Genomic DNA, 72,089 nt, shown 5'->3' with positions numbered 1-72,089 from the left:
CCCCTACCTATAAAAATACACACAAAGACTTTTGCTCAGATCCGTGGCAGGTGCTGGAAGTCATAAAACAATTTCCTACCTCCATGCTTCCAGAGTAGTAATTAGTTCACCTCAAAGACAATAGAGAAAGATTCCTAGTACAGACTTTGTGTCTCTGGCTGCATTGAAACCTGAGAGATAGCATCTTTGCAGCCTAGCCCATAAAGTCATTTCATTTCAGATATACTTTAAAGCAGGGGTGTCCAACCTTTTGGCTTGCCAGGGCTGCATTGAGTGAACAGAAATTCTCCTGGGGCCGCATATAAAATATATCATATAGTTAACTCTCTCACTGCCATGGGCGACCAAAGTCGACCTCCTGGCTGTACTGTAGGTGCATTCAAACAATGAATAATGTAATAAATGCCTAATATTTGCCTTAAAATTCTAATTCTCATTCTAATTCTCTAATCTAACAGTTAACTCTAATATCTTAGTTTATATATATTTTTTTTTTTTTACAAATAAACAGATATTCACTACAGCACTAGCATTTCTCACTGGGAAAACCACTCCAGCAATCCAACTACGTAAAATGTCAACATTAGCAGCCCTACAATACAATAATACACAAAAATGAGCCAACAAATTTGCAATAAGTAAAGAATTCATATTACTGACTTAATAAAGCAATTCTAAATAAGCTACAAGAGGGTCTCACCCAAACAAATGACTGGTGCCAGAAACCTGGCCTGAAGCTAAATGCCAAAAATGCATCATCCCCTTTGGGGAGAGTGATGTCCCCACAAATTATCACATTAATACCAATGTTGTAAGCACACAATCAGTTGTGAGGTGCTTGGACACCCAGGTTGATAGAAACCTAACTTTTGACCACCATTATGTCTCCGTTGTACAGAAAGCTTTTTACATGGCCCACCTCATTAGTAAGGGTATCTCATCCAGGGACAAGGTGGTCATAACATCCCTGAATTCTTCCTTTATAAGAGCCATTACTGAGTGCAAAGCCCCTTTTGGCATGTGCCTCAGCAAAACACCCTGCCAAAAGAAAGACTACAACCATTTCTGACAAAAAAGGTCAAAGGACTAAGTTCACTTAGTTATCCAAACAAACTAAAAAGCTTCTTGCTTTCCTCTGTCTCACTGCCCCCTATAAATTTCATCACTGGCTTGCTTTCCAGGCTAAGAAAGATTCTGCCTTAAGAGACTTCCTCCACCTCAGAAATACTGGTTATACTTAAAATGCTCACTACAAAGACCACAGCCTTCACTGCAACATAAACAAGCCACTCTGTATGTACAGGTTCTTGATACAAAAACTTCAACTTCTGTAAAAAGATCTTCTCATTATCGAACAATGTAGTTCAGCAACACGACAAATGGATGGATAGCCATAAATGTACTCCTTGAGTAAGTAGCATAGCCTTCATCAAACCAGATGGAAAATCCACATACTAAACTTTCCTAGCTGGTTGGCTAAGATCTAGTATTGGTTACTCAAGTCTACTTGCTCAAGAAGAGGGGCCTATTTAACTAAGAATTCCATTTGCAAAAATATATTCAGTATACATATTAAATCTCTCTCTCTCTCACACACATACGGAGCCCCTACTTCTAAAATAGGCAACCTCAGTAATCACATGACACACACTCACTGAATGAAATTGTCTGGAAGTAAAAATATCTGAAAAAAAATCATGCTAGAGATGGACTCATTCAACTAATTTCCTACCACCAAAAGGAGCATCAATAAATTAGCAAACAACTGCTCAACAAAAAGTAAATCAATAAGAAACCTATAAACTCTCTGAGATCATACTACATACTGGAGTAAACATACAACTTCCCTCCAATCTAAACACATTTGACATTCAGACATTTTAATTTGTGCAGAAGTTATTCATAAACTGACAGTTTACTGAGCTGTCACATTAGCACTCTCTGCTTACGTCCGAACCAATGATGCATACTTGTCAATTCCAAAAGAATTAAAGTAGTTTAATAAGAAGGTTATTTGCAAGGTTACATGGCAGTTTATACTGGAAATAAGCAAAGATATTAAAAAGGCTCTGTTTCTCATAATTATGCTGAAAAGTCTTCCAAGGTAAATACAACCTCCTGATTTAGTATGGAACCATACCTCTCAACCTGAGCAAGAAATCTGGAGAAAGAGAAAAATAAAAGTGGGACACAGGCCCAAAAATAGTTATGTATCACAGACACCATTGAAACAACTGTAGCTGCAAACATTATACATCACTTACATTCTTTTTATCCCATCATTGTCAGTTAAGCATTATATGGCTCATTCAATCCTGCCTTCTTTTTCAACAAAGAAAACCATGCCTTGAAATGACAAATACATTAAAAATAATAAATAAAACACATTGCATCCACATCCTGCAACTTCCTACCTGCAAACAACCACAGAGCTTTCACTGAAACTAGGGCTGCTTATTTCCCAGGAATGATAGCGCTCCCTAATTAAGTCTAATGGGATACAATCTACCAGGATCTGGACTACCTTAAATAAATTAAATTATGGCCTGCAAATTGCAAGTGCACTTTGTTTCATTAAACTGTATTTCTAAGCCCACTTACTGTGTTTTTTCAGTAACATCTCAATCTCCATTTCCAGGTCACTTTACAAGACATTGGCAGTGGTAGACTTGGCATCCTCCAGATCCCTACAGGGCCACACTCATACTGCTAGCATTGTCCATTAAATGTAAATATCCATCCACTGCAAATGGCAAGAAGCTATATCTTAACAAATCTACTTTTGGCATGCCTAGTACCCAAGTATCAGGTTTTGAAACAAATAACATATTCTCCACAGTCCGCAAGTCTCTGTCTTTAATAATCATCTACAGTTGCAGCCCTCCCAACACACAAGCACACACATACACACTAAAACCCCCAACATTTAAAAAAATTACATTGTGCCCACCTGATTTGCCAGTATTGATGATTCACCAAAGCTATACTTATTGTTGTCCAATCTGCCACTGCTTAGAACCCACCAATGACAAAACAGTACTGGGTGGTTTTTTGTTTGTCAAAAAAAAAAAAAATTCAACTTTATAGGGTTCCTATCAGCAGACCGAAGACGCATATTTTCGAATGCGTCTTGGTCGAACTGACAAAACCGAAACTGCAAAATATCAAAGCAGCATGTAAGCAAATTCTTTCCCTGGGAAATAATTCACTTGGCCGCTTCCATACTTTGCCATTTTCGGCACTGTAGTGTGGTCTTGGAGTTGGTATATATAAGCAGGGAGGGTGGTGGGCACAGCCCCCCACGTTGGTGGGTGTGGGAGGGTGAAGCCCCTCACTTAATCTCATGTTTTAATGTGCTTTCTTTTTTTTTTTGTTGTTGGAACAGCGATTGTTTTTTCCTTTGGAAAAAAATCGCTGTTCTGACAGTTCGGTTTTGTAAGCTTTCACTTACATGGGGTTGATTAATCACCGTTCACTTACCTAAGCATTTGGTCATCTAATATAGACCCACTTTATATGCTACAGTCCCACAAAGTCAATCCACTACTGACCCATTAACCTTAGGCTGCTGTCTCATTCTTACTCCCTGGAACTGCATTACCTTGGATGACTAATTTTATTCCTAAGAAAAAGACACAAATTGAAAGATGAAGTGAAAATCCATACAGTTGAGAGGTATGATTTCATATTCAATGCAACTCTCTCTCTGTCAGGAAAGCCACAATTTAATGAAAGTGTACTTTTAATGTATGATATATTTGTGAGCTAACTTATTTGTGTTCAGTAGGTAGATTGATCGTCATTAGCCTCTTTGTGCATGTGTGTCTGTCATGCACACATACACACACACTCTTCTTCTACTTTCACATGCATAAACATTCTGCTTTCATGCATGTACTCACTCATTCACTCCCTCCGTACTTACCTATTAACAGAGGTAAGTGCTGTCAGTTTCAAAGGCAGTGACGGCAAATCCATACACGAGTCCCTCTTCAGCGAGAACACACACTGATTATTTGGCACGAAATAACGGCGGGAACACACAGATCCTTCTTTGGTGCAAAAAAAAATCAAACCTAGAAGGGTGCTTTGGTGCATGCGCACACCGACAGAGTTATAGGTCATGGGTGTGGAAAGCACAAAACAAAAAAAGTGTTTTGGGGCATGCGTATATCAATGTTGCAGTTAGAGGTTGGGGGCCGCATGCTGGACTGAGGTTAACCTTCCAGTTTCCTCTGTTGAAACATATACATTTAAACAATTACAATAGTGCATGTACATTTCTGTTTTCTCCAGTAAGCAAACTGTGGATACATTTCAAACACACTTTACAAATACCTTTTCAGCACAAACATCTACACAAATCAGTTTGATATACACATGACATATAGTTATAATATTTGTAACACAAGCATCTTGTATAAATCAGTTTGATATTTATAAATGACGTATAATTATTTACAAAATTGCAGCTAGCTGTGCTGGCAGTACCTATCATCCCACTTCTCCCCCCTTTGAAGACTCAAGCTATTTTTTTCAAGTGCCCATTGAGAAATGTTGCTTGAGAGGAATGTGCATATCTGGGACTACATTAACCCATAACCTTTCTTGAGAGCCCATCTGCATTGGCATTGCTAACCCCACTGTAGTGCTGCACTGTCTTATTATATTCCTGCAACCCTAGGCTCCACCTTAGTAACTTGGCAGTTTGCTGGTTGGCTCAATGTAGCCGTGTTAAGGGATTGTGGTCTGTAACTACAGTGAATTTCCTTCCATACAGATAAGGCTGAAGTTTCTGCAGTGTCCATACTATGGCTAGGCATTTCTTTTCTACAGCTGTATAGCATTCCTCCCTGTATTGGAGCCTACAGCTGAGATATACCACTAGGCGATCTTCATCCTCTGAGGAAACTTGGATGAGTACAGCCCCAACCCTGTGGTTTGAAGCATCCACCTGCACAACATACTCTTTGCTGTAATCTGGACTGGCTAATACAGGGGGTCCTCCCAAAGCTCATTTAAGCTTCTGGAATGACAGCCCACATCCTGGGGTCCACACTACCTTATCTGGCCTGTTTTTCCTTGTCAGATCTGTGAGAGGAGCAGCTATGGCACTATAATTGGGAACACACTTTTTATAGCATCCTGCTGTTCCCTAAGAATGCCATCACCTTTTTGGTAACAGGGGCAGGCCATGCCTGAATGGCTTCCATTTTGGTAGGTTCTGGCCTGATCTTACCACTCCCCACTGTGTCCCAGGTAGGAGACCTCTGCCTTACCCACCTGACACTTACTGGGCTTAATGGTCAACCCTGCCCTCTGTAGTCTGTTCAGCACCTCCCTGACATTCTGAAGGTGCTCTTGCCAAGAATGACTGTAGATGGCAATATCATCCAGGTAAGCAAGGGCAGACTCTCCTCCTGCTAGAATATGATCCACCAGCTTCTGGAAAGTTGCTGTGGCATTTTTGTTTTTATCCCAGAGGGCATCTTTATGAAGTCATATAAGTCAAAAAGAGTCACAAAGGCTGACCTCTCTCTAACGGGAGTCAAGGGCACCTGCCAGTAGCCATTGGTAGGATCAGTAGTGGGCAGATACTTAGCCCCACCCAGCTGCTCTAGGACTTCATCTGTCTTAGGCACGAGGTAAGCATCTGACTATTTAGTTTCCTGTAGTCGACACAGGACCTGGTGCTGCCATCCTTCTTTGGTAGCAGTATGACTAGGGAGACCCAGGGATTGCTATGGACTCCGGGATTACTCTCAGTTGCAACATTTCCTGTATCTCCTCCCTCAGAGTCTGTTTGATTCTCTCAGGCACCCTATAAGAGACCTGCTTAATAGGCCTTTGGGGTCCTATATCCACATGATGCTGCACCAGGTGGGTACACCCTGGTTTCCCAGTGAGCATGCCCCCAAACTCCTGTAACATGGCTCTGATTTCTCAACCTGGGTAGGGGATAGCTGCTGGGAAATTGCTACCCCTTCCACTGATATGTCAGTCCAAGCCTCATTGAGGAGATCAGGCCCCAAATCCCCCTCAGTCTACTTCTGCTATCCACTGCAAATACTCAGCACAAGGGCCTCTCTATCATGGTAAGGTTTCATCATGTTAATATTGTACAGTTTGTGCCCCTGCCTCCTGCCTAACAGTTCTACCATGTAGTTAACATCACTGACCTTCCTTACCACTTTGAAGGGTCCCTCTCAAGCTGCCTGCAGCTTATTGTGTTTGACAGGAATGAGAACCAGCACCTGCTGCCCCACAGCATACTCTCTGGCTTGAGCATTCCTGTCATACCAGACCTTTTTCTGCAGTTGGGTTCCTGCCAGGTTCTCTGGGGCCAAGCCCTTGAGCTCCCTAAGCCTTGTCCTGAGGTTTAGGACATATGCCACAATGGACTCCTTGTGGGATTTCCATTCATTCTCCCACTCATCACAAATCAAATCTAGAGGCCCCCTCACCCTATGCCCATACAGCAACTCAAAGGGTGAAAAACCTGTGGATTCCTGGGGTACCTCTCTGTAAGTAAATAATAGATGGGGCAAATATTTGTCTCACTCCCTCTTAAACTGTTGTGCAAATGCCCATAACATGGTCTTTAATGTAGCGCTTAACTTGTCCACAAGACCATTAGTCTGGTGATGGTACGTGGTGGTCTTTAGGTACTTCACCCCACAGTACATCCGCAGACAAGCCAGCAGGTCTGACGTGAAATTGCTACCTGGAGCAAGGGACAGAAGTAAGTCAACCTGACTTTGGGGTTCAAACTAACACTGAACAACGTTTATCCATTGAACAAGGATGTAACTGCACTAAAATTAAGAAGGACAACTTTATTATTTTCAATTACACAGATACAGACATTAAACAGGACGCTTTTGACTTACTCACACGAGGTTTTCAGTTTGTACCCTTACGACCCCTTAACATTGCCAAAACCCTGATAGATTTAAAACTTTTTGTAAGGAGTTTAAATCTTGCACTTTATTTCAAAGGACAACCCTTTGTTAACAATGGATTGACTAGAACTAGTACCTTTAATCCCCCCACACACCCATCTATTAAGGTCTTTGAGGAACTTGTTGAAAGGGACCTTAGATTTTCACGGTCCCAAGTAGTTAAAACTTTTTCTACTAATTTAGACCAACAAGCATCCAGACTCATTAACCATCTTAAAAAAGAGAATGTTAATGAAACCTGACAAAGGGGGTGGGGGTAGTGTTGATGTACAATTCTGACTATGATAATTACGTCTACAGTATGTTACAGGACTCTAACCAATATGAGTTAGTATCTAGAAATGAGGCCAACATTGCTTATTCCAAAATCAGCTTCATGTTAACTGATCATTTACTGCAAGGGGTTATCAATGAAAAATTGTACAACTATTTACATGTCAACAAGCCAAAAATCCCGGTTATCTTTGGAATCCCTAAAATACACAAAGGGCTTGACCCTTTGAAGTTTCGACCCATTGTCTCTGGAGCGGGTGGTATTACTGAACCTCCAGGGAAATTTATTGACCAGGTAACAAAACAGTTTGGTACATCACTAAAACTTGTTTGTAAGGATTCCTGGGATTTTCTTAAAGGAATAGAACCGTCCTTTTACAAACCAGAACTTATTTTGATCACTATTGACATAGTTGATTTATTTCCAAGCATTCCACACTCTGTCGGTTTGGAGTGGTTTAATGAGGTATTAACCACTGAAACCAACTTGGGCAATACTGTAATTAACCTGTTGGTTGAATTCATGAAATAATTTTAGAGAATAACTTTATATTTTTCAATGGTGAAATATACAAGCAGAGAAAAGGAGTAGCTATGGGTACCCCCTGTGCATCCTTTTACGCCAATGTTGTTTTACACAGATGGGAGCAAAGGTTCATTTTTTCCACCACCTGGGCACAGTACTTGGTACACTACAAAAGGTACCTAGATGACATCTGTATTTTTTGGGCGGGTACCCAAAACCAATTTTTGGACTTTTTCAACCACTCACTTTTTGACCTTTACCTATACGATCAGTGATCATGAACTCCATTATCTTGATGTAACTTTATATAAAGATCGATTTAACCATTCATTTCAATCTAAACTATACAGGAAACCCACATTTTCTAATTCATATTTACATTTCCAGAGTGGGCACCCCTTTCACCAAAAAATGGGTATTGTTAAAGGGCAGTTCATTAGAGCTTCCAGAATGTCTAGTACTTTGCATGATTTTACAGAAGAGATCAATTTTTTAAAATCTTTGTTCCACAAAAGAGGGTATCCTTTTACATTCTTAACCACTCTAGCCCGACAGGTCATGGATAGTAGGGAAACCTGCTATCCCCCTCTTTTGGGTACAGATGCAGTTTTCCATCATATCACTAATAATAAGACACCTGATGATGTCCATGGTAGTTTTATCTACACTTACTGCCTCAACTCTCCGGAAATCGAAGAAGTGATACATAGGCACTGGCCAGTTCTTTCACTCCACGATGAATTGAAAAACATTATACCAGCACATCCCAAGTTCATCAGAAAGAGGGACACTAATCTTAAGGAGATTTTTGAGGGGAATTACACTTGCAGAACGGGCACACAGGTCCCCAGAATAGGCACCTTTAAATGTGGTGCCTGCAAACAATGCAATGCTATTTTTAACACCCCAAGTTTATATATTCCTTTAAGGAATTTTCTTTTCAACCCCAAGAATTACACAAACTGTGGGAGTAAAGGGGTGGTTTATCTAGGGTTTTGCATTACCTGCACCAGTTTCTACATAGGCAAAACTGAAAGGCCCCTTAGGAAAAGAATCTACGAGCACTTTTATGATATTTTTAAACAGAAAGAATCAAATGCTTTGTATAAGCATTCCCTCGTATGTAACAATTTTGAATTTAGATTTTTAATTCTGGAACAAGTATTTCCTGATGCCAGGGGTGGAGACTGGGAAACTAGTTTAGAATACAGAGAGCTCCTTTGGCAACTTAAGTTGGATGCAAGCAGACCCCCGGGTTTGAATGAGAGCATCAACATTAGTAGTGTTCTTAGAATTAGAAGAGCACGTCTATAGGTTTTTTCATGTACATATATTGTTTAAGGTACATTAATGACTGTTTATGATTTTTTGAATAGCAATACGATGCATTTTTACACCAACATATCTTAATTTATCATGAACTTTTTAAAGCTTTATTAGTTGTCACATTTATGACCTATGGAAACGTGCTTTATATTGTTTTAAATTTATTACATTTATGTTCATTTTTAGAAAAATCTAGTTATATGTTTTTAGTCTTGTTGAAATTGTTCTTTAAACTTGTGGTATTTTAAACTTGTGGTTAATTAGCTTTAAATTTATGGCTAATTAATTAACCATGTGACTGGGAAGGGATTATTTAATGTTGCTATTAGTAGTCTTACTTCAACTTGAGAAAGCTCGGTATTCAGCCGAGCGAAAGCACTTGTTTCTATCGACTTCATTAATGTATTTTTATAAGTCTCATTGGCATTTATTCCAGCTACTCTTTGGATTTCTTTTGGATTGTTTTCCCTGCCTGAAGCTTGTTTTTCTTAAATTGCTACCTTTGTCAATCAGTATTTCTCTTGGGGAAACTACCCTGCTGAAAATCTCTAACGCATTTGCCACCTTTTCTGCCTCAGTGGAGGAAAGGGTCACCACCTTAGGATATCTGGTAGCATAATCTACTACCATTAGGATGTACGCCTTCCCTGTGGAACTTGGAGTACTCGGATACCCCACAATATCCATAGCTACCCTCTGAAATTAGCTCCTCAATCACAGGCAAAGGCACCAAAAGAACGCTGACCTTGTTTCCTGCCTTGCCTACTTTTTGGCACTGCTCAAAGGTCCTGCAGTACCCTGTTATACATCCCTTGCAATCCTAGGCCAATAAACATTCTGCATAATACATCAGTCTCCCTGCTACAGGGTAGCACCCTCCCTGAAGTAGCCACCTCCCCAGTCTTGGCTTCAAGTGTGTGGTCTGTCTGGGTCCCCCCAGGCTACCAGACCCACGTTCCTGTCTCCAAGCCTGACTTCATGTCACTGCATTATCAAACTTATTCCCTATCAGGACATCTGCAGGGATAGCCTCAAACACACCTACTTGCTTCCTTTTCCACCCTCTTGATCAAGGAGAACCCTACCCAAAGGTATTTGGAATGGGGTTCCTCCTAAAGCTCTGATTGGAGTAGCCTGCCCAAACAAGTATTGCTCCTCTTTAACCATTGCAGGCTTCACAATGGTTCAGTCAGAAGCTGTGTCTCTTTCAGCAGTGGCCTGTTTCCCATATAAGATAGGATATGACCTCTTGTGGTAGTTTGGTACCCTTGTTGTCTCTGAACAATTTACCAAAGGCATTTTGTTATTCCCACTTGCTGGCTTCCCTACCTTTTATTCCCCACCTTGCCTCCATGGACATCTATATGATGCATGGCACCAGGTTACATTTAAAATATTTAACCCCTGATCCTGGCTGTGTACCTGAACTAGTGGCTCCCCCTGTTGCTGGTGGACTCTGTTGAGGTGGTTTAGGCTGCCCACCATGGGTTCCCTTAGCTCCATGTGCAGCACTGGGTATACCTTTCATGTGCAATGATGCCCTGCTTGCTAAGTACAGATCCAATTTTTCCCCAGCTCATCTGCAGTGTTGCATTCCATATCTGCCAACCAGATTCTCATATCCTCAGGCAAATTGCTAATGGCTTGTTCCCTCACCAAAAGGTCTGCCAGCCCTTCAAAAGTGGTGACCTGACACCCACTCACCCACCTATGAAAATAGTGCTTAACTCAGCAGTATAATCACACACACTTTAATCTGCCTTGCATCTATGTTCACAAAACATTTTTCTATAAGCTTCAGGTGTTAAAATGTAATGAACAGTGCTTTACTTTCTCATAATCTAAACAATCAGTATCAGATAATTTGGAAACAGTTACAGCTTTACCATGGAGCAAGGGGTTCATGAACTGTATCCAGAGTCCTTGGTCAACATTTTATTGTTTGCATACTCTTTCAAATATATGATTAAAACTGTCAAAATTATCACCTTCTTGGTATTGAGGAAAAAGTTTACTGACCTTTATTGTTTCTGGGGTATGATTACTCCATTCCCCATTACCTCCACGACCCTGGTGAAGAGTCAGCATTTCCTTTTCATGTTGCCTCTTTTTTTCTTCAGCCTCCAAATGCTGCAGTTTCTCATTTTCTTCAGCCTCCAAATGCCACAGTCTCTGCTGATTCTGTTTCCAAACATTTGGCCTCCAGTTCAAGTCTTTTTAACTCCAGAGGGATTTTTAAGTCCTTGAGAAAAAGTTGAACTGTCCATTTTCTGAGAGCTGTAAGATTTATAAAAGCAAGTGGAAGAGATTTTCTAACTCGCCCATCAGGACATTTAGATCCTTTATCTGTACAGATTCTAGTGATTCTCAATTTCTTGGCTTCCATTTTCAATTTTCATCTTGATGTGGATCATTCATCTCTAGCTTTCTTAAAGTTGTGCAAAGCTTTCCTTAAGGGTGCCTTTCTTCTGCCTCCAATTAAGGACCCTTTTCCTCCATGAGACCTTGTGCTTCTCCTTAAGGCATTTACTCAGCCTCCATTCAAACCTTCAGCAAAGACAGAATTAAAGTTCTTGTCCTGAAAAACGTTTTCTAGTCACCTTTACTTTGGCTAGATGGATATCTGAATTCCATGCACTTCCTTCCCAACCACCATACCTGATTTTTCACATCAACAGGGTATCACTTCACACTATTCCTTTCTACCTAAAGTGGTGTCAGAAGCAAACCTCAGCCAGTCAAGTTAAGCTACCAGTTATCTTTCCAAATTTTTATAACAAGGGAGAATGTGTTTCATTTATTGGCTGTTCATAGATGGCTCAGATTTTGTATTCACAGAGCTAAAGACCTGAGGAAATCAGAACTGTTAGTATCTTTTTCCAAGGCCAAATTGGACACAGCAGTGACAAACGTGACCCTAGCCAGATGTCTCACTGATTGCATTATTTAAGGCTTGTCGTTACCCAAATATCCTAAACCATACTCCACTAGATCTGTGGCTACATCATCTGCCTTTTGGTCCGAAGACATCTGTGGAGATGAAAATGGTCCAGTGCTCATACCTTTATAGCTCATTAAAAATTGGATTTCCTATCCAGGAATAGGGCAGCTTTTGGCTCTGCTGTACTCCTGAATATCCTTCCTTGAAGGCCACCCAAGATTACTCTAGCTGGGGACTGTGTCCCATCAGTTGAGGAGCAGACTAAAAAGACATAATATATTATGGTTATCTACTCACCATAACTCTGCATCTGTGTTGTCTGTTTTCATCCTTCCTCAACTTCCCACCCACCAATTCCCCCTTCCTCTTGACTGTCTTCTGGTATGTCCCGAGGGATATTCCTTAGTTTTTGCTGTGTGGGCTCCAGAGTTCTTTCTATGATTCTCCTCCTGTTCCACACTTTCCTGTTGTCTTTGTTGTTTGCCTCAGGGATTACTGTTGACTGATTTCCATTTTTATGTTGTGTTCAGCTAAATAGAGGGCAAACGTGATCTGATGCATCGAAGTACAGAGGGGATTATGGGTAAGAGGAGGAGTTTGAGCTACAGCCTATTGAGTGGCTGGGGCTGGTTCCAAGACCCATCAGTTGGACGAAAGCAGACAACACAGATGCAGAATTATGGTGAGTATATAACTGTAATTTATTGGAATCATAAAACATCCATTAGCCAAATCACTGACGGAAAAATACTTGCTTTTGCAGCTCACTTTAATGGCCATTTCTGGTGCTTTGTGTACTATATGTTCTACCTGAGTAGTAATTTATTTACTAACCTTAAATCTTAACTCCAAGTGGTAGCTTCCATCTTTTTTCGTAACTGGCCACAAAGGTGCATTAGATGGGCTGAAAACCTAATTATTATGCCCTGTTCTTCCCACTGTTTAATACATTCTCTATCATCTTCTTCTTCCTTTGGAATTGCATACTGTTTATAACATAGTGGCATTCTGTCATTTGAGGCCGTCATTCACACACTGTTTTGCTTTACCAAACCACAACTTGTTTTACTGTGTCCCCATAGATCTGGATAACATGAGAGCAGATCTTGTAAATCTGAATTTTTTTATCCTGACAAATCCCAGGCATTACACTACAAATCAGTGTCTTGCCTCTCCAAAGTACTTTGTTGACTAAATCAACTTGTTATTCTTAAGGTATTTAATACATCTATAACCAGAATGGTAGACTCTTACTGGGATGTATTAAACATGAAACTTCAATTTCTTTACCTGACAAATTCTGTTTGCTTAAAAACAAACTTTAATAGGTTGAGTATAATGTATCTCTACTGTAAAACATTCAAACCCTGATAAGAGTATAATATGATGAGCATCTCTAGGCAGCTTTTTGTTAGTAACCAAAACTGCTACTCAACTGTCAATCAGAATCCTGTTCCATTTCTGCCCCTCTGCCCAGGGTGTTACAATCTGTCTACCATCAGCTCCCAAGGTTAAAGAGGCCAGGTAGCTTAGCTGGGCATGGGTGTCACACCCCTAGCCATCTATCTTAATATTCTGCAAGTGTTCTTCAGCTGTATGCTCAGAGCTGACCATGCTTAACATTTGCTGTGCATCTGGTACATGGTGTGCTGTTTGTACTGAAGTATCTGACAAAGCTTTAAGTGCAGGGGGGAACTGTAGGGATTGGAACCTGTGGTGGCACCTCTTTGTTTCTCTTGTGCAAAGATGGATTTACAGTATCTATTACTGATCATAAAGGCAGAGATTGGTATATTTTGCATCAACTAGATCCACTGGGTTAATTTTTGACTTTCTGTAGTTACTTTTGGCCCCAAAATTGAGTCTTCATGTAATCTTAGTCTGATCCTTATCTAGAGGTGGATGTCTTCCCTCCTTTATTTGTTTTTCCATTCCCAGTATTTTGAACGCTGTTTCTTACTATGCCCTGTTTACAAAAATAGGTCATACTTCAAGAGATACCAGCCGGCCTCTCTGGGTTTGAATTGTTTCTGACTACTGCTACTTCAGAATTGTCTACTAGCTCAGTTGCAGAAATCCTATACACATTTTCACCAGTATTCAGTAGCTGCTTTGGCCTAATAATAATTTGTGCAGTTCCTTATATAGAGTTAGCCTTACTTGCAGTGTTTAGCTTGATGGAATTGTTTAAACCCTGTATGTAAAAAGGTCTCTACCATGTCTGAAACTACATTTTTTCACTCTTTTTTTATTAGAATATCCATGGACTACTTGAAATGCCTGTTTGCATAATCTAGCATTTTCTAACAAATTATCATGTTTAGTGATGTTAGTGATCAAGCAGCTGTGGATCAAACTGCATCATTTAAATGAATGCCTGCATTGTAGACTATGACAGTTGTGCAGAGCTCTGTGACTTATGCCTTTCTATAACTCGGTGTTTTTCTGTTAACTGTTTATACTGTCAGCATAAACCCAAAGTTATCAGAAACTGAACTCCCATCAAGATACTGTAAGCTTTTTACCTCACTGCCTGTTCAAGAAGTTGCTTATACTAACGTGCTTGGATAGACACAAGTTTTCTTTTGTTAGGAGACCAGTAGGTTGTATATCTTGCTGTTGACTATTTATAGTAGTGTTTTGGAAAAATGCAAATAATTTATTGTACTTTTAATTAGGAAAAACATTAACCTGTGACATTTCTAATTATACAGAAAGAATGGAAAATTACTCCTAGCTGTACATTAACTTACTAGGCTCAAATAGTCTGGAAATATTTAGATTTATGCTAAACCCTCACATTCGAATGTCATCTAGATTTAATACATCTGTATACATTAGCTTAGAGTCTTTACGTTTCAAGGATCTTGTGATAACACAAAGCAATTAAAGCTGAATATTTGTACTGGAACAATTAGCTATTCATGTATGCTATATTTTTCAAAACCAACATGAAACAGTACAAAATGGAGTAGGGGGAACAATTTTATATTTACACAACAGCTATCAGTGCCCTACTAATTACCCCTTTTAACAGCAGCTTCTGCTGTTCATTATATTGATCACTGCTGCAGTAGCCTTAGGTGTATGAGCTATATCCCACCAACAATAGAACAGCCAGACAGCTTCCAAAGCTTCAGGGCACCCCCCACATGCTTAAACAGTTAGCGAACTCCTGCTGAGCTGGCTAAAAAAGACAGGTTTGAGCAACCAGCCCTTCAGATCTTCCCTAACACTGAATAGAGTGCTGCTCTGTGGGCTTTTGAGGCTCAGTGGTTGGGTTGTGCTGTTCCATTGCTGGGCAAATAAGTTCCTTTTGGGGGAAAAACCTTTCACGTTTAAACATTTAATTGTACTTTCCTAGTTAGGAAGGTTATCCTACAGACTGCCTCAAACCTTAACTCTACTTTTACACGGGAGCTCACTTTTTTCCTATCAGTTTAAAAGTTATCCTTTGAGCAGCTTGGTCCCAGTATGCTAATAGTCTGTTTTTAGGGTAGACTAGAGGAGGCATTTGTACCACTAGGGGAAATTAGGTCAAGGTATTGAGCTTACCCTATTCGTTTGCTTTCATAATTGTGGAAGAGTTAGCCACAATTATATGTGCATGTCTCGGTCCTGGTGCAGTGGCAGCTGGGAGGATGGTGCATGACATGGAGGAGATGACTGAGAGAGCAGAGGCAATTGCCAACTCATAGAAGGAGGATTCTGAAAGTATTTCTGAACAATTTGCTGCATCTGAACCAATGGCGAAAGAAGTTTTTGTTTACAATCCTCCATTTGGGAGGGTTGCAGGATGATATATTGCAGGAGATGTTACAAAGTGAACCCGAAGATGGAGGAGACATGTCACAGGAAGAAATAATGGAGAAAGTCCAGAGTGAAGTGTCAGAGGAAATAAAAAGAATTATTAAAACAAAGAAAAAAATTGTATGCAGAAACAGGACTGTGCAGGAACAGAAAGAAAAGAAGAGATGAAGGTCCAAAGAAGAAAGTATTTGATGAGAATACAAAGTAAAAAGAACATTGAACTAAATAAATATATGATATGATACAAGATGTAACATCTTTTATTTTGATAAAGAAACCTTCTGTGACATTATTTTCGAGACTGTTCAGAGAATGGAGAACATTTTGTGTGACTATGAAAAAAACAACATGGATTAATTATGTGATAAAAGCTTTTTTTGTGAAACAAAAAAATGCATATTCTGTTTCGTACAGAAGAGAGAGAGGCTTTAAAAACACATTTAAAAATGTTTGCAAAGAAGTGATGGACATTTCCAAAGTCTCTGATAACAGAGGTTTATGGACTGGGGGATGGGGATTGTAATGTTTTGAAAACGTAAAAGGAAAGGATTGTGCATATTCTAAGTGTTATAAAAGTTGATGGTAATAAAGGAATAATGCAGTATTGAGGATAACTAAAGATATGTTATTTTTTGTGGGAAAGAAGGTCATTTTGTGAATAACTGTGAAAAAAATGCATATGTGGGAAAATGGGAAATGATGCAAAAAAATGCAAGTTAGAATGTTATAAATGCCAACAAACTGGGCATTTATGGATGGAGTTTAAAAAAGAGCTAAATAATAGCAAAGAAGCATGGGGATATAGAGCAAACTGAAAAAGGATTGGAAATTCATTGAAGAGACTATAGAAGAAGATAAAAACAAGACATAGAGGAGGTAGTAAGAGTCAGAAATTAGTGATGAATCTATAAACTGGAAAATACTGAAAGGAAAGAATTGTATCAGAAGAAGAGTAAAATGTAGGGAAAAAATTTAAAGGAATGAATTTAAAAGAAAAAAGAAAGGAATAGATGGTAAAAATTGTAAAGGTTAAACAATTTCTCCTAAATTAAGAAAGAGGGAGAGGAATAATTTTAGAATCCTTTCAGTAAATGTAAGTAGCATAAAATATAGTAAGAAGAAAAGGAATAATGGCTTAATAAATGTGACATATATAATTGTATTAATAGACATATGTTGCCTAACAGAGGTAAAAGTATTGCAAACAAAAAATATGGGATGGAAATAATATGTAATCTGGGAATTGAATGTTCAGGAATACCAGTATTGTGTAGAAGAATGGTAAAGATATTAGATGTGATATTAGTAAGAAAGGAAGATTAACCATTATTGATGGCAGAAAAATATTTAGAATTATAGCATTATATGCATATGTGATATACAAAGAAAGTGAGAGTTTATTTCAACAATTACTGGACTGTGTAATAGTAAATATGACGATTATAATGGGAGATTTTAATTGTGATTTAAGAGGCATAAAGAAAAAAGGGAGGGACATAAGAAAATGATTAAAGTAATGAAATGTGGGAAGTTGGTTATTTGGAATAGAAATTTCTGGAAATATATGAGGTGTTCTTAAATCAGAAATAGATTATTTTATACTATTTGAAGGAATAAAAATAGTGGAAGGGGAAGCAGTTGTAACAGGATTTATAAATCATTTATATTTATAATATGGATGGAGATATATGAAAGGAAAGATCATATAAAGATAGGAAAAGGGATAAAAAGAAATGAGAAATAATGGAATGAAAAGGAATAAGAAGAAATAGTACACTTATGGAGAGATCATTTTACAATTAAAAAATGTCAGTTGGTCAAAATGGTGGATTATGTTTAAAAATAAGTATGAAAAGTTTAAGATGGCAAAAGAAGTAGAAAAATAGAAATAGATATGTAAAACAAATGTTTTTTGAAAAAAGAGAAATTATAGTAAATATGAAAGAAAATTATATAAAACATGAAAGGATCAATAATTTGTTATACAAACAAAGATATTTATTGCAAGGAAAGAAGGAATCAATGTCAGCATATTTGGGTAAGATTTTGAAAGAAGACAGTAGTGTGATGAGATGGATAAAAAATAAAGAACAAAAGATAATAGCAAATCAAAAACAGATTATGGAAACCATAGTACTTTATTTGGAAGAAACATTTAAGGAGAAAAAGAAAGATTGTAATAAAATATGGAAAGTTGAACATTTTTCGTATCAAATAAGAAAATTGAGAAAATTATGCCTATATATGAATTTGTGTAAAGCTCTTGGACAAGTTAGTATAGATTCAGTAGCAGGTCCAGATGAAATAGGGTACAAAATGTTTACATTTTGGAATGGCAGAAATAATATTTACTATATATTTTAAATGAATGGTTGAATGAAGGTTTTTGTTATAAAGAATTGTGTAGTGGGATATTAAAATTAATTTGGAAAAAAAGGTGAAAAGTTGTAAAGAACTGGAGACCAATACCAATAAGTGTACATGGACAATGTATGTTATACATGGACAAAGAAGAAGGGGGATTAGGATTATTAAATCTAGTAGAATTTGTGACTTCATTAAATTTATATAAAGTGCTGAGATGGATAAATGAAAATAAACTAGTCTTATGACTGTTGAAGTACAAATATGAAAATTTTGGGAGGTAGAAGAAATAAGGGAGAGAGAGAATGTATTAATGAAGAAAAAATATCAAGAAAAAATAAAAACGTGGAAGATGCAGACTGATCAGGTAGAAGAAGATTGAAATATATGGTGTAAGAACATAACGATACAATACTATTGTGTTCACTCTTGGAAGCATTTGTTGGAAGAAAAGATTTTCTGTAAAGGAAATAAATGATGTAGTAATAATGTAAAATCAGGACTTTGTGTGGAGATTGGGAGTAAAGAAGTTTCCAGTAAAAGCAAAATATGCCTTATAAAAAGAAAAGTGAGAGAACATGTTTGCACTGAAGCAAAGAAGAGAACACAAAACATGTTTTTTTAAATATAAGTATATAACTATGGAAAAAACTATAGGAAGAATTATTTTTCAAGGATTAAGAAATAATGATGACATAAACATCAGTATCAAATATGGATATTATAAAGATAAAAACAAAGAATGTAAGAAGAATAGACAAAAAAGTTATTTTATGTAATTACAAAAAAAGTTATTTTATGTAATATGAGTAATTTGGATTGAGAGATTACATGAAATGATGTTCAATGGAAATTTATTTTGTTAATATTAAGGAAAATAAGATTGTGGTTTTTGGAAGAGAGTGGAGGTCTAGTTTAAAGAAAAATGCATCAAGATAAAAAACAGAATGTGAAAGAAAAAAATGACATGAATTTTTTTTTGAATAAAGTCTTATAAACATTGTAATTTTTAAATATCTACAGAATCATGTAAAAATGTAAACATGTTAATATGTCATGTAAATAATATGACCCTACTCTTTCCGATAGGTACTGTGGGATATTTTAAATCTACCTGAGGTACTACCAAATCAGGCAGATGAGGCCTCAATTTAACATCTCATCTGAAGGATGGCACACTCACGAGTGCCACACTCCAATGAGTGCAGTATCAGCAAACTGTCTACCTGTTGTGGGAATAGAATCTACATCCTTCTGCAGCAAAGGCTAGTATACTGCCTATTGTGCCACTGTCAGTGCAAGTTATTAAAAGCAGTTGAAGACAATTTTTCTTGGAAAAAATTTGTTTATTTTACTTTATTGGTCTGGCAAAGTGTATTAAAGTTCATTTACTGTGTTTTATGAGAAAAATGTGACTTTTTACAACTCTAGAATTTTACCAGCTTATGCTGCGTGTTTTCACTGGGAAAGAGGCACCATTTTTTGGCTCGATCATGGAGCAAACTACCAGTCCCATGGGTGTTCAGTTAAGCAAACAACCTTTGCCACTACAGCAGGCCTTCGGTTTGCCTCAGCCACAAGTGGCTTACTCTGTTGTGGCCAAAGCTGCTTCCTCTGAGCACCCATATTTTACCCCAGATCCCACTGGTATAGCACCTACAGCTACTGTAGACCTAGGATTAGCCACATCATCTGCAGTTTTTGGATTCCCCTTCAATGGGCAGAGGAGAGTTGGTCTTGGTAGAGGGAGCAGGGAAATTCTTCTCTGTTTAGTTAGAATGTTGTGGCCATCACTGGGGAATCTGCTGCTGTCACTAACAACACTGTTGGCCCCATTTTTCCTGGCATAAAGAAAACAAAATGTATCTGCTCCTTCTCATGTTACTTTGCATAGAAAGTAGTTTACTAAATTTGGCTCGGGTCTAATTTAGCTTGTTGATCCTTCTTATAAGGTGGCTACTGAAAAAAATAGAGAGAGGGATCTTTTACTGAGGAGATTCAAGATTCTGAATCTGGACAGGAAAATGAAGAGACAGATGCAGGTTTTTTTCCTCAGATTTTTTATTCAGATTCAGATTCAGAGGAGAGCATGCTATTTGATTCTCCCTGTGTGTGTGTGTGTGTGTGTGTGTGTATGGGGGGGGGGGGGGGGCAAGACTATTGCCAGAATGAGCCACTGTTTTAATTGGAATACTGAGGTTTCTCAGTCCATCAGAAAATACTGTGAGCAGTTACAAATAGAATGTCAGCACTGGAGGATGTATGTGACACTGCCAGCAATTTTCCTGATAATCAGCCTGCTGCCCCTAAAATGGTAGATAAATTGTATACATTTCTTCAGTCTTTTAAATGTTTTATATACTCATTCCAAACATGGCCCAGCAGCTATAGCGTTAGTTAATCCTACTGCTAAACATTTAGTTTATTTCAATTGTACACTTACAAAGATGGGAAAATAATTTATAAGTATGGGGAAGAGTTATGCTTTTTCAACTTTGATTTTTAAAATTTAGAATTTTCAGGCTATTATGTCAGATCATTCTAATTGTGAAAGTATGAGGTATGTTTTGTCTGTGCTTTAAATTGTTTAATTTCTTCATTATCATAAGTCACAACTCATTATTTAAAGTGTGTGAATAACATGTTTATAGTTCTTCCAGGACTATGACTACTGGTACAGTTTTGAGGAGAATCATCTAGCTGTGTTCTCAAAACCTCCCAGAAGATATGAAAAAAATGAGATTTTAAGTTATTTTTTAGATAGAGATTTATTTTTTTAATCTCTGTGCTGCAGGGATTATCACAAAATGTGATGAGAGGGGGTAAGCTGATGCAGGGAATATCTCAGATTTTTCAGCCCTTTTTCCACATTTTCCAAAGGATTCTATAGCCCCTTCTCCAATTTTAGCAAGAACTAAAATAAACTGTGTCAGCAAAATCCTGAGGGGGGGGGGGGGTCCAAAAAGAAGACAGAACCTCCCCAAAACAAAGGACAGTCAGAATGACTCTTTAAGGGACCATGTCCCCCACCACCACCCAGGCAGCCCTTTTTCCACTTAAGAAAGTCTGAATCTCCACTTCTCTCCTTGGCAATACATAGTTTCAGACAAATTGTTTCTGAAGATCATTTATCAAAGTTACAGATGGCAGCAGTAGGAAATTCCCCCTTTTCAGGGGGTAATTCCTCATCCACCAGATCAGACTCTTTTCCCCCATCCTTCAACATACGTTATCTTAAGGAGTAATAGTGCTAGTTCCTCCCTCCCAATTTGGAAAACTTTTTTATGCAAGGATGTTTTTGATGACAAAAAAACTTTTGGAGACCAGTTTTGAATCTTTATTTTCTAAACTAAATTGTGATGGTGCCCAGGTTCAAATTGATGTCACTTCACAACCTGTTGCCTCTTTCTCATTTAAGGTTTCTGGTAATATTACATTTAAAAGATGTGTATCATTACATCAATATGTATCCAGATTTCAAGCATTTTTAAAGTTGTGTGTGTCTGGATTGCATTATAGTTCTCTGTCTTACCGTTTGGACTATCCACTGCACCAAGAGTGTTCACAAAGTGTCTTGCTCCAGTAATAGCTCATTGCAGACTGCAGTGTATCCACATTTTTCCATATTTAGACTACTTTCTTATCTTTACAGAGTCTTTTTAAAGCTAGATTCCAAGAGAACATTCAAAATTCTTTTTTGACTTCACCAAAAGGTTAGATTTCTGGGTTGCTGGCTAGACACCTCAGATCGAAGAGCTTTTCATCCACAGGAAGGATATCAAAATCTGTTTCAAGGGTTTTCCAAACAAAACAAAACCTGTGGAATGCAGTTACTAATTGAGTTTTTATTCCATACATCACATTACATCTGGTACCTCGGTATTTTGCCTTCAAAGGATGAAAACAACCATGTAAGCCCATTTTTTTATACCTGGTGCCCCCTGCTGACTTAAACACACTTGTTGCCATTTAAATATTTAGCATACAACATACTTGAAATATATTACCATATATTATCAGGGGTTTCCCACTCAGGCTTTGGTCCCAGTACAAACACCCATTAGCTTTTCAAATCCCAGTTATATGATTTGTCAGAAAAAAACTTGGTGGAGATGGCAAATATACCTAAATCAGATACTTGCTGTAATCAAGGCACTCAACTCTCTAAATCGTCTTTGGTCCTGTGAACCTCTTTAGGTTGTTACAATACCACAGTCATATAGCACATCAAGAAAGGAGGAACCAGGTGTTCAACGCCTTTGCAGACTAGCCATGTTAGCTTGCGATATAGCTTTACAGCACAGTCTCACTCTACAGGCATCCTACATCACATCAGAGCCAAATTGTTTGGCATACAAGCTAAGCAGGACAAAGGCAGACCCTCGTGAATGGAAACTAGATTGGGGAGGTTTCCAAGATTTGATCCAGCTGTGTGCAGTTCATGTAGACCCATTTACCTCATCTTTGAATAATCAGCTGGTAAGATCCTGCTCCAGGACCCTGTGTAAGAATGCCTTGAAGACAGACAGAAATGTTCATGTATGCTTTTCCAAGCTTTCCTCTGACATCCAGGGTATTTCTAAAGATTCTGAAGAAATTCCTCAGGATCATTGTGGTGACTACATTCTGGCCTAGGCAGCAGTGATACTCCCTTATTTTGAAAATGGCCAGGGGCTCGTACAAGAACAGGGGTGTTTGATGCAACTTGGACCCAGTCAATATCATGACTGCCTGGAGCATAGGGCCTTAATTACCTTTGGATACCTGTTTAGTGAGAACCTGCAGCAGGTATTAATGGAGATGAGAAAGCTCGCTACTAGAAAGTCTTATATTAGTAATTGGAAAAGGTTTTCTAGTTGGTAGTGCTAGTGTTTCTATGTTTTTACAATATTTGTATGATTTACTATCCTATGGCCTTACACCTCTATCAAGGTTATCGGCCATTTTAGAATGTTTGCCCATGGATCCCTCTTTTTCAATGAAATTCTTATGAAAATATGTTTGCAGTATCAGTGGCACAAGTAGAAGGCTGTGGGTACCAGGTAGATTGATTGCTAGCACTCCTGTCTGTGCTGTCCTTCAGATGACATGTTAAACTGAGGCCCATCTGCTTGAGTTGGTGATAGCTCAGGTAGGTTTAAAAGAACCCACTGTACCTATCAAAACAAGTAAGGGAAGTGCCTTGATGCCCTGGACAAATTTCCCCTAATTTCATGGGTACAGAGTTTTTACCAAAGGGGATGACACTGCACTTTTTGGCATTGAGCTTGAGGCCATGCCTCTGACACCAGGCATCTGTCTCAGTGAGGCCCTTCTGTAGGATGTCCATAACATTTGGGGACTTGACTATGGCTCCTAGTTTGCAGTCATCTGCAAACTTCGTTAGCCAGAGGCCTTCTGTGTTAGCCTGTACTTCAGAGAAGTAGATACCAAACAGGAGAGGTCCCAGGACGGACCCTGTGGTACTCTACTTGTCACTGCTTTGAGGTGAGATTTGGAGTCTGCACCTTTTACAGTGTGGGTTCTGTCAGTGAGCCACTTGGCAACCCATCTTGTGACGTAGGGATTTAACATTGAGATTAAGACTATGGCTTTGGCACCATTTGCTAGTCAGAGATAGACCTTCTTGAAGAATGCTAGTGTCTACAGGGGAGTTAATGATCCCCAGCTTGCAATCATATGCAAGCTTAGCCATCCATAAACTTTCAGCATTTGCTTCCATTTCAGAGAAATAGATGCCAAAAAGAGTGGGCCCAGTACCAAGGAGACATTTGGTTGTCACTGCCCTCTTGATGAAGGGGGCCTCACCTATTTTGACCTTCTGGATAATATCAGTACGCTAGTTGGCTATCCAGTGGGTGATAAAAAGGTTTATACCTAAATTAGTGAGCTTGTCTATAATGCCTGAGTGGAGTATTGCATCAAAAGCCTTGGCGGCCAGGTTGAGGTACGCTATATGCACAATCTTGCCTTCATCCAGTGCTTTGGTGATCATCTCAGAAAAGTCCAAGAGATTTAATAGGCATGACCTTGCTTTTAACAAAGCCAAACAGTGATGGATCCAGCATATACAGGTTAACTATATCCTCATTTATCATGTCCATGATGCTTCTTTTCATAGCCTTACATATGAGGTTGGTAAGACTTACGGGCCTGTAGTTACCCAAATCAGTGGTTGGACCTCCTTTGTGCAATGGAATGACTGTAGCCATTTTCCATTCCTTGGATGCAAAACTTTGACTGTAGGCTCCAGTTGAAAAGTTATTCAATTGGGCCAGAGAAGTCATGTTCCATGCTATTTATCAAACATCCCAGGATGTTATTGGGGCACATTGATGCAGTGTTTTTGGCTTGAAAAGTGCATTGTTGACCTCTTCCCTAGTAACGGTTGGAGGAATTGTGCTGCGTGGTATTTCCTTTGAATTGTCTTGGGGGGTGGCGTGGGATTTGAGCTGAACATGTCAACCAAAAGGTTGGCAATGGCCTCTGGTTCAGTGGGGGTGATGCAATTTACAATAGGTTCTGTGCATTGTTGTGTATTTCCCCTATGTTTACAGACACATCTCTAGAAAGCTTTGTGGTTATCCTTTGCCTGATGTTATTTTTCTTCAAATTTAGCCTTTGAAATATTAATTAACCCTCTTAGTTGCCTGTTTAGATTTGTCAGGGGACTTTTAGTATGTATGGCTTTGCTCCTCCCACGCTTGGCCAATTTTTTTTTTCTTTTATTGTATAACCAATTGATATTGTGATTTCTATCAGCGTGGCTTGTCTTTTGAGTTTGTCTTATTCAGTATGAGTGGGCAGAGTTCACTCCATACAGCTATTAGTGTGGTTGTACAGGGATTTTTTAATAGCTCAACATATGCTGTGGTGTTTATTGGGTTTGGGGACACTTGGAATTTAGCCAAGTTGTCAGTTAGTAGAGAGAGGTTAGCCTTGGAATAGTTCCTAAAGATTTTTGGTTTCTCTGGATCCCCAGATTGATTTAATTTTTATTTCAAGCAATAATGCCTTATGGCCAGATATGGACAAAGACATTACACTGGGTGAGGAACATTGCACCCCCCCCATGTTTGTGATATAAGAACGAGGAAGTTTGTATCCCTGGTAGGAGAATGGACCAGCTGTTCCAGGGTTTTGATGTTAACAATGTTCAGGAAATCACTGGGCTTGTGCATTAGAAGTGGTGTAGGATTCCCAATCTGTAGTGGGGTAGTTGAAAGCCACCCATGAATATCATATTGGTTTGAACGGTGAGGGACTGTAGTACATTGACATAGGTAGTATGAGTTTCCTGGGACATGGAGGGGAACCTATAAGTTTTAAGGATATGGTACAAGTCCCTGTTTATGGTGAGTTGCACATGTATGAGTTCCAGTGGGTCATACACTTTAGTCTGGATGTGAGGTTGGTTTTAATATAGACTAAGACTCCTCCACATTTAGTTCCTCCTGTGTAGTAGTTGTTCAAAAGGTGTGAAAGGCATTATAACCTGCCATTACTGAGGTACTCTCCATGATTTTAAACCATGTCTCTGTTACTACACAGATGTCTACACTCTCCAGGAAGAGGAAGACTTTCAGGGATTGGAGTTTCTTCTTAACATATCTAGCATTGAGCAGTACCACCGTCAGATATTCCTTCCTAGGTTCAGTTATGTCAAGTGGTTTATCAATCTGGCATTGCCTTAAAAAAGGCATTGTGGGATGGAAAAGATCTTTGCCAATATCCAAAAGTCTAGAGGGAATAAGTGCAGGCCATCCCTGTCAAAGCAGTGTGGTCCGTCAACCTTGTCCTCCTAGGCCAACAAATATTGTGCCACCTTGGATTGACAACAGAAGCTAAGCCGATTGTTAAAATCATTTACATTTGGTAACATGACATCATCCTTGGAGAAGGTAGTATGCTACTCAGTAATAGGTTCATACCTGCTTGAGACACACAATCAATGAGCTCAATCATGTCTCACGTCATATAGTCAAGGGAGGTACATCTCAGGTCATTAACACCCACGTAGACTATGACAGAATTATACTGGTACCTGTGCTTCAATTACCTGAGTGCCTGTGTGACTTGATGGATCCTAGTTCTGGAAAGGCAGCTAACTGTTACTCTCTCCTTACTCAGTCTGGTGTTGGGAACATTGGTGTGCCTCACTGTAGAATCGCCAATGACCACAAAATTTGGCTGTGCGCTGGTTTGCTTTAGGGGCTTAGCAGTAGAGGTATTGGATACAGTCTTACTATGTGTAGGTGTGGGTGGTGTTTTAACTGTGTGTTTACATGACGACTGATGAACCTTTCTTTGATTGTGCTGTGTAGGAGGAAGAGGTCTTAACGTTTTAGGAAGGTTACCTGTAAGTCCATCATCATAAGTAGTTTTATATGTAGGGTTTTTAACCTGTGCAGTAGGTGTAGTGCAATTGTCACTGACATCTTCTATAGGATTACGTTTTGTTGTATGAGAAAGTTTTGCCACCAGCATTAAAGTGTATTTACACCGCTTATCATACTTTATTTTATTAAAAATAAGTGGGATGTCAGTATACATGAGGTAATTTCTACAATGCCTGTGAATACCTATCTCAACCACATTGGTCACAGAGAGAGTCAGGAAGTCCATATTTATGGCTACTGATCTACTAAGAAGGAGTGAGGGGAAATTTTAATATTGAATCTGTCAATAAGACAAGGAACTTGAGCAATGCTCAGCTATATGCAAACTATATGCTCTAGTAGTTAAAAAAAACCTATGTAGACCACAAATCTTCCTAATGTAAAATAACTGGTTTGGAGTGCAAGTGCTTAAACCTGAAGAAAGACACTTAGAATAACAGGCACAAGCTGTCACCAGCAGGCCTTCCAAGATGGTGGCACATTGAGTAAAAAATCCAATCATCATCATCTTCTTTCGGCTGTTCCCATTAGGGGTTGCCACAGCTGATAATCTGTTTCCATTTCTTCCTGTCCTCTGCATCATGCTCTTTCACACCAACCGCCTGCATGTCCTCTCTCACCATATCCATAAACCTTATCTTAGGCCTTCCTCTTTTCCTCTTACCTGGCAGCTCCATTCTTAGCATCCTTTTCTCAATATACCCAGCATCCCTCCTCAGCACATGTCCAAACCAACACAATCTCGCCTCTCTTGCTTTGTCTGCAAACTGTCCAACCTGAGATGACCCTCTAATATACTGATTCCTAATCCTGTCCATCCTACTCACACCCAGTGCAAATCTTAACATCTTTAACTCTGCCACATCCAGCTCTGACTCCTGCCTTTTTGTCAATGCCACCGTCTCACCCATATAACATAGCTGGTCTCACTACCCTCTTGTTGACCTTCCCTTTCACTCTTACTGGTACTCGTCTGTCACAAATCACTCCTGACACTCTTCTCCACCCATTCCACCCTGCCTGCACTCTCTTCTTCACCTCTCTTCCACACTCACCATTACTCTGAACTGTTGATCCGAAGTACTTAAACTCATCCACCTTTACCAACTCAACTCCCTGCATCCTCACCATTCCTCTACCCTCCCTCACATTTACACACATATATTCTGTTTTAGCCCTGCTGACCTTCATTCCTCTCCTCTCTAGAGCATATCTCCACCTCTCCATGGTCTCCTCAACCTGGTCCCTACTCTCACTACATATCACAATGTCATCTGCAAACATCATAGTCCACGGGGCCTCCTGTCTGATCTCATCTGTCAACCTGTCCATCACCACTGCAAATAAGAAAGGGCTCAGAGCTGATCCTTGATGTAATCCCACCTCCACCTTAAACGTATCTGTCACTCCCACTGCAGTCCTCACCAATGTCACACTACTCTCGTACATATCTTGCACCACTCTTACATACTTCACTGCCACTACCGACTTCCTCATACAATACCACAACTCCTCTCTAGGCACCCTGTCATATGCTTTCTCTAAGTCCACAAAGACACAATGCAACTCCTTCTGACCTTCTCTGTATTTCTCCAACAACAACCTCAGAAAAAATATTGCATATGTAGTGCTCTTTCCTGGCATGAAACCATACTGCTGATCACTAATCATCACCTCCCTTCTTAACCTAGCTTCCACTACTCTTTCCCATAACTTCAAGCTGTGACTGATCAATTTAATCCCTCTGTAGTTACTGGCCTATTTAAGCACATCTCTGAATTTTCCACACACAAGGTCTTATTTTTTGGGGTTGATATGATAAGAAAAAACACAGAGGGGGTGCTTGGGTTGATTATATTGAAACTAGAGAATTAATATGGCAAATTAAATTAAATGCCCATACGACCCCAGGGTTAAATGACCAGTAATCTATTTCTAGTCTTTTGAAGTTGAGATCTTATTTAATTTGAAGTTTTTATATATACATTTTTTGTTTAGTATTCAGTTTTAATAGCAAGGTTAAAGTAATTTGTTATTCAAAACAAGAGTGTTTTGAATGTTTTTCATAACATCTGTGTTTGTGATTGACTGTGTTTATTGTTTTTAATTATGTCTAATTATTTTGCATCCATTGGTTCAAAGTGTAACACGTGACTGGTTGAGAGGGAGTTTTAAATGGCAGGATTTATGTGTTTATTTAGATTCTGATGAAGTCCTGGTTATAGGCGGACAAAAGTGCTAAATCTGTTTTCAATAAAAAAGTGTTCTTTTTACCACCGGGTAGATCTATTCTTTGGACAGGTTTGTTTTAGAATTTTACATTTGTTATAGGTCTTTCTTGTGGCTCCTGGTTTTTGTTTGATAAAAATATGCCTGACCTGTGTATAAGACTAAAGGGACTAAAAGCATTTTGATTGTTTGTATCTATTACTATCCATATCCATATAACAAAGCTTCCATTTTCTCAGGTTTTGTATTATCTTTTGTTTAGTCTCTTCACACATATCCTTAGCTGCCTAACCAGAATAATTTTAATCCATACTCCTAAATACTTCATTTTATCATGTCCCCATAAATAAGGATATACCTGAATCAATTTGAGTGTGGGTACATAATTTACCGCTATTGCCTTTGTTTTAGCTTCATTAATTTTGTAAAATGTTTCACAACATTGTAATGTCTCTTTCAATTTTATCAGGTATGAAATAATATCATCTGCAAATAGAGCCAGCTTTTCTTGACTGCTATAGCAATTATATCCTTGAAGTTCTGAGTCCCTTATTTTCTTTCCATTGGTTCTAAATATAATGCAAATAACAAAGGTGAAAGGGGACACCTTTGCTTGGTTCCTCTGCTCAAGCAGAAATTATCAGAAAGGACCCCACCCAGTTTAGTTTTCACCTCCAATCCTTCATATATTCTCCAAATCAACCTTATATTTTTTTTTCAAGAAATGCAAATGCTTCCATTGACCTGCTTATAAAGTCTCAATTTACTCCATCAAATGCTTTCTCTGCATCAGGACCCACCAACTACAATGGTATTTTCTTGCATTCTGCTTCTGTCTGGATCATCAGTGTTCTCTTAATGTTGTCAAATGTTTGTCTCCCCTCCACAAAACCACACCGATCCATATCTATCAATGTTGTATTATTTTTGCCATTCTTTTAGCCATTATAAACATGAACACTTTATAATCAAGATTTAGTATTGAAATAGGCATATATGAAGCTGAGTCCAATGGATCTTTATCTCTTTAGGTATTACAGCTACCACTGCTTTCTTCCTGGATGTTGGTACATCTCCTCCTCTTAAATACTGTTAAACAAAACCTTCCAGATCTTTATAATTATTTTTTCCCTCCTAGCATCCAGACTTCCACAGGAATAGCATCTATTTCTGGGGACTTTCCTGTAGATTGGTTATACATCATCATTTTTATCTCATCTCCTCCTATCCTAACCAGTAGTAATTGAGCCTCATCTACATCTAACCTTGGCATATTTCACATTGTGCTGAAAGTTTTTGTGCTCTAGTGTTATCAAAAAACAGTTTATTTATTTATTTTCACAACTGTTGACCAGGTTAGTCCGACTGGGCAGGAAGCCCCTTTTCAGCGGAGGCTCAAGGAGAAAAGCTCCAGTTAAACAATAACCATAAAACAGTATATACAAAGCATAGTTATGAGCAAGTACAGGTACAGTGGTAGAAAGAGACTATCATATATAGTAAAATAAATTAGGTGAAAAATACCATATACAATTACTAAGCAAAAGTATTCCATAGTGTAAGAATAGAATACAAAGCAAATAACCTATGCAAGTGGGAGACCAGTAAGAGTTAGTATATAAGAACAGATAGAAGAAGTTGGTAGATAATTAGTAGGAGGTTTAAGTTGAATCATGGCATAAACATGACCATGAGTTAAGCAAGTGGGCTTTTAGCTCTTTTCTGAAGAAATTAGTGCTAGTAATAGAACATAATATAGTGGTAATTTGTTCCAAGTGCTGGCTAAGGAGTGGCTGTATAGGAGTTTGACATTGTTTATCTTAGGCATGTATACCTCTAGAAGGTGCTGCTATGAGCGTTGCAGAGCTCAATTTGGACAGTAGTAGGAGATCAGGAAAGAGAGAGCAAGGCAAGAGATGGGATTGTTAAGAATGGATTGAGTTAGGTAAAGCTGGGGTTAAACTAGTTGGTGGTGGAACTGTAGCCATTGGAGGCTTTTCAGAAATAGGCAGTGGTGAGACTGATAGGGCATATTAGTAGCAAATATCACAATTTTGTTGTATGTGAGTTCCAATTTAGATATGAGATAGGTTTGCAGGTTAGTGAGGATAATAGCAGTATAGAAAAGAGTGGGGAGTAGGAATGCTAGTGCAAGGGTGGGTTTGGATTAGTCAGACAGGATTTTTTTTTGTTTCTATATAGTAGGCCTAATTTTTGGTGTGTTTTTAAATGCTTTGTTCAATATGGAGGTCAAATTTGAGTTGGTCATCTAGTGTCACACCAAGAAGTTTAGTGTGAGTCATGACAGCGATTGTTGTGTTGTTTATCAATGTGTGTGTGAAATTAGATTTTTGTGGTTTAATTGTTTTTGGTAGAAAGAGGAGGAGTTTTATTTTCTTAGAGTTTAGCAGTAGTTGGTTGGACATTAGCCATTTTTTGACAGAGTGTAGAGATTGTTGAGTAAGGGTGTGTAGGTTGTCTTAATTGTCAGAGCAGGAGATGATGGTAGAGTCATCAGCATATTGTATTACTGTAGAGAGGGGGACATGAGGTATACAGGTGGTTACATTGTCATCCCCTTTGGTAAAAACTCTGTTCCCATGAACTACTACATAAACAGCAGTCTACTTAATGCCGAATGTGTGATAAGAGACCTTGGGACCCAGGTGGACAGTAGTCTCTCCTTTGATAATCACATCACCACAGTAGTCAGGAAATCCTTCTATGTGGCACACCTCATCACAAAAGGGTTCTCATCCAAGAAAAAAGAAGTCATTGTTCCCCTCTACTCGGCACTCATTAGACCCATTATAGAGTACAATGCCCCTTTTGGAATGTACCTCACAAGACATCTGCAGCAGTTGGAAAGGCCACAGAAGTACCTCACAAAGAGGATTACTGGCCTCAAACAGATGCCCTACACTGACCATCTCAAAAAACTCCAGCTTTACTCTGTAGCATATTGCGTACGCCAAGGAAATCTCTGCCTAACATATAAAGCTATGTTAAACCCAGAGCTGTTGGACATGCTACACCTTAAGAAATCCCAATCCCTCCGTGCCACACACTCTAGGGACCTAAACCTTGTCACCACAATAAACAGGACATGCTGGACGGATAAATTCCTGTCCCAGAGACTTCCTATACTATGGAACAAGCTACCCATCTGTGTCAAGCAAAATTCCTCATTAGCACTCTTCAAGAAAAATCTTGATGAGTGGATGGGAAATAGGAAATACACCCTGGGGATCACTTCTGTGGCTCTGCTCGACAGTGGTACAGGAAATTAACTTTCTTGGGTGGCATAACCCAGGGAATCTTGTTGGCTAGGCTTACTTAGGCCCTTGGGCCAATAGCCTAGTACCTCCCTATGAACCTATGTTGAACAGAAGGGGACCAAGAATGGAGCCTTAGGGGACCCTGGTTTTTACTGTTAGGAAGGCAGAAAAGGATGATAGCCATTTGATGGACTGAAATCTGTTAGAGGGGTAGTTACTGAACCAGCTTATAGTACAGTTAAAGAGATTGAGACAAGTATGTTTGGACAGTAGTAGTGGATGGGAGGCAGTGTTGAAGGCCTTAGAGAGGTCGAGGAATAGACAGGAGACTAATGTATTATCACCTCGAGCTTTAGCAATACTGTGAGAAAGATAGTGCAGTAGATGTGCTATGTTGAGAGGGCGGCCGTTGTGGTGCAGCGGTTAGCATTGCCACCTCACAGCAAGACGTTCTCTGGTTCGATCCTCGGCTGGGGTGCCTTCTGTATGGAGTCTGCATGTCCTCCCTGTGGTTGAGTGGGTTTCCTCAGGGTGCTCCAGTTTCCTCCCACATCCCAAAGACATGCTGTAGATGGACTGGATACTCTAAATTGGCCCTAGGCATGAGTGGGTGCATGTGTGTGCCTTTCTGTGGAAGGTTGGGCACCGGGCTGGCAACTCAACACCGTAAAAGTCAACTGCCAGTCATGAGTGGACAGGTGATCTGCTGTGGTGACCCCTAACTGGGAAAAAGCTGAAAGAAGAAGATGTGCTATGTTGAGGATAAAATCCAAGCTGGGTAGGGGTTAGGAGATTTTCATGTAACAGGTGATTGAGGAGGTGTTTGTGAATACACTTTTCAAGTATTTCAGATAGTGGAGACAGGATGGCTATAGGTCTGAAATTGGAGGGATCAGTGAAGGGGTATAACATAGATTTTTTTCCAGATATCTGGGACTGTATTTTCTTGGATAGATCTATTTATAAGTGTGGAGATGGGTTAAGCAATCAAATTAGCAGCATGTTTCAGAAATAGGAGGGTAGGTTGTCAGCTGATGGTGAGCATAGTTTCAGTTTACTGAGAAGTCACCTAATGTAATTAGTTGGGGCAGGTGTAAGTGAGAAAGAAGTTGTGAGGGAAGTTGTGATGTTACTAGGGGAAATATTGTTGTCTAGTTTGGTTAGCTTTTGGATTGAGTCTATAAAAAAGGAATTAAGAAAGGTGGCAGTTTCTAGGGAGGAGCTGTTGGGGCAGGGTTTGGGTGATGAAGGGTTACCTGGATGTAGTAGTTTGTTTACAGAATGCCAGAATTGTTTTGGGTTGGAGTGTGGGTTATTGAGTGGCTTCTGGTAAAAATTCTTATTTACGATGACCTGTTTGTTGGTTAAGTTGTAGAGCTCTTTATAGGTTTGAAGGTGAGAGGATGAGTTTTATTTTCCAGGTTTTCCAGGTGCTATCCATCCTGTACCTCAGGGTGTGGGTGTCTTGAGTTAACCACTGAGAATAATGGCATTTTAATCAGATTTTCCTAGAGGGGGCCATGGAGTTGAGAGTATTTAGGAAGATGCTGTTGAATTTTAGGACAGCTTCTTCTAAGGGAAGGTCATGGAGAAACTACCAGTTTATTGAGGAGAGCATCAGGTTAAATGTGTCTATATGAAAGTTGATGAGTTTGTGGCATTCTTTATTGGTGGGCTTTATGCTGTTGGGGAGAGTGTCTTTGTACAGTAGTGGGAAAGTGGTCACTAAGGGGAATCATGCAGGGTGGTGGGATTTTGGTGAAGATTAGGACTGGATGTCAGGATTCAGTCCAATGTTGTGCTAGTGATGGAGGTTCTGAGTAAATGTGTAGGGGTAGTAATTAGTTGGGAGAACCCGTAGAGGTTAATGCTGAAGCTGGGGGAGTCTATGGTGAGTGTATTCCAATCTATACTGACATCGCCCAAGATGACAGTTTCATAGGAGATAATCTATGAAATCCAGGAAAGAAAGAGTTTGAGAGTAGGGATGTTATTACCTGGGGGATGTAGATGGTAGCAATGGCTAGTTTTTTGTGTTTGTTTAAATTACAGCTGACAATCAAAATTTCTGCTGGATGGAAATTTGGTGGAGAGATTGGAATGGGGGGAGAGAGAGGTGTTAGGAGTAGAGAATGGCAACATCTGTTCCTTTTTTCTTAAATCTATCCTGCCAGAAAATACTATAGCCAGTGGAAAGAATTTCAGAGTTGTCAGTATGTGGTTTTAGCCAAGCTTCAGAGAGAGTAAGAATGTCAGTAGTGTGTAAGGAGATCTAGGAGTGTAGAGAAGTGACTTTGTTTAGGATACTCTGTATGTTAAGTGATATAATGGATAAAGGTTTGGATGATGTGGAGGACATAGTTTGAGCTGTGGAGTTGGGGGGAGAGGATTTGTGGGGGAGAGAGGAGTTGTGCATAGGTCCTGGATTGGGATGAATATCACCTGAGACTAGCACGCTTACTGAGGGTAACAAGTGGAGATTAATTGTTACTCATTTTGTGATATTTAGTTTTCATAAAAGAAGGGGTTGTGTGTATTAGGAATATTTTTATTTTGATGAAATTTCCGTACGTTTGGAAATGAAAGCGCTTAATGGAATCACTGCATTCACTAATAAACTTGGTGTTCGTGAAATAAAGTTGGTGTTTGTACTTTTGGACTGAAGAGTCAAAATTGAAATTGTGATCTATCGTTACGCTGGTGGGACTGCCTTTATTGGACTCTGTACAGACGGGGAATACAGTATTTTATTAATATTTTTATTTTGTGAAAGGTGGTAGCATTATGGTCGAAGAGAGAGGGGGTGATAGGGAAGGAGCAAGTGGTTGTACAGTTAGATTGAGGGAGTGTAAGAGTAGGTGCAGAGTATTAATTTGTAAATGTGCAGTGGTATGAGGTTATTATAGAAAGATGAAGAAGAGTAGGAGAGGTGAGTAGAAGTAGAGCATGGTGTTTGAAAAAGGAATGGGTTGTCTGTGTGAAATAAACATATGGTTATGGGATTGGTAAGTATAAATAAACTAAGTAGTGAGAGGGTTGCAGAGAACTGAAGAGATAGGTTCTGGTTTATTTTAAATTTCAGGGGTTTAACAAGAAAATAAGAGGTTGTATAATGGGAGGTTTTGGGAGGAAATAGGGTGTGGGCAGGGGTTGTGGCCAAGAGGATGGACGTATAAATGTAATGAGTGCAGGGGTGACTGGGAATGGGGGTAGAGTAGGGGAGTGGAGTGAGCCTGAGCACAGCGAGTGCGAATGGAGCAGGTGGAACCCAGTGGCGGCTGGTGACTTCAAATCAAAGGGGGGGCTGCAGGAGATAGCCGAATGGGTGGGGTCAATGGGAAGGAGTGGGGACAACTAGAAAGGGGAGGAGCTATGCTCAAAACCACAAAAACTAAACTTTAATTAAATATGCTGCCCTGGGTGCCAAACCCTCATTATGAGAGTCCAATCAAGACAAATGAAGTGTAAAAGAATAAAAATATTTCAATGCATTGGCTGCTTGACAGCTTACTTAATATCTAGATGGAAACAAAAAGGTTGTGAGGCATGAAAAAATAAATTACTTTTTAAATACATTACTGGAATGCCAGTCAAAATCAAGTATAAGAAAAACATGCAGCACTCAACTCAAACCGCTTCTCCTTGCATTGCATTGTAATTTATATTCAGCTTTATTAAAGTACCAAGTAACATGCTGAAAGTAGCAATCTCTGTGATGCCCCCACTTGTAAAAATGTTTCTTATCCAAAAAAGACCTGCTGCCTGACAACTATCTACTTGTTTCATGGGGAAAACATGATCAAAGTAAAAAATGAAAAGCAAACAAGCTCAAGATACATTGCTTAAAGGATTACTGTACAGGTTATGGACCGCACATGAATGGCATTCTGTTTAGTTTATGGGTAAAGCCCTCAGAGATCACTGGAAGTCTCCAACAAGTGTAATGAGCTTCTTAAAATAATGTAATCCTGTCCTTTATTACAAATACTGTCATATGCATTTCAATACCCAACGCTTATACATTATCTAGTTAAGTATTCTCTGCATGGCAACAACAGAAAGGCTTCAATGTTGGCAATTCTTTAACAGTATGCTTATTAAAGCTTACTTGCATGTTATGATCTCAGACAAGCTTACCTGATAGTCATTAAAGCATTGCTACTTAAAACACAGAGCAACAGGCACTTTGAGTAATAAGCATAAATCACCAGTACAAAAATATGACAGAAACCAGACCATTATGCAAAATCAAGAACAGATGAAAAGCCACTGTAGTACTTGTGTCTACCTTGGATGGGGGGATACCCTGCACATTTACACTGCATGGGGGGATACCCTGCACATTTACACTGCACAACTGCTCTTTGCCTTGCTTGGACACATCCAGAGTCATTACATGGGGGAGTGGGGTGCAACAAGTATGTCACAATTTGAAATGTCTCTGGCTGACTGGTGGCCCTGACACATTTGTCATACCTCACCCTCAGAGCAAAGCCATACATAGAAGTGGGACAAAGGCCCAAAAATAAGGACAATTTTTAAATATTGCTCTTATAAACTTAGAAAGATAACGGAATAGTAGGTCTTACATTAGTACGAATTTTCTGAAGGATATGAAATCTGAAGCTCAAATGTCTGTCATTATTTTCTACCTTCAGTCTTTAATGATTTACCACTAATTTGCCAAAAAATTTTTTATGAAAAATGGACCAAAAATGTGATGCAAAAATATAAAATAGCCACACAATACAGCTGGCAACCTGTCAAAGAAGGGACACTTTTTTAATAATAGTACTGCTAACTTGAGCAGCTGACAAAATAAAAGAATCTACATGCATTTCTGAAATAAAAGTAATCTATAACTCTGATTATTACAGTTATTTCTAAATTGTAAACCCTCCATGTTTTCTTCCAAAATTGCTATTTTGTGGAGGGATTATTAGGGGAAGAGCAACATTTTGAGCCAAATTCTGGGAAAGTTAAGAGGTTTGGCTATGCATAATTCTATAAAGCAATTTATTTGCATGTACCTCTCAACCTGTTAATGCAATAAATCTGGACAAGGCCAAATATATTGGGGGAACATAAACAGTACTAAAAATTGCTCTTGTATAAACTGAGACAGTTGATAGAACAGGTCTTACTTCAGCATGCATTTTTCTGAAGGTTATGAAGTCTGAAACTCAGTGTCATTATTTAGTGACTTAATTCCTAAATTATTTTCCAGAAAAACATAAATATTATGAGGAACAAACCAAAAATAAGAAGCAAAAATCTATTCATTCTGTGAAAATCTGGACAGTTGGGAGATATAGTTCAGCTGGGGCTGTCTTTGAGTTTGCTGCCCTTCCCCCTCACAAAATCATGGTCAAATGGAGCCCTCCCCCCTGCAGCCATTCCAATGATCCATTATTTGGCTATTTTACTCCATTTACCATAAACACTAATGTGCATACTGCTTTACTTCTATGATGATCTGGAGTTCATTTGAAAGTTTTATTTTGCATTTTACAGCACAAACACTAAGACATCTGCTAAACAAAGCAACGCAGTCTCACAATGAAAACAGGCTTAGCATTAAAAACTTATCTGCCCTTGAAACGCACATTCAATGAAACAGCATTGAAACCCACATTCAAAGAAAATACATTTTGCCAGTGGCAGATAAAGATTAACTTTGGGCTGTTTTCAAATCATAGGCCCCTTGCACATGAAACATACATGTGCTCTTTGATACACCTTCCTGATTCTACTAAATTATATTCCTTGTACAATACAGTACAGTTGTTAGACGGCATTTTAAATTTATTGTTTTGAACATTTTTCCAGTAAACAATGAAACAAAATGCATGCACCAATGACAAAACTACCCAATTCAGAACATTTCCATCATAAAAGTCTACTCAACCTTCTACAGTCCACCAGTATCAGTAAATATGCACAATTTCTGAAGTAGTAAAAGTCATCTAAATAATTCCACATTAAAGAAATCTGTAACAATGAAGAGGTTGCTGCTAGCAAACAACTTTATATGTCACTGCTTATTTATCTACAAATAAAGTGCCTGTTGCCCTTGAGGAATAAATTGCCTATGTTGCATGCATTAAAAAAAAAATAAGCTAGTAATATCACAATAGGGACTGTATGGCAAACTGATAACAGGTTCATAGTTACTACTCTAGGTATCTTTGCCAAAAAAGACTGCAGCATCCACCCACTTTATAACACAGTACAGTATCAGCAATGCATCTATTTACTGTGGGAGTAGAACCCACAGCCTTCTGCATCAAAAGCAAGCACACTACCTGTTGTGCTATTAATGCAAGCAGACAGAATAAGCAGCACTAAAGTTTTGTTCCCCTGCAGCTCTCAGCTCCTTGTAAAATCTACTCGACACGCAGTTGTATCTCTGAACATTGCAGCACAAGAAATCTGGAAAAAGCTGAAATTTATTGGGGGGGGGGGAGAGACAACCAGGGACACATTTTAAACATTGCTTGTATAATGTTGGAAAGTTGCTAGAATAAAATGCTGTGTTACCACCATACATTTCACTGCCACGTATTTAACCCAGGGGACCCTGTGCAAAACAGTCAGAGAAACATACCACTATGCCAAATCAGCTGTTTTGTAAAAGAGAGGAAGACAAACTTAAATGGCTACCATTTAGTGAATTCAGTTCTCAGCATAGCTGTCAACCTCTTGGCACAAAACACCCGAACAAAGCCAATAATGGGGGGAATACAGCCCCCAAACATATTCAGTGAATTCAGTTCTCACTATAGCTCTCAACCTCTTAGCAAAAAACATGAGGGCAAAGCCAGTAATGGGGGGGGGATACAGCCCCCAAACATTCAATGAATACAGTTCTCACCATAGATAACTCTCAAGCACAAATACCTGGACAAAGCCAATAATGGGGGAATACAGTCCCAAAAACAGGGACAAATTTCAAATATCAATGTTATAAACTTAGACAACTGCTAGAACAATTTTGTGTTACCATGTACTTTCTGAAGAATATGAAGTCTGAAATTCAAATGCCTGTTATTTTTTAAACATTTAACCAGTAAACTAGTCTGACTTGGAACAAAAGACAATTTTCAGCAGAGCAGAGAGAAATGCCAATCACATCTTTGCAAGATGAGAGAACATGCAGACACCACACAGAAGGCACCCCAGCCAAGAATCAATCCAGAGAACCTGTAGCTGTTAGGCAACAATGCTACCAGTGCACCACTACACTACAGACTTTGCAAGGAAAATGTAGATACAGAAACCACAGATTTTATGAGGAACAGAACAAATATAAGGCAAAAATCTGCAAGTTTTTTTTTAGAAATGGTGGTGGATAGGGAATTCAGGTCTTTGCCACCTGCATCCAAGGTACAGGGTTCAAGCCTGAGTATCTCTATCCACCACCATTTGCTCTCTCTAGCCTCCGGTATATAGTAACTGGGGCATTTTACACCACACACACCTGATGTATGTCTCACCCAGCGACCAAACACCTAAATCCTGCCAGCGACCTACCTCCTGAATGAGCCTGCGCAATGAAAGTCCCATGAGAGCAGCTCACCTCTCTCAGTCCTGATTGGATCTGCCTGCAGCCGAAGCAGTCTGGACCTCCTCTTCTGTGCGGTCGTCCCCACACTGATTCCTGGGTGCATTTGCAGCAATGATTGCTGGGTGCCTGTCTATCTCTATCCGGACTGCTGATAAAGGCAGTCCGGACTCGTGCTTTTTTTTTTTCTGTTTGTTTTTTAGTTTTAAAGATTTTTCTTTTTTTTTTTCTAGGTGGGAGGACTGCAGTCTGGCATTCCAATACCACGAGCCGCCGAGGCAGACCAGGCCAAGAAAAAAACAATCAGCTTCAATGTAGTCCACGGTTTAGTGTTTACAACTAGGAAGCCTGTCTGTTCCTGTTGTTTGTAGTAAGCAGCTTGTTTCTAGACTCTTTTGACTTATTTGATTTATTTAAAATTTGTAGGTAATAATGATTACTGTAAGGTCTTTTGAAGTGGGGGGTGCCAGTGTGTAGCCTGGACTCTAGCATCCAAGTGTGCATGCCACTGACTTGGAGTTGCAAGATAAGATAATTGCAGCTAGGTACCAAGACAGAGGCAGATACTCAGGTAGGACATACACTGCAGGTGGTTATCTTATTTTGATGAAAAACAGTTGCTGTTGATTTCCAAGATGGCTGCACTCTGAGTAACAGCTTGTTTCTAGCTCTCCCTGTGTGAAAACCGAAACACAGCAGAGAAGGGCAGTAGACTTGTGTTGTGTTTATTGGTTAATTTCATTAACTAGCTAGTATGTGCACTGCCTGAATGCCAGGAATAAAGAAATATAGAAGACCTGGAAAACATCAGCTACAAAAAGTGAGGAAGAAACACTGACTGGAGAAAGTTCTGCAGCTGTTCAGCAAAAAGCAATGCAACCTTCAGACATGACTTCCAATAACCTGCAGGAAGATATAAGACAACTGCATACAGATCTGGTTAAAATAAACAAAATACTGATGGAGTAGATCAACACAAACAACAAAAGGATGGAAAAATTGGAAGAAGCTTTAAACAGATACTCAGATGAGATGAAAAAGCTGCAAAAATCAGATGTCAAAATGAAGAAAAGGCTGGATGAATATGAGATTGCTCAGGAAGAGAAGTTTCAAAAAAAGTAGAATTAGAGGACACAGCAAGTAGAGAAAACCTAATATTTTCAGCTATACCAGTGAAGGTGAAAGGAACAGACTGCATTAATTTTATGAAAGCACAAATAAGCAACTGGACTTGTATTCCACAGCAGGAGTTGATAGTTGAAGGGGCACATCGTGTATATGCTCCAAACCTAGCTATAAGAAAGCAACCTAGACCTTCATTAGTAAAGATGCAATTCTACCAGCAGAAGGAGTTGATTCTGGCAAAACTGTGGCAGAATGTCAAAATACTAAAAGTGGGAAACAGCAGAGTGTTTGTGGAGAATGATTAATCATTGTACACCAGGCAAAAGAGAAGTAAATTCATTCCACTGTTCAGAGAATGTCAAGATGCAGGTATGAGATTCAAATGGCTGTATCCAGCTGTCTTTAAGGTATTCTTCCCTGAAGGGACAAAATAATTTTTTGATGAAGTGCATGCTAAGGAGGAAATACAAAAGTTTGTCTAACAAAAAGTAAGCTGTGAAACAGAAGGAGATTCTGCTTCTTGTTCATATAGTAATAAAGACCACAGAGAGACTGTACCTGTAAAACCTTTTCCAGTATTTGAAAGGAAAATGGAGAGAAAGAAGGGAGCACGATAGTTGACTAGAAGAATTGAGAGTACATTGGAAATGAAGGGGAATCAGGATTTGGGCAATGGAGAACAGTGATAAAACCAGTAACTTAGTGTGGGATTAAAATGCAATAATTATATTTGTGAAAGATGACAGAACAAAAAATTCTGGAAATATTGAACTTTTTCAAAATTTGTTGGATTTGTGAGGGACTCTGAAGTATATGCTCTACTTCATGTCATTAATGTTCGGAAAAATGCTTTGGGGAGGGCAAATAATTTTCTTGGGTGGCAAAAGCCAGGGCACCTTTTTGGCTGTGCTTGTATAGGCCCCAGAGCCGATAGCCTAGTACCTACCTATGAACCTATGAACCTATGAAGAGAGGGGAGAAAGCTAACTCTAAGTAAAGAAAACATTCTCTTCTTAATAGTACTATATTTGTGGTGCATGGTTTTCTTTGCATGCTATTTTTAAGTGTAATGGGTATTGTAAACAGGTGTAGTTTTTCTTTTTCTCATCTCTTCTCTCTTTCTTCTTGTACAGTTTTGAGAAATATAGGCAATGCAATGAAAAAATAAAAAATAAAAAGGAACCTGATTAAAAAGGCATGACAAAGTTAAAATTAATGTGTTTTTTTCATTTTTGCATGGGGAAATGACTGGCTTAAAGACCTTACATTGCTTAATTTTAAGAGAGAGCAAGTAAATGAAAATGAATATTAAATATTATGAAGCTTTTTTCTATGAAACGCATGTATACTAAGTAGCAATTCTGCAGCTGGTCTTCATGTCTCCATGGAGACAGTCTGATGAAGCGAAACTGGAGACCATCTGGTGGAAGGAGATTGGCTGAGGGAAAAGAAAAAAAAGAACAGAGAAATTGGCTAGAAAATAATGTTTTCTGAAAACATTCAGGGGTTTTCCTAGCTGTGACAGCTTTAAAGATAACACAAAACCAATTAGCCTTGAATTGGAGTTTTCTCAGGTTTTTTTTTGAAATGCAACGGACATACTAATATAAACATGTGCTTTTTTTCTTTTTCTACCTTCTCTCTTTTTCTTTGTTCATTTTTAAGAAATGTAGGCACTGCAATGAATAAAAAGAGAGAGAGAGGAAGAAGGGGAGAGAAAGGGTCTGACTAAGAGAATATGACAAAAGAAAAATCAGTGTGCTTTTCCCCATGCTTACATAGGGAAATGAAAGGGTTAAAACCCTAGGTGTTATCCAGTAACAAGTTTATTACAAAGCATGTACATGAAAAAGAGTATTGAATATTATAAGGCTTTTTTTCTGGTACACAAGGTACCCTTAGCAATTTTGTGTCTGGTTCGCATGTCTGTAGAAGACAATTTGATAAAGAGAAATGGCGTGGAGAAAATGTTTTCTGAAAGCATTCAATTTTTTTCTCAGTTGGGAGAGCTATAAAGATAGACAAAATCAAATAGCACTTACTAATAGCACAGGCTGTACAGTGCATCTTAGCATGAGTAACCTTTCTTTTTGGTTAACTCTAGCCTGTCTGTGTGGTAATCAACTTAGAACTTTTGTTTTTATTAGGAAGCAAAAACAACAATATTTGAAGATGTACATAGTTTTGTGTGTTATGTTAATAGGTTTTGGGGGTGAGAGGTTGTTTGTTCTGAGTGAGGGCTTTCAAAAAAACAAAAAGTTATGTAAGGTGGCATAGGTGCAGATGAAATGATAAGAAACAACTGTATAAAAGACCAATCTGCCGAACAGTATATACATGGAACATAAAAGTTGGAACTAGACATTTTACAAAAAAGCAGTTATACATAAAAGGTGGTAATAATAACTATATAAGAAAATTATGCTTTCTGTAATGTAGTTCAGTCTGAATGGACTTATAGATAAATATAAAGAAGAAGGAGTAATGAAGTATATTAAAAAACGTAGAGTGCAAACAGCTATGCTACAGGAGACACACCTGGAAAGAAATGAACATGTGAAGTTGATAACGAAAAGTTTTCAGGATGGTTATTCAGCAGAAAATCTAGGACAAAGGAAAAGAGGAGTACTTGTATTAATTGCAAGAGGAGCTCCAATAGTGATAGAAGAGGAAAAAAAGATAATAATGGGAGATACATAGTACTAAGGGGCTACTGGCTAGGGAGGAGGACTACACTGGCATGCATTTACGTTCCACCTAAAATTGCTATAATGGAGCTTAAGAAAATTTTGGGAGAAATAATCAGTTTTCAGCTAGGAATATTACTTATAGATGGAGACTGGAATATGGTTTGCAAAAGTGAAGATGTGTCTGTAAGAGCTTAGAAGGGAAAATATAACAAAGGAGGGTAGATTTTTGAAGAAATGTATGAAAATTAACCAGAACAGACCATACCTCAGATCCTGCTATTACCCTAGCTATTTCAAACAGTCCCAGCCTCAGACCACTCTGAATCTCTCATCTCCCTTGCTGCAGCTGCTTATTCTGAGCTTCAGACTAACTGCAACAGGCCGTATCTTGGATCTTGCTATTACCTTAGCTACTAAAAACAGTGCATGTTTTAACTGGAGCATCAATCCTCTGTAAATGATTATTTGTTACTTTGAAGCATAGGCGTGCACACTACTGGACCAACTCCCTGCTCCATTTTCTATTTCACTGTAGTTAGCAACGGTCTCCAATCTGGCTTGCTCTTATTATCTGCAATTAAGTGTTGACAACTGGAAAAACAGAATATTACTGCTACTCCTGCTTAATCCTACTTACCTGTACAAATGCTACAACTGATTGTTTTCTGAGCTCACTGCTTGGTCTGTGCTCTGGCTCGTGCTCTGGCTCTGTCTAGTCCAACCAATCAGCCCTCATACCTATTTGCATACTTACACTTATGACCACCTAGCACTTTCTATCCACTATTGCCCCTCCCACCATTTGAGGACCTTACATAGTTTACTTATCCCACCTTGCCAAATGGTGGCATTTTCAAAATGAACATCTCTGATCCGTAACCCTTCTGTGGCATCCCATCCAGTAGTGTGTTCACACAGTAAGTTAATGTGCTGCTTAAGGTCTTTCTATGTTAAACCTTGTGCATAGTCTGCTTAATGATTTTCTTAGACAATGTGTGAATGTGCTGCATTAATATATTTTACAGATAACTGCTCTAGTTAGCATGTTTGTTTAGATTTACCAACTACTTTAGGTAACAACTTGTACACTTGCATTGCATAGACATTGTTTAACAGCACACATAACAGACATCAGAAAACTGGTTTTGTAATGTAACTTGCTCTCCTTTTATCACTCATACCCATTGCATGTAACATTAGGACGCACAGCAAGTAGTCTTTTGATTTTATAATGTGTTTCATATTTTTGTGTTGTTTCTATGTTAGCGAGCATTGGTGTCATGTATAGTATGATTTAAGTAGCCTGCATTGATTGATGTAATTGACATTCTTCATTTTGTTTCTGTGCTAGTATGCCTAGTCTGCAAGCTTAATATATATTTATTATTTAACTAGCCTTGCTTAAATTAATGTATGTTAAGCTGCCTTTCTTAGCTTTCTCACTGCTCTGAACACTCTAACGCCTTTACTTTCCCTCTTTCCACCCTCTAACACACATTACTCACTCATTCTTTTTACCTCCTTTTTATTTTCAGGCCCACCTCAAACTTCTCTCATCTCCCTTGCTGCGGCTGCTAATTCTGAGCTTCAGCCTAATTGGAATGGGCCATATCTCAGCTCCTGCTATTGCCCTAGCTACTACAAACAGTGTATGTTTTAATTGGAACACTGGTCCTCTGTAAATGTATATTTGTTACTTTGAAGCATAGGCATGCACACTACTGGACCAACTCGCTGCCCCTTTTTCTATTTCACTGTAGCTAGCAATAGTCTCCAATCCGGCTTGCTCTTATTATCTGTAATTACGTTCTGACAACTAGAAAAACAGAATATTACTGCTACTCCTGCTTAATCCTACTTACAACTGATTATTTTCTGAGCTGACTGATTGGTCCATGCTCTGGCTTAACCCACACTGTTTACCCTCTATCCTCTTAGGCTTACTCTGCTCCCCTACCTAACCCCATTCCCAACCACCCCCTAGATTTATACTCTCACCTATTTAGCATAGATCCTCTCACTACATTCCCATTTCCCAATCACTCATTTCTCTGCCCAATCCAAACTTCCTCTGTCCAAACTAGAACACATCCCCCACCACACAATCACTTACACACCTACTTCTCTTCAATAGCTCACATCTTATCACTTTCCCTCATTCTATTCTTGCCTCTGGCCATCATCCTTTTTCTTCTCCCAAACTATAACCTAACATAAACACCCACTATCCAACTTTCACACTTCTAACTACTACTCCTGACAACTGTCATTCCCAATCATGCTTCAACTCTACTTCATAACTCCTCTACTTTTCTGTTTCTCATTTCTAACTTCCTGTCATGTAGAACTCAATTATCTACAACCTTTCCCTACTCATTCACATCCCATAACTCATAAGGACACTTTCCTACATCTCTTAATCTGTTCTTCCCTGTTTAATATTTCCAGTATTCAACTCCTCAAACCCAAAATATTCACACTCACATCTAGCTCACTAAAACTCATATACAAATCCATCACCTACTACAACTACCCATCCAAACTCACCCCACTGACAACTCTTCTTCTTGATGGGGTCATCCACCCTAATCCTGGCCCCCCAACCCCACACATCCCAACACTAAATCTTTACTCAATCCACACCCCCTTTACCACCAGACACCTCACTATCTACTCAATTAACTTACAAAGTCTACTTAAAATTACAGACTTACACTCTTGGATAGCCCATTACTTTCCACATATCCTTACCCTATCCAAAACTTGGCTAAAACCACATATCATATTCTGAAATCTTACTTCCCACTACATCATCTATTGTTCAGATACAAACACCAAGAAAGGGGGAGTAGCAATATTGAACTCTGAACAGCTCAGCCTATCCCCCCTACCAATAACTCTCCCAAACTTCCACCCAGCTGAGCTACTTAGTCTCAATTGTCACCTAAATCCACAATATATATATATATATTGCTATTGCAGCTATCTACTGTATATTACTCCTGGAAATAATTATTCCTATCTTAGTACCTATCCTTTCATGGATTTCACTCCACATCCCCTACAAGACGGATATCCTCAGAGATGTCAACATTGATTGGCAAAAATTATCTATCACTTTTCCAGATCTTAACATTAGTCTCCATGGCTTCAACTAACTCATTCCAACACCCACTTGTTTAAAAAAAAAACAAAAATAATAGCACCGTCCTAGATTGGATCTTTACCGCTGATCCAAACCTATACCAAAAACCCTGGTACACTACCTGACTCCCTGAGTGACCACATCCCCATCTTTGTACATAGACACTCCCTTCATATACCCAAGGACCATCTTTATACAGACCATTGTAACCTTTCCTCCTTCAATGCCCAAACATTCAGTGATAGGCTCTCATCTATAAACTGGTCCAAACTCAAACACCTTCCCCTCAATGATGTTTGTGTCTTTTGGCTTTTCCTGGTTAGGGGTCGCCACAGTGGAACTCCGGTCCACTAATGATTGGCAGTTGATTTTTACGTACCGGCTTGCCAGGCCTGACACACAACCTTCAACAAAGGTCTGCCCATTCACGCATGTCTCCACGCAGAAGATGCTCTAGCTGAGAATCGAACCAGACAGCGTCTTACTGTGAGGCGACAATGCTACCGCAGCACTACCACAGCGGCCATACTTTCCTTGATATCCTAAACACCTAGCTCCACTAAGGAAAGTCAGAATAAAAACCTATACCCCTTGGCTCTTTAAGGACATCCTCACTCTTATGAAAATTTGAGATTGCACCTGGAAACATTGTCTAAAAACTAAATCTACTGTATTACTCCAAAAAATATAAAGAGCTTGGAAAGCTCACAAAAAAGCATATTAACAATGACAAGAAAAAATTCTGCTATGAGGCCCAATTCACCCACAACTCTAACTGTAAAAATTTCTGATGCACCATTAACAAACTCCTACACCCTGGAAGACCCACCACTCCAAACCCCTATCCAAACAATTATCCTCAAGAAACCGTCACCCTTATTAACTCTTATTTCATTGATTCTGTTTGCAAACTAGTTCACACAGACCAAAGTAAAAATCTTCAACACACTTCTCCCAACACTACCAATACCACTCCTTTTTCTCTAAACCCTGTGCCCCCTGATTACATAAAATCTCTTCTACATAAACTAAAATCATGCTCCCCCTCTGCAGATAACCTCCCTCCCCTCTTTCTTAAACTTGCAGCTCAATCAATAGCATACTCTAGCTCTTTACTCATAAATAGGTCAATCCAAGAATCTACTGTCCCTGACATTTGGAAATCTTTCAACACCAGACCATTACACAAAGGAGGTAACTCCACACATCCATCAAATTTTAGAACCATAGCCATTCTCTCACCACTCTCTAAAATTCATGAAATATGCATTCACAATCAGCATCTTAACTATCTAATAGACAAAAACATTCTGACCCTTATGCAACATGACTTTAGTTCAAATCATAGCACATCCACCACCCTTCTGTCTTTCACGCACATTGTCACAGAGGCCAGTGAAAAAAACTATCGGTGTCATGTCTTTTCCTTGACCTATCAAAAGCTTTTGATATTGTCTCACACTATAAACTATTAAATAAATTAGTTGACCTCAACCTCTCCTCTTCTGCTATTCTCTGGTTCTCTAACTACCTTTCCAATGGGCTACAGTCAATCAGATGGCTTTCTACCTGCTCTCCTTTTTTACCTATCCAGACTGGTGTCCCCCAGGGCTCTATTCTAGGACCTCTTCTTTTCAACATCTTCACCAACAACCTACACTCTTCCTGCACCACCTCCTCCCTGATTCAATACGCAGATGACTCTACCCTTATTTTCTGCTCTAATGAAATCTCTCACCACCACTCTATCACTCAAAATGCATTTAACAAGGGCAAACAATGGCTAATGATAACCAGCTCATCCTATACCCCCCCCCAAAAAAAAACTCCTCCTTTTCTTCCCTAAATTACTCTCCCACCATAAAAGCACCTTTACTATCTCATCACATGACAACACCCTTATTAAAGCTGATTCCCACACAAAACGTCTGGGTGTTCTAATTGACGAGCAATAAAAATTTGACCTCCATACAGAACACTGTATTAAAAAGACAAATAAAAAATGGGTCTACTCTACAGAAACAAAAAAATACCTAGCCTCTAACTCCAAACTAATTCTAGCAAAGGCTTTCCTCCTACCATGTCTTCCACTATATTCACATTTCTACAATCTATTTTAAAAAATAAACTGGAACAAACTTAGAACAACATAGCTCGATTTGCTAGCAATTGAACTTGCAAATCCCATCACTGCCTTGCTTTAAAACAACTTCAGTGGCTTGAGCTCATTCACATCTTACTACACAAAGCCTCAGCCTGTCCTTCCCTCTCCTCTCTCATATCACTCTACACCCCCCCTTGAACTCTCTGTAGATCTGATCAACACCTTCTTAAACATCAATTGTACTAGCTGCTTCAGAACTTAACTTAAAAAATACCTTCTTAATATTGCTCCTGCACATGCCACGACCCTACTTAAGCCACCCACCCCTTGAGCCTTCTACCACTCATACTCTTTTTTTAATAGCAACACTATCACATATACTTTACCTATATAGCTCCAACACTTTTTTAATAGCAACACTATCATGTTTTATTACCAATTCAGCTTTTCTGTAATTTTATGACATACTAGTGTGAACCTATGTTTGATCTTTATCTAATCACTCAACTACTGTTCACTAAGCACTTGTTTTTTTTTGGGGGGGAGCTTTTCTCCCCATGTCTCCACTGAAAACGGGCTGCAGGCTTAGCTGGATCAACCTGGTTAACAAATAATAAATAAATAAATAAATAAATAAATAAATAAATAAATAAATGAATAAATAAAATGGCATGGAAGATGTGAGTTCAGTACTAGGAGTTCGGAGTGAGTTTACATATTATTCACCGAGGTACAAAAACTGAGCTAGGTTGGACATATTTTATATCTCAAAGGAACATGTGCATTTAATTGAAGGTCTTGAAATGTTCCCATTAACTATTTCAGATCATGCACCAATAACAACTAAAATCAAAACATAAGGTAATGAAATAAAAATGAAACACTAGCACTTTCCCACCTATCGGTTGAAAAGAGAGGAATTTAAAGAATGGGTTTTGGAATTAATTCAGGAGCTACTAAAGAAGATGAAATTTTCTTCTGAAAATATAGCTAGGAAGTGGGATAAAATTAAAATGGAGTTTAAAACTAGGGTGGAAATAAAGGAAAGGGAGATATGGCTAAGAAGTAACAAGAATGATTTAGAGGGACTGACAAATGTTAAAGTATTGCAAGATAGGAGGAATATGTCAGAACAAGAAAAGGAGCAACTGCAGAATGCTAAACAGAAAATAAGGGGTTACCTCGATAATATGCATGACTTTAGAAAGATTGCTGTTACGCAACAGTTTTTTGATAATAATTCTAGAGCACAAAAACTTTTAGCACAACATATCAGGCAACAGAAAGTGGAAAGGGCTGTCACCAAGCTTAGGGACAATTAACAAGAGATCTTGAAGAAGTATTAGAAATATTTCGGAAATTTTAGGAAAGTTTGTATAAAGCAGAGAAATATGGAAATCAAGAAATGGTACAAATGGAAATGTTTATGGAAGGATTAAATATGCCGAGGTTAGAGGTAGATGAGGCTCAATTACTAACAGTTAGGACAGGAAGAGATGAGATAAAAATGGCTATGTATAACTAATCTACAAGAAAGTCCCAGGAATAGATGGTATTCTTGTGGAAGTTTGGAGGTTAAGGAGGAAAACTGATAAAGATCTGGAAGGTTTTGTTTAACAGTATTTTAAGCGGAGGAGAAGTACCAGCATCCCGGTAGAAGACGGTGGTAACAGTAATACATAAAGAAGGTAAAGATCCATTGGATTTGGCTTCATACAGGCCCATTTTAATACTAAACCATGATTACAAAGTGTTTATGTCTATAATGACTAAAAGAATGGCAAAAGTCATACCAAAATAGTTAGGTATGGATCACTGTGGTTTTGTGGAGGAGAGGCAAACATTTGACAATATTAACAGAATGTAAGAAAATACTGCTCATATTGGTGGGCCTTGATGCAGAGAAAGCATTTGACAGAATAGATTGAGATCGTGAGCAGGGCAATGGAAGCATTTGCTTTCCCTGATACAATTACAAGGTTGATTAGGAGTATATAGAGGGATTGGAGGTGAAAATTAAAGTGGGTGGGGTCCTCTCTGATAACTTCTGCTTGAGTAGAGGAACAAGGCAGGGTTGTCCTCTTTCCCCTTTGTTGTTTGCATTATATTTAGAATACTTGGCAAAGAAAATAAGGGACTCAGAAATTCAAGGATATAATTGGTATGGTAATCAGAACAAGCTGGCTCTATTTGCAGATTATATGATTTTATACATGACAAAACCAGAAAGGGACATTACAGTGTTGTGGAACATTTTAAAATGTTTCAAATCTCTTGGGATACAAAATTAATGAAGCTAAAACAAAGGCAATATAGGTAAATTATGTACCCACACACAAATTTGTCCAACAATATCCATATTTATGGGGACATGATAAAATTAAGTATTTAGGAGTATGGATTAGAAATTACTCTGTTGTGGCAGCTAATGATATGTGGGAAGAGACTAAACAAAAGATAATACAACAATTGAGAAACTGGAAGCTTTATTATATGATTATGGATACTAAGATACAAACAATTAACATGTTTTTAGTCCCTTTAGTCTTATACACAGGTCAGGCATATTTTATCAACCAGAGGAGAAGATGCTGATAGCAATTAAAAAAGAGTTGAAGGATTTAATCTGGGAAAGGAAGACAGCAAGGGTCAAGTGGGATAAGTTGATTTTTCCAATAGAACAAGGCAGACTAGGATTACCCAATCTGACCTGGCATTTTAGAGCAACACAGTTAAGGCTCTTATATATAGCACAAGCAGAAAACTATAATTCAAAATGGAAAGGAATGAGGATGATATAGGGAGGAAGCTCAAGAAACAAGGAGAGATTGGGATTTTGGATGCAGACTCTTAGGGAGAACAACAAACATCATACAGAGGACTATATTCATAAAATAGCAGGGAGTATTCTAAGAACTAAACTAGCACAAGAATGGAGGAAAGAGATTCTGCCAATAGGGATGACTGTGGTCAGGGATACATATAATAGGCAAGAGGGGGATAGAATTTATTGGAGAAAACTGGCAAAGGAACCAAGGTATTGAGAGCAAATAACTAGAAAGGGAAAGGTATTAAACTAGGAAGAGGCCAAGAATTTGTTTGGACTGCAGGTTAGAGATTGTCTTCCCTATGAAGGATTGATATCAGAGTATAGGCAAAGAGAGGGGGGGTCTAAATGAAATACCAGCACTGGTATAGTTTTTAATAGAATGTAGAACAGAAGCTGCCATTAAAAAAGGAATAAATTAGTAAAGCATATAAAATATTACATGATAATTATAAGAATCAATCAGAGGAGCTTAAAAAGGATTGGGAAGAGAGACTGGATAAGCAATTCATAAAGAGACAATGGGGGGATATATGTATATCTCCCAAATATGCAACAATGTCTAGAAGATTTAGGATCTTTGCCTGTGTTTACATAGATGTTTTTATACCCCAAGTGTACTCCAAATAATTTTTCCTCAGGTGGATAGCAGATGTTGCAGATGTGATGGGCAAGAAAGAGATTGCTGGGAACATATTTTTTGGGAAGTGTAATGAGCTGCTAGACTTTAGTGATTCCCTGCAGACAGCTCTGTTGAGATGCTGGGTGAGTAGATTGGATTGACTGGGGAGATGCTTTTTTCAAGCTATGATACAGAATTGGAATTGCCTAGACATAGTAAAGCCTTGCTGAGTCTAATTATGGTGGCTTCCAAAAAAGCAGTTACTACAAAATGGAACTCGAAGTCTAGACCAACTTTACTAGAAGAAGTAAATATAGTAACAGAGATAAAACAAAAGGAATTTGGATCTTTAGAAAAGGGAAGAAGCAAACTACATAGGAAAAATGGGAATTATGGGAACAATAGATGGCAGTCTTTACCCACCTTTAATTTCACTTTCATTTCTCTTCCTACCTCTTACTTTAAACCTTTTATGATTGTTGCACTCTTCTCCTTGTCTATCTTCTTCTATAATCCCTTTAAACCTTGTACACATCTCCTCCCATAGTCCTTATAAACCCTTTGCCTAGCCCTCCTTCTCCACCTTCATTACTCCTAGGCTAACCCTTACTCTCCCAGGTTTCTCTCTCTTTTAACTCTCCCTTCCTCAGATTCCCAACTTCTGCCTTTCTACCTACTGCCTCCTGTTCCAACCTACTACCTTACTGATTGTTTTTTTCCTCACTGCTTTCACCTTACTTGGGTCTGCCCCGCTCCGTTTGCCCTGCGGGCTCACTCCGCTCCCCTACCCTACCCCCAAATCCCACCCACCCCCAGTGGTCCTACACTTATACCTCACTAAACACTCCCCTTTTTTCCCTACCTATCACATACCTCCTCATCACTAGGCCACTCCCCTGTCTCTTTCTTTCCTACTTAGTTTAAATTACCTCTCCCTTTAACTACTCCATTACCTATCCTAACCATCCTCTGCACTGACTACTTCTCGTATCTACCTCCTATTCAACCTCCATTACTTTCCCTTTGCTTTTCTTTTTCTATACCCTGCTTAATCTCTTGAAACATCCTCATCTATTTTCCTACCTCACTTACACAAACAAGCTACTTTCATCTGATTACTACTCACTGCCATGTCACCAACACACAAAACTATTTTCACATACATCCTACTCTTAACTACCACAATAGCCTCTCTGACCATACCTTATTCACTGACCTTCTTTGAAAATCTTACTCTACTTGAACAAAATCATAATTTCCAACAAACATTACCTTCTTCATTTATGTACACCCTCAACCACAGTAACATAACCTGTACCTCTAACTATATACTACCAAAATATCACAGAACAACCCATGTGACTTACTTCACCATCAAAAAGAATTTTAATAATTCCCTCAATACCCTTAAATTCCTACACTATCCCCAGTGTTACCTTCTCCTTGACGGGGATATTCATCCAAACCCTGGCCCCAATACTAACAATAGGAATAACCTTGATAATGTAACTTTACCTAAACCTTCTATATTAGCTAAAGCACCTAACTCCCTCCTGATTGCTCACCTTAATATTAGAAGTCTTAACAATAAATTTCCCCACCTGCATGCACTCCTGGACTTGCACTCATTTGATATTCTATGTCTTACAGAAACCTGGCTAAAACCATCTACTCTAGACCAGGAAATTACCCCTCCAGGCTATAACATCCTTAGATGTGACCGCAAAACCAAAAGAGGCGGGGGTATAGCCATTATCTATAAATCTAATCTCCAAGTATCCCTGTTTAATGAGCTTCCATCACTAGACACCAATTATGAAATACTGTCTACCAAACTCCAAATCAACAACACCAAATCTATCAACCTAATTTGCTTGTATCTTCCCCCTGGTAACAATACTAATACTCTTGAAAACTTTCTTAATCTCCTCTCTACCCAACTACCCCAGGAAACCATTGTACTGGGTGACTTCAACATAGACTGGTTAACCTGTAGTTCTCAGAACCCCACTAACCACATAAATCTTTATGGATTCTCCCAATTAATAACCACTCCTACTAGATTCCACAAACCTAACAGGAAAGAATCTACTCTTGACTGGATCCTTATTAATAACCACCCTAGCAATTATACTCTAGGAACCCTTCCTGACAATATTAGTGACCATATGCTTGCTTACATTATTAGACAAAAATTTCATATCCCAACTACTCACAAACTCAAATCTTCCTGCTCAAAGAAATTCTTTAATCCTGATAGTTTCCTGAATGAATTGCAAGCATGTGACTGGTCACCACTGACCCGTCTTGAACTTGATGAGGCTGTGATCTACTTCAACACTAACTTTCTTCAAATTCTAGACTAACACCCACCTTATCACTCCACTAGAATAAGATCCAAATCTGCCACAAGGCTAACAAAACAAACTAAGCAGAAGATGCTCCTCAGAAACAAAATATGGGCTAAATGGAGAGCTACCAAATGTCCATCTGATCACCTCCTCTTTAAACAGTTAAGAAATGCCACCAAGAAGGATACTCTTAGAGACAAAAAAGACTTCTACCTACACCTCCAACAAACTAATCAACAAACACCACAAAAATTTTGGTCAGGGATAAACAAACTTCTTCAGCCAGGACACTCAACTACTCCTGCCCCATTAGGTTTCAACCATAATAATTTCAACCAGATCCCTGATGCCTTTAATAAATACTTTACAGAAGCCATTCAAACCCTAGCCAATTCTGTACCCCCACCTACTGCTTCCCCACCACACACCTCCAAGATGACGTCTCCTACCTTTCATATACAACCTATTCCTGCATCTCATATTCTTAAACTGCTTAAAAAACTGAAACCCTGCACCCCATCTGTGGACCGACTCCCATCTGAATACCTACAAATTGCTGCAAAAGCTATTCATTACCCCATATCTATACTTATTAACAGAACTATCTCTGAAGGCAAAATCCCTACCATTTGGAAAGTATCTCACATTATCCCATTACACAAAGGTGGATCTTCTATAGAGCTTTCAAACTTCCGCCCTATTGCCTTACTCTCCCCATTAGCTAAGATAATGGAAAAATGTATTCATAAACAACTACTCAACCACCTTCTACAAAATAACCAACTAGCCAACTGCCAACATGGCTTTAGACCATTTCACAGCACAACGAATGCCCTTCTATCCTTCACTGACTCTATAAATAAAAATCATAACAATAACTACTTTTCCTCTGCACTATTTATTGACCTGTCAAAAGCCTTTGATATGGTTAACCATAACTTACTTCTAGACAAATTAAAATACAATTCTCTTGATCCACTAGCATTACAATGGTTTAGGTGTTATCTTCAAAACCGACAACAAGCAGTACTTCGGGATAACAATCTGTCTTCATTACTCCCAGTAAATATTGGAGTCCCACAAGGCTCTATCTTAGGTCCCCTTCTTTTTTCCTTATTTACTAATGACCTCCACATGGACATACCTCAAGCCACCTGCATTCAATATGCAGATAACTCAACCTTAATCTGTACTGCTAAGAACATAGCCTCTCTCCAGTCCCTCACCCAAACTGTGTTCCAAAATGTGGAAAAATGGTTTATGAAACATTGCCTCCTCCTTAATCCCAAAAAAACAAAATTACTGCTTTTTACTCCAACTCACAAATATTCCATACCATTCTTCTCTGTAACCTCTAACAATGCTACTAACATTACCCCGGATACTATCACCTGCCTACTAGGTGTTACAATTGACACTCGTCTTAACTATGATGACCACATTAACGCCACCATAAAATCTGTTAACAAAAGACTTGGTACTCTCTATAGAATCAAACCCTTCCTTACCCCCACAGCCAGGAAAACTATTGTGCAGACCCACCTCATTTCTACCATTTTCTATGCCTCTGCTATATATACTAACCTATCTAAGAATAACATCTCCAAACTTTCTACTTGTTATAATAGCATAGCTAGATTCATTACATGTACACCCTTTAAAACTCACCACTGTCTTAACCTCAAACAACTAGGATGGCTAGAATTGCAGAACCACATACTCTATCAACAGTTACTTATCACTCAAAAGATCCTACACCATCCCAATAATACCCCTATCCTCACTAATCTGATTTCACCATACAAAAATCTAGCTACTCTACGTTCTGCTAATAAACTCCTGGTCTCCTCTATTAAATCTAATAATAAAGCTGGTGACTCACTTTTCTCAAACACTACAGGCAAAAACTGGAATCAGCTCTCTCCTGAACTATCTAACCTACCTTCTACATCTCTATTCAAAAAACATATTAAAGAACATCTTAAAACTCAGTGGCTTTGTCCCTGTGCTAACCCAGACTGAAATCTATTTCCCCTCCTACTCATACCCTTTTCCCCACCCCTCTAACTTAGGCCTCTAACCTAGGCCTCCTAATCATGCTTCTTTTTTCATAGTAAGAGAAAAAATTATAAGAACTTTACTCTGATGTGCTCATACCCACTTTGTGTTTAGTACATCTGCCATGCTTTACTTAAATAAACTTTTAGCATAATGTCTATATTCTATAATTACATTACTATATTTTTGCTTTTAACCAATGCTACCACTGTACTGTTTTCTTACATGTCCTAGTTATATATTGTTATATATTGTTAACTGTGTTTTACTGTTCATGCTTGGAGTTTTTCTCCCCGGGCCTCTACTGAAAATGGACATAAATCCAGTTAGACTAGCCCGGTCAACAAATGTAAAATAAAAATAAATAAATATATGCAGAGAAGGAATGAGGTTTAAGAAGCAGGATTTGAATGAGCCATATAATGCTTAACTGACAATGACTGGATAGGTTATAAGTGATGTATAATGTTTGAAATTACCGTTGTTTCAGTGGTGTCTGTGATGTACAATGTTTGCAACTAAAGTGGTGTAATTTTGTTTTCATTTATATAAATGTAAGATTGCCTATGTCATATGTGATAATTTAATAAAGATGTTCATTAAAAAAAGAAAAAAAGAAAAACAGTTAGTCACATATTTTATTGTAGCAGATTAGTGAAGTTCTGGTTGGCAATGGACCCTGAGGTGGTACGCACTGCTCCCTGTGAAGGGAACTGTTAAGGAAAGAGAGATTCATTAACTGGTGAAGTAAGTTTAGATGAGAGTGGGGGATGTTAACAGATGGAAAAAAGTAGGTGTTTTAAAAATTGGGAAGAAGCTGTGAAGGAAGGCAGAGGATAGTAGGATTAAATTATATGAGTGGTGCTACTATAACTACAGGTATCACTGCAGTATATTAATAGCAAAGGCAATTGAAAAACGGGATATATTACAGCTATCAAACTTATTAGTTAGCAGTTCTGATTTAGCCAACATAAACTACTGCTCTACTTAGAGTTGTCGACTAGAATATATGACAGCAGTTACAATACTAAGCACTCATATTCTTTCACTGTCACAGCAATTGTTGCTATGCTTAGAAAAAAAACCCCAGATACGCATTTATACTGACTGTTATAGAACATTAGCTATTTATGGTATTTGTGCGCCTTCATTCTCAATATCCAATGCATTTCTTCATTTTCAGTCAATAACTTAATATCACCACCACATAATGGCATATGAATTACTTTCAATATAAAAAATTTAAAACTATGAGCATTGCCTTTATCTAAAATGTGTTTATACAAGGCATTAGTTATGACCTTTCGCCTTATTTCTGAGAGATGGTCATCTATCCTTTCATTAATTTTCTGTTTGTCATACTTATATAGTAACATTCACATAGTTCACACTTAGCCATATAAACAATGTTCTGAGGGTTGGAATTCCCGTAGGCAAATAGCCGGAAATCAAGCCCTGTGACAGGATGTTTAAAAGTATTTTTTGTATATATATATATATATATATATATATATATATATATATATATATATATATATATATATATATATTTGCAATACATAAAATCATTACATTTAAAAGTACCCTGTTTGTTACTTGTAACATTAAAATAGTGCTTCAGTTGTTATTTATAGCACAGAGTTCATTTAAATGTGGTGCATCTTTTATATCCAAAGTTAGGAGACATGCCTGGATGTGCTTGTGTGATTTTGCAGAACTCTTTAAGTCTTCCTTCATCAATGCTCCTTTTGATGGAAGTTCATTGTTTGGCCCCAAAGTGAAGGACACACTTTCCAGGGATGAACAAGATGGTAAGATCTTGTCTGTAGTGGGCATACATTTTTGGACCATCAAAGAACCATCTCTTGGAATCAATGAGGTGGCCAGAAAATGTGGTTCAAAAAATCTCAGGGTCCTTTCCATGATACATGTGGAGACAGTTCCTCCAGGGGCAGAGGGGGCAATTCAAATGGAAGATGCCACCCACATGGTGGAGGAGGCCCTCAGACTCAAGGATCAAGGGATTTCTTTGCCAAAAGATCCTACCAGCGCTCCTAAAAGGAGAGCCGACTGCCCACCTTTGGAGGCAGTCAGGGGTCAGTTTCCCTGCACCAGATAGCCTGGCTAGACATCACAACAGATACCTGTGGGCAGAAGATTATTTGCAGAGGTTATATAATACCCTTTTCCTGTCCCCATTAAGATTAAACAAGATTCTTGATGTTCCACCTAGTCAGAGGAAAGAAGCAGCACAAAAAATAAAAAAAACTGCTAGGAAAAGAGTCATCCAAGAGGTCCTCCCAGACCAGACAGAACCTAGGGCCTACTCAAGATTCTTTTTAGTGCCAAAGAAAACAGGGGACCAGTGACCAATTTTGAATCTCAGCATTCTGAACAAATCAGTTCAGTACACGAAGTTCCAGATGGTCACGGTTCCATCTATTTTGCCATTTCTGCATCAGGACGACTGGATGTGCACAACAGACCTTCAAGATCTGTACTATCACATAAAAATGGATAGGCAATCCAGAAGATATCTATGCTTCCAGCTGGGAGCCAGTCATTACCAGTCCAGAGCTTTGTCCTTTGGCCTCACCACAGCCCCCAGGGTGTTCACCAAATACATGTCAGTAGTAGCAGCTCACGTGAAACTGCACGAATTCCCAGTTTTTCCTTATCTGGACAACTGGCTCATAATTGCTCCAACCGGGCATCTATTGATCAAAGCAAGAGATTATGTACTCTAATAGTGTTCTCACCTAGGCATTACCATCTGAAAAATTAATTATGAAGGTGATGCTCATTGTGCTGGAACCAAAGTCTTCTTAAGACACTAAGGTCTTGCTGACTGGATTCTGCTGAAATCAAAGTCTAGCTGTAATTGCATTTACAGTCTGTTGCCCACAGAAACTTGCAGAATATACACTGATGCAGCACCAAACTCTGTCACTTTAAGAGTAGTAACTAATAAATAGCTTTTTATAACAAACCACATGGACTACTGTTGCAGCCTTAGTTGCACTGCACCACTTTACTTCTCGGTCAGCATAGAAGATAACTTTTCTGTACAAAATACCTCTCCTAACAATTTCATTTGCTATAGTCTTTTTATACAGTTTTTACATCCTGTTTTTCTCCTTGGTATTTTATTTTGGTCTTTGTATGAAAACATCTGTTTGCTGGTGTTTGCAGAAAAAATATATTTTCATCCTGTAGAGAAATAATGCTGGTATTGTCTTTTAAGGAAGCATCTTGTGCAAATGCTGACTTGATTAAAGCATATCCATTCAAACTTCCTTACTTAACAGTGTCATATGATAGAAACACATACAGACTGTTTTCCTGTTGTCCATTCTTTAAGGAAGCAGGTTAGCTTTCTTACTGACAGTGTGAAATGCATACATCCTGTTTTTTACATTTTTACTAAGTCTGTAAGAGGTCAGCTTTCTTGCTGACAGTGTGAAATGCATAGATTCTTGCTGATTCTGTAGGAAAACCTGTCCATTAAGCAAATTCCTTATTTTTCAAGCCACGGTCATTTAGTATGGATGCTAATCACATATTGCTAAACTCTATTCCTATATTTAAGCAAGCTTTATTTTATACCTTATTTATTTTGCATATTTGTAACAGAATTACTTTCAACCTTTTATTCACTGTTAAATACACTCTTAATTCCCTCTTTTTATTTTTTAAAACAATTTATATTAATATGTATCTTTTGTCAGATTATACAGAAAACACATTAAGAAACAAAACCTTTAGTCTTCTTTTGATACAATTCAAAATGCAATTTTACATAGTTAATACAATGATATCAAGTATTACTACCAAAACTGAATGTAGCTAAAAACTTTTTCTTTTGCAGACCGTTCTGTGAAAATATTTCACCAGTCATGGACTATGTCTGTTTTAGTTTTATTTTTTAGCTTGATTAATTTATTCTTTTGCAGTCACAGAATTTCATTTATGACAGAACTGTTTCATTAACTTTTTGCAGCTGTTGAATTAACTATTTACTTTTATTAATCATTTTATACCAAAAGATAAGAGATAGACTAATATCTATAAGAGACAAGAACTATGTGCTATTGCAAATGTTATTTAGTGCTATAAATATACAGTTTCAATGTCATTTTAACCATAACATTGTGGTCATATCTCTGAACTGCCCATTAACACCTTGGTTGACAGTGAACTGAACATATTAAACACCTTGCTAAAGTACTGAACTGGGCTTAGATAATAAATATTTGAATGCAATTATTTCAGTATATTTAATACTGGAGGATTTAAAAAAACATGATCTTTACACTAAAGAATGCTATGTACATATTAGTCCATTAGCTGTATGAATACAATAGTTTAATATATTTTTTCTCTAACTGGGGTAACCACTACTAGTACAGATAAAATGGTGGTCCAAAAACCAGTGATAAAATTACAATTAGTAATAAAATTACAACTTGACAAATTACTTTTGAACTTGTTACTTTACAATGTGTCCTATACAGTATATATTTACACAGACTGTTTGCTACTTATGCATTTCAATCTAGTTGGTACCCTAAACCCATTTTTTTAAGTTTCATTTGCACTGAATTCTTTTGTATTTGTACATACAAAGACTGTACAAAGACTGTAGGTTCATAGGTTCATAGGTTGGTACTAGGCTATCGGCCCTAAGGCCTATGCAAGCCTAGCCATAACAATTCCCTGGAAATTTTTTCCCACAATATTTACTTCTCTGGGCCCCTGTCTAGCAGGGTGACTGACATGATCCCCGGGGTGAATTTCCTATCTCCCATCCAATTATCAAGGTTCCTTTTGAAGAGGGCCAATGAGGTACTCTGCTTGACATGTATGGGCAGTCTATTCCAGAGTATGGGGAGTCTCTGGGTCAGAAACCTATCCCTCCAGCATGTTTTGTTCAATGTGATGATAAGGTTTAGATCTCTGGAGCGTGTGGCTCTGAGGGATTGGGATTTCTTTAAGTGGAGCATGTCCAACAGTTCAGGGTTTGACATGGCCTTGTATGTTAAGCAGAGATCGCCTCTGAGTAGACGATATGCCACAGAGTATAGCTGGAGTTTTTTTAGACGGTCAGCATATGGCATCTGCTTTAGGCCTGTGATTCTTTTAGTGAGGTATTTCTGTGGCCTTTCCAGCTGTTGCAGATGTCTTGTGAGGTACATACCAAATGGGGCATTATACTCTATAATGGGTCTAATGAGGGATGAGTACAGTGGGACAATGACCTCCTTTTTCTGGATGAAAAGCCCTTAGTGATGAGGTGTGCCACGTAGAAGGATTTCCTGACTGTTGTGGCGATGTGGTTATCGAAAGTGAGACCACTGTCCACTTGTGTCCCTAAGTCTCTCATCACACTTTCGATGTTTAGTGTCCTGCCACCTATGTAGTAGTTCATGGGTACATGTTTTTTTCCAAAGGGGATGACTATACATTTCTAGGCATTAAGCTTGAGCCCATGGCTCTGGCACCAGGCATCTGTTTCTGTAAGGCCCTTTTGTAGAATATCCACATCATTTGGGGATTAACTTTGTTAGCCAGAGTCCTTTAATGTTGGCCTGTACTTCAGAGAAGTAGATGCCAAACAAGAATGGTCCCAGGACTGAACCCTGAGGTACTCCACTTGTCACTTGTCTGGAGCTGGATTTGGAGTCAGCTACTTTTACAGTTTGGGTTCTGTCAGTAAGCCAGTTGGCAACCCATCAAGTGACGTAGGGATTTATGCCCAGCTTAGTAAGTTTATCTATGATTCCAGAGTGGGGGATGGTGTCGAAGGCCTTGGCGAGGTCCAGATAGGCTGTGTGGACCTCCTTACCCTCATCCACAGCTCTGGAGACCGATTTGAAGAAGTCAGTCAGATTCAGGAGACAAGATCGGCCCTTCACAAACCCAAATTGGGTGGGGTCCAGTGTCTGGAGGTTGCCAATGTCTTTGTTTATAAGTTCCATGATAATGCATTCCATGCCCTTGCAGATCAGGCTTGTCAGACTGATGGGACGGTAGTTCCCGGGATCCAAGGTGGATCCTCCCTTGTGGAGCGGGATAACTGTAGCTGTGCGCCACTCAGTGGGCACGAAGCCTGAGGTGAGGCTATGATTAAACATGACACTTAGGTGGGGTGCCAGTTCATTTTGTAGTTCATGTAGTACACAGCCTGGGATGTCATCTGGTCCCATGGATGCTGTATTCTTAGCTTTGGAGAGTGCTGTTTCTACCTGTGGCTGTGATTATCGGAATTTGGCAATCTTTTGGTATTGAGATGGGCCCTTTAGGGGGTGAGAGGGGAGTGAAGTTAGCACTAAATCGATCTGCCAGGATATTGGCAATATCCTTGGGATTAGTATATTTAATGCCATTCTGTTGTAGTTCAGAGCAGATCTGAGCATTGCCATTTAGATTCTTGACATAACTATAGAATGCCTTGTGGTTGTCTTTGGAATCGTTGGCAATTTTATTTTCGTAACTAGCTTTTGAGGATTTTATGAGGGATCTCAGCTTCTTACTGAGGCTGGTGAGGGAGTTTTTTGCATCCTGGGATTTTCCTCTTTTTTGCAACAGTTTCTTCCTTCTGTTGTATAGTTTGTTTATAGCAGGGGACCACCAGATTGGCTTCCTTTTTTTGGAGAAGAGCATCTTGGTTCTATTTGGGATGGCACGATTCATGCACGAGTGGATGTGCTCGTACAGTGCCTTAGTGTAGGATTCTGTAGTCAAACTTCCAGATCCTGTCTGCGTGGGTATTGTGAAGTTTGTCACTTCTGACTTCAGTAGCATGAAGTTGGCTTTGGAGAAGTGGAGGTTTCCTTACTGGGGGGTGGGGGTGGGATGTGGATGTCAAGGGTGATTTGCTTATGGTCAGACCTGACCAATGAGGGGGTGACCACTGGTGTGGAGCATCTATCTCCCATGTTGGTAATGACCAGGTCTAGGATATTGGAGCCCCAGGTGGGACAATGGATTAGTTGATCCAGGGAGTTGGAATTTATGAATTCCAAGAACCATTGGGAAAAGGAGTTGGTACCCAAGTAGTTTTCCCAATTAATGGCAGGGTAGTTGAAATCACCTAGTATTAGGGTGTTTGGTTGTATTTTAATATTTTCCAGTATGTTTAGGAAGGTGTAGTGAGAATCTTGTGGTATGGTGGGGGATCTGTAGCAAGCTACAATTTGGATTGCAGTCTTACCTAGTGTTAGTTGCACCTGGAGAATTTCAGATGCATTGTGATGGGCAACTAGCCTGGAGGTGTGAATATCCTTGGTGAATATGGACACTCCTCCACCTTTAGTGGTTCGGTCTTGGTTTTGTGGACGAAAAGTGTGGTAAGAATTGTAGCCTGGTATTGCAGGGGTGCTCTCTGGAGCCTTGAACCAGGTCTCAGTCACTGCACAGATATCGATGTTCTCCATTTTTAGGAGTGCCTTGAGAGAGTGCATTTTGAGGTTTAGACTTCTAGCATTGAGTAGCATTACCTTCAGATTTTGCATGCTTGTATCTGTTATGGTGGTGGTTTTATCTTTTGAACCTTGCCTAAAAAAGGCACTATAGGGGTGGCAAGAGCTTTAGCCAGTAACCTGAATCCCAGGGGTGACAGGTGCAGACCATCTCTGGCAAAGCATCGTGGTTTGTCGATCATGTCTTCCCAGGCAGACAAATACTGGATCCCCTTTGAATGACACCAGAAGCTTAGCCAATTGTTGAAGTCAATCATTTTGTCCTTATACTGTGGTATCATTCTGGGAGAAGGCAGGATGCTACTCAGGGCTAGTGTCATACCTGCCTGGGTCACATGATCCAAGAGCTCTACAATGTCTCTTTTCATGTAGTCCAGGGAGGTATGTCTCAAGTTATTTACTCCAGCATGGACAATGACAGAGTCGTATTTGTACTTGTTGTGGAGTGACTTGAGTGCATGTGTTATATGGCGGATCCTGGCACCCGACAGGCAGCTGACTGTAATTTTCTCCTTGTTCAGCCTGGTGAGTGGGATATCAGTGTGCCTGACTATAGAGTCACCTATGACTAAAGTGTTGGGTACATTGTCTTGCCTTAGGGGCTGTTGTTGGGTGGCACACTGGTGTTGTGAGCTATGTATCACTTTGGTTGTGACTGGTGTTTGTTTGCGTTTCGGCTTCGGAGGTCCTTGTTGCTTGGGCAGGTTAATGTTATGTGAGTTTAGTGTTGCTATGTGTGGGAGTTGATGGTGTGGGTTTTGAAGGGCTATGAGTTGCTAGAGGTGTAATGCAGGTGTTTGCCTTCTCCTCTTGACTGTCTAGCACAGTCTTGACCGGAGAGAGCTTTGCTTCCAGTTTGGCTATGTAAGTGCATCTCTCGCAGGTTGTAATGTTGGGTGGTAGGAGGAGAGGATTGTCTGTGTACATGAGGCAGTTGCCGCATTGCCCCAGTATGCCCAGATTCACCAGGTGGACAGGAGAAACCACCGGAAGCTGACCCTTGGACATGTCTGTTTAGGTGTTTTTTGTAAGGTTTAAGAGCTGTTTTCCCTTACCTTTAGAAGGTACTTTGCAATTGTAGGCTGTTTTGTGCCTATGATTAATTTCTCCTTATTGACAAGGAGAGCTGAGTGCTTGTATCAGGTTCAGGCTTCCTAGTGCTTTACAGCAGGTTCTAGAGCAAGTGCTAGTCACAGGGGTTCAGATTTTAGTGCTACTACTGAGAAACCAGCTAGTTTTAAGGGAAAAATTGAAGAGCAGATTTTCTGGCATCTGGAATAGTTTAACTGTAGCCTCTTAGTGCTGCACAATGTGAAAAATATGCAAACACACGCGTTTTTAAGCCAGAAAGTTGAAAGGGATAGAAATCAGCCCAAAACAGGCTAATAAAATTACAATTTCAGAGCTGGAAACCACTCCTCTAGCGTTAGATAGGCAGTACAATGCTCACCAGTCCCACTGGTAGGCAGTAGGACTTCCGTCTGCCACAGCAAGGTCTGGATAGCTCTGAGCACAGAAAATAAAGTCCTGAGACAAGCAAGGCCTGGGATATGGACTGGCTAGAAAAGGTGGGAAACGAGCAAACAAGATAGTATATTTTTTTTGTTGAAACAGGCTAAACAATGCAATAATACAGGAAATAAACACAGAAAAGTCTAACACACTTGAGTGTGCAGTCCTAAACAGTAAATGCAATTAAAACTCTACAAAATTAGCAATTTAAAACTTATTAAATTAAGCAAGGCAAGCGCACAACTGAAAAACGATTTTTAGTCTAATCTTGTAAATTTAGTAACATTAACATCAAGCAAAATCTTGGAAAATTCTTATGTCTCTTTAGAATTATCTAGTGGAATTGCCACCAGAGGCAACTAAATACCCAACAATTAGAAACATTCATGCTTTTTGCATACCAACATTGTCTTGCCAAAAACATATTAAAAATACAATAATAATTAGCATAATAGCTATTAGCAACTTGTAAAATATCTTATCCTGTCAGGTTTAATCTGTTTACCAGTATTTCTAATGCACTAATACCTGTTCCCCCCACAAAAGAGCATTGTCAAGACGGAATGAGATATTATTTCTTCCTGTAGCTTTATTTTAGACCCTTTTGCAATACTGCTCACACAGTCAGTGTAAAACTGAGAAAGTACCCCTCCCCCTGTAGTACTTCAGTACTGTTTATTTGCTTTATGCTGTGAGAATAGAACGTATGCCAGCCCAACACTTTGGTTATATATTTGCTCTATTATGTTACTAACAAACTATGGACTTTTGTCTGATTTGATAATTTTTTATAAAGCTTTTGCTGTTTACCCTCCTGCATAATTGATTTGAACTGTATGTATATTATGGCCCATCTGCTGGCTATACTTGCCTGCAGAGGCACAGTGTGACTCGGAGAAGGAACAACCTGGGCCTGCCCCAGTAGGCAGAAGGAGGCATGCCCAGTATGCCCTGGCCTTAGCAAAGAGGTAACGCATAGCACATACACTGACTCAATAGGAACCCTGGAAATGACACCTCTCTCTGACTTGCACATACAGTAAAAGGGATGCCTAACTTGACACTACCTGTTTTCAAACATGTGCAGGGAGTGTACTATGTGCATCCAACATAGGCAACCCTGCAGCACCACCTGAGGCATGAGTATCCTATTTTAAGCAATATAAACACTGCTAAGCACATTTTACCAGTATTGAGCATATTTAAATACAATTGTGCATAGCTGCGCACTGCGCTAACCAGCGCAACGTCGGGCAACATTTGGCAAAGTTGGGCAAAGTCGAGCAGAGTCGAGCAAAGTCGGGTAAACACACTCACACCTGCTTTACTGTTCCTTAACCAGTCAGGTCTGCCCAGCAGGAAAATAAAAAGCAGTGACAGGGCTCAAACTCAGGAAACTGTGCACTATAGTCACAGTACTGAACAACTAAGCCATGATAGCATTTTACTGGCACAGACACAACTTACATCACTCACACATACTAGTTGGGGGGGGGTCACATACCTAACAGTCACAGCCAGCAGGACAGTTGTAGACAAATGCAAACACAAACAAATGCTGTATCATGCCCTCTGAAGAGGCCTATGGGTAACCTCCCCCCAGGCCTATGCAGACAGCTAACAGAAGGCCAAGCAATGTGATGTGGGTTGGGTAGGCTATGAAGTCACAAACTAATATGCGTATAATTGGAAGCTAAGATCTGTAGTACAGTGGTATGCCTCAAGCCAGTACATTAGGCAACAGTACAGACTGAAATGGAGTACCTGACATAGTAGTGCAGGCCTAGCAAATGTGTATAAGTGTCAGGTGTACCCCTCATCCTATGTACACCCACAGTAATAATCAGGTGTGCCCCCCCAGGTAGAAATGTACAAATAATAGTTGTCCCCCCTGTATGTAGAAATGTTGATAAGTCTATGCAAATTGACTCATGGAAGCCCTGCAGGCACAGCGTGCTTCCTGTTAATGTACAACACAAAGGTGAGCCCTGAAGTAAAAAAACAACTTGATTTTTCACACACATATAGTATATATGCCCATAGTGGGCATGCTCACACACTTAAACAAATTTAGCTAATTTCAGTCAACAACATACTGAAAGGTCATACTGGGCATACTCACACACTTGGGCCATGTCTGAGTACAGCAGTGGGCAACACATATCTGGCAGTTGCAGTTCTTACTCCGGACACATGTCATTATTCACCAGTCCAGCCTTGAGCACACAGTGGTATGAAAACAGACCCATATAATATATTGGACTCCTGTCATAATCAAACTATGTAATACAAGTACTTAAGTTGTTCAAAGAAAGTTAAAATCCAAAGATCATTAAATATCCGATCAGTATCATCAAGAAACAATGAGCACTCCTAACATTATCCAAGCCAAGGTCTGCCAAAAATATTGCCAAAGATTCCATAGAGAACCATTTTTAGCAATGTCATACATATCAATGTAAACTCATATATGTTCTGAGTTAGTGCAAAGGGTAAATGAATACATGTACATGACTGACATTGCCAACATCTTGTCAGACAGGTTCATACATATTTACCCCCCTCTCACTGACAAAAGGGCCCATTACCATACCAGGAGATTGTGAAAACCTAGAAATCACATATACAATGGTTAAACAGCTCTATCCAAACCTAAAAACATGGCGTCTATGGGATGACATGGTGTCCCTGTCTGTGTAATATGTGAACTCCAAAACAAACAGACCCTCACCTGAACAGTCTGTTGAGACTCACCCTCTGTACAGGATATGAAACTGTTGAATGGGTTACAGCAACGTTTGGCACACTCCACAAGTGTTGGTGCACAACAGACCATGGGAACTATTGTCTTATAAGCCTAATAAGCCTGATCTGCAAGGCCATGGAGTCCATCATTATGGAACTCATAAACAAAGCAATTGGTAGCCTACAAACACCCAACCCTACCCATTTTGCTTTGGTCAGGGGCAGATCATGGTCCCTAAACCTGCTAGACAGTTTTCAAGGCAGTTACCCAGGACATACATCAATGAAATGAGCTCCACATGGCCTACATAGACCTTGAAAAGCCCTTTTCCAACATCCCACACACATGTATCCACAAAATCAACAACCTGTGCATAAACACGTATGTCATCTGATGGATTGCCAACTGGGATACAGATAGATCCCACAAAGTAAGGATTGTGGTCTCCCTGTTGGACTGTAAGCTGGTAACAACTGCTGTCCCCCATGGCTCAGTCCTGGGACCCCTCCTGTCTGGTGTATACTTTTTAGAAGTACAGTCAAACACATGAGGGCTATGGTTAGCAAAGTTTGTGGATGACTGCAAAAAGGTTGTCGTAATCGATGTTTGGGACAACAGAGACATCCTTAAAAAGGGTCTCAGTCAGACAGATGTGGTGTCAAAACTATGGCCTCGAGCTACAGTCATACAAATACCACATAGGTGCCAAAACCCTAAATATGGAGGTAATAATAAGGGATCTATGGACACATGTGGATAGTCATCTCTACTTTCAGAAACATTCACAAAGTGGTTAGAAAATCATGCTATGTGTTCCCACAAATTGCCAAAGTCTTTGCATGTAGGTCAAAAGAAGCTCCCTCTACTCATCAGTCATCAGACCCATCAGAGAGAGTACCACGACACACTTGCAATGAATCTGACTAGGCACCTTCAGCAGCTGGAAAGACCACTGAAATACCTCAACAAGAGGATTACTGGCCTCAAACAGTTGCCCCATGCAACAAGAGTGAATTAACTCAATCTGTACTCTGTTGCATACCGTCTACGCAGGCGATCTCAGCCCAACAGACAGGTCCATGTCCAATGCAGAACTGATGTACATGCTCTAGCTGAAGTAAACCCAAGCTCACTGTGCCACATGCTCTAGGGATATAATCATCACAATAATAAATAGAACATGTTGGAGGGATACATTACTAACTCACAGACTTCCCTTGCTTTGGAACAGGCTCCCAACCTACATTAAGCTGAGTCCTTCACTGACACTCTTCCAGAGGAATCTTAATGAGTGTATGTGAAACTGAGCTGTCACACCATGGATCACTTCAACAGCTCTACTACACAGAGGCATAGGGAACTAACCCCAGGTGTGGTGATAGCTGCACACTCTGGCCATACTTCAGGCAGATAGCCTATTACCTACCTATGTACCTATATATGTAGGGGGAACACAGCATAATAAGCCAAAGATGGATGGGCAGAGATGTGTGTAAGAGGGTGACCATGACAGGGAGCCATCCAGGACTGTCCCACCCAGCACACATCCCAATGGCACAAAAGACATGAGGTGCACATCTCACCCACTGTTCATAATAGCCACCAGTATCTGTAAGCATTACAGTGTATGTGGTGCATGTGCCTGCTGTACAACATGACTGTACAATGAAGTATACATCTACTATCTGTAGACATGTACCTGTCACATAGATTCATAGGTATGTAATAGACTATCTTCACAAAGGCATATATTAGCCTAGGCAAGTTGTGCGGCTTTCACCACCCCATTGGTTAGTCTCCTAAGCCCTAGTTCTAATAGTTAGTACCCTAAGCCCCTTTCTAGTGGGGCTGCTGATGTGATCCCTGGCGTGAATTGTCTGTTTCCCATCCACTCATCAATGTTCCTATTGAAGAGTTTCAGCAAGGGGCTCTGTCTGATGTACATTGGGACTCTGTTCCACAGTAAAGCAAGTCTCTGGAATGGTACTCTATCCCACCAGCATGTTGTATTCATTGTTGTGATGAGGTTCATATCCCTGGAGTGTGTAGTGCGACTCAGTTTTGTTTTCCTTAGATGGAGCATGTTCAACAGTTATGTGTTGGACATGGTTCTGTATGTTAGGCAGAGTTTGCCTCTGAGTAGGCAGTATGCAACAGAGAACAGATTTAGTTTTTCCAGTTGTGTTGCATAACACAACTGTTTGAGGCCAGTAATCCTCTTGGTGAGGTACCTCTGTGGTCTCTCCAGCTGCTGGATATGCCTAGTCGAGTACATCCAAAATGGTGCATTGTACTCAATGATGGGTCTGATGACTTAAGAGTAGAGGGGCACCACTACCTCTTTTGATCTTGATGCAAACCCTTATGTGGGCCAAATAGGATTTCCTAACCACTTTGGCAACATGGTTGTTAAAGGAAAGATGACTATCTACTTGTGTCCCCAGATCCCTTATTACCTCGTCAGTTTTTAGGGGGTAACACCTATGTGGTAGTTTGTGGGTACTTTGTTTTCCCCAAAGGGGATTACTATGCATTATTTCACATTGAGCTTGAGGCCATGATTCTGTCACCACACATCTGTATCATAGAGTCCCTACTGGAGAATATTTGTGTCATCCAGGGAATCTATTATGGCAAACACCTTACAGTTCCCAGCAAACTTAGTCAACCACAACCCTCCTGTGTTGGCATGTACTTCTGAGAAGTATATACCAAACAGGAGGGGCCCCAGGACTGAACCCTGGGGGACACCAGTTGTTACCAGTTTAGAGTCTGACATGTAGCCAGCAACTCTTAATTTGTGGGATCTATCTGTGAGCCAGTTTGCAATCCATCTTGTGATGTATGGATTTATGCCCAGGTTGGTGAGTTCATCTATGATACCTGACTGGGGAATGGTTTCAAAGGCCTTAGCGAGGTATAGGTAGGCTGTGTGGAGCTCCTTTGAATCATCTGTAGCCTGGGTAACTGTCTCAAAGAAATCCACCCAGTTCAGGAGGCATGATCTGCCTTTGACGAAGCCAAACTGGGTGTGCTCAACTGTGTGAAGGTTCCCAATGTCTTTGTTGTTGAGTTCCATTATGATTGGCTCCATTGCCTTGCAGATTAGACTCATTAGGCTAATAGAGCGGGAATGCCAAGGGTCTGTTGTGGCCCCACCCCTGTGGAGTGGGAAGAATGTTGCTGTGCAGCATTCTATGGGTACATATCCTGTAGAGAGGATGTAGAGAGAGAGGTGTAGGTATCCTTGATGAATATAGATACATCCCCGCCCTATGTGCTATGATCCAGGTTCTGATGCTGGAAGGTATGGAATGAGTAGTATCCTGATAGTGCTAGTGTGCTCTCTGGAGCCTAGAACTAGGTTTCTGTTACTGCACAGATATCAATAGTATCCATACTGAGAAGTGCCTCAAGTGTGTGCATTTGGAGGCTGAGACTTCTGGCAATGAGTAGCATTTAGCTCACTTTGTGGTTATTTGTGCTGATTATGGGGTTTGGTTTGTCCTGAGTGACCGGTGTTCCACACCTGAAGTCAACACCTCATTGGTCTGATCCAACCATAAGCTAATTACCCTAGATATCCACATTCTGCCCCCACCCCCCATTAAGGAAACCATGGCAAAAAATTTCTCCAAAGTCACCTTCATGCTTCTTAAGACAGAAGTGGTGAACTTCATGACACCCATGCAGATGGACAATACAGTTACGACTACTGAATCCTACACAATTGCACTTTCTAAGCACTTACAT

The sequence above is a fragment of the Protopterus annectens genome, chromosome 4.part1 (genome assembly GCF_019279795.1).
Source record: "Protopterus annectens isolate FY-2018-M chromosome 4.part1, PAN1.0, whole genome shotgun sequence".
NCBI classification, from domain to species: domain Eukaryota; kingdom Metazoa; phylum Chordata; order Ceratodontiformes; family Protopteridae; genus Protopterus; species Protopterus annectens.
This window is presented reverse-complemented; position numbering follows the sequence as displayed.